The following is a 72,089-nucleotide window of genomic DNA, read 5'->3' as shown; positions in this document are numbered from 1 at the left end:
ATATCTGATTTAACTTATCCACAATAAGTCCAAATACAATTAAAACAAAATTACGAAATTACGATCGAAATCCAGAAGCCACCCTAAAGCGTTTCAGGCTATCAGCTCGCCAGCATTCCCCGTACACGATCGATTCGTCTTAATTGCTTCTTGCCTGCCTCGTTCGCTCCTAATTATTCCCAGGCTCTTCATTTGCCGAGATTGCACGTCCCCGGCCCCGATCTTCCCCTCCCTCTCCCCTCCGTCGGGGTCAAAGCAGGCCTCCAAGGTCGACTTCTCGCGGGGACTCATCGCGACTCGTCTCCTCCCCGCACTCGCTCTCTCTCTCTCTCTCTCGTCGCAGGCAAGAGGAAGAGGGATGGACGGATCGAGAGACATTCGACTGTATACGGGAGCCGATTGAATCGGTCGTGGCGCGCAAAAAGGGCGACCGGGACAAAACAAAGGGACTCGGCTGGAATCTCTATCGGCGAGAGGGTCGAGGCAGCAGAGGGTTCAGCAGAGGGGGTGGGAGGGGGCAGGGGCGACAGAGAGTCCAGAACCAGAGTTGGCTCGTGGAAAAAAGACCTTGACTGAGGCTGTTCGAGTCCTGAGGATGGTCGAACCAACCGCCAACCGCTAAAAACCTAATTAGATGTCATAATTATAGCCAGTGACGCTCAACCAGCAGGAACCTGGTTCCAAGTCCCGGAGAAGGGCGATGGTTTCTGCGGGCGCACGGGGCTCTTGTTCATAGGATTTATGTTAAACGGCGATTGGGGGAGGTGAAGAAGATCTGCTCGATGCTTTTTAGGGAGAAACGTGAGATCCTTGTGATGCGTGTCGAGGTTGGTTTTGCGGTGAGTAGGAAGATTCGGTCCAAGTATTCGAATGTTCTATGGAATTTGTTACATATGTCGTTTCTGAATACGGATCCAAGGAATTGGTTCTTTTGTTTTCATGATTTGAAAAGTGTTTTTGCATAGGAATTAGGTGATTTTTGGACGATAATCTTAGATCATGCTATGAGATGTATGTGTATAAGTAAATACAATTGATAAAGAAATAAATATAATTGTATCTATTATAATGTCGTTTTTTGATTATAATAATATTATTAATAATTAATTATATTATTAATAATATTATATAATAAATTTTTTAAATTTTTAATAATTTTGTAAAATGTTTGTGATTTATATTCGATTTTAATTGAATTTTCCATATTTTTTATTAGTAAAATGTATGTAAAATATATATGAGTATATAAAATTTAAACGTAAAATTCATATATGCAATTAAACTTTATGTTGTCTAATTATGTGCAACATAATAATAGATTATGAATACATTTTTTATTTAATAAAAAAAGAAATATCTTCTAAAACTGCGTTTAATATCTTTTAAAACTAAATGTTTCTTAAAATTTTCGATAAGATTTTCAGAAAAATTACATCATTAAGTGTTGCAAATTTAAAAAATTGTTTTCAAAATTAAAAAATTAAATCTTAGTCTCTAAAACTAACTTTTAGACTTTAAATTGGAATAAATAAATTAGAATTAATCCTTTGTATTCAAAAACTTTTTTGAAGTATATTACAAGGAAAACTAATAAGATAGAATAAGTCTTCTACCGAAAACAAAATATGGAATATAACAAATTATATCATTATTGAAATATTCAACAATTATGAAAACAATTTTGTAATTCTTATGAAATACAATATATATATATATAAATGATCAGGAAATATATTTACTTATTGTAATATTAATTTTTCCAATCAATCTACATGAAACTAATAAACACTCTTTTAGTGCAAAGTTTAAAAGTTAAAATTTATTTAAAAAATATTGATTATATAAAATAACCGAAGCACAAGCGTTCTAAAGCATACATAACTCTTCTTGACTAATACCAAAATAACCAATTTTATCTCACCGACAATTCAGTCCAACACGTCAAAATAGTCAAAAAAAAAAAAAAAAAAGAAAAAATTTACAATTCCAAACCTTTTCTCCATCTTTAAATTTCCCGCTATCCAACAAGCCTCTTAAACAACAAGCCCAAAGAATCTCGGCCCTTTGCTCGGTCAGCTCGGATCAAGTACCACTTAATCCACCTGATTCGATCCAACATCTCCCCGAGCAAACAATTACCGAGCAACATTCTTGCCAGGGAATCGATATTACGCCTCCGATTGATGCGCTCGGCGTCGATCGGGCGTAGTGTCCGGTTCACGATAAGTTTCGCGCTGCCGCGAATCGATTATCAAACCCGTTCCCTTCGCCTGTATCCCCGTCATTCGTTGACCTCGGGCAGGCATCGTGTATCGTCCCGGTGATCGATTCGATCGCGATAACCCCGTCACGCCTCGCGATATGAAATCGCACGGTCGCGCGCTCCAACTTAACAGGTGGTATCATCGGAGGGGCCCATGGAAGAGTATCCTGTTTCAAATTGCGCACTGTTGCCCGGCCGGTAGGTTAATTGCACAAGAGGCGGGCAGAAATTCCATTAACTTCGCGAACAAGTTCATTACTCTATTCGATAGAGGTATTTATATTTGTTGAAGTGTGAGAGAGACAACTTGTTGCTCGATTTCCTTATTTCTCTCGTTCCTTTGTTTATTTATATTATTTGCATTATTATTATTATGAGTCGATTATTATTGCTTAATTCGTAAGTATTAGATTGAAAAGGGAGGTGCTCGATTTCTTTGTTTTGTTATTGTGTATTTATATCATTATATTTATTATTACTTCAAGTTAGTTCAAGTTATTTGTATCGTTAAAGAGGGAGATGGACAATTTCTTATTCAATTTCTTTCTTTGTTTATTTATATTGTTATGTTATTATTGATTTGATGAATCTTTATTCGTTTATTTGCAAAGTATACTTTATAATTTTTGCACGAATTTGATGATAAAGAATTGAAAATGGATTTAAATGTACAATTGAAATACATAAGTTTTTGTTTCAAAATGTAATAATATTAGAAAATTAACAGATTACTAAGTTAGTTAATAGACTACTTTACAATTGTATATCAAATAGAATAACCAATTTAAAAGATGATTTAATAATTATCTGTAAAATAAATTCTTTAAATGATATTAAAAATCATCTATTTGCAAAAAAAGTCTTATTGGAAGAATAAAATTTGGAAGAATAAAATAGAATAAAAGAATAGAATAAAAGTGTACAGAATTTTACCTACATATAATCTATATATAAATATCGAATTTTGAAAAAATGAGATCATGAAAGTTTCAAAAAAATACTGATATAAAATCTGCAGAATAAAAAAAAATGAAAAAATTCTTCAGTCAATCTAATATTTATATAAATATTATTTATATAATATTTCTTTTTATTATAATTTTTTATTTTTATTTCAATCTTGTTGTTTTAAGATTATGAAATTCATTAAATATATGGGTATGTTTCTACTTGTTATGTTTGTACTCGTTATAACTATTTTAAGAATGTATGGTGTTGGGTGTAAATTCCTTTATTAGAGTTAAACGTCGAGGAATTCTGTAAAAGATTCTTGATGCTGGTTATGCGGGTAACAAATCAGATAATGAGTCTTCATTTGTAAAGGCTATTTTGTTTATAGTAGGGAGTATTATGCTGGTGAACTAAGATTCATGAAGAACATTTTAGAGTAATTCGTTCAAATGTGATGAATTTAATAATATGTGTACAATATATGTAGTATACGTACAATTATTATAAATAAAAAATGATTTTTTCTTTATATTTTTCCAATATTAAAAATATTAATAATCCAATATTAATAATCTATTTAAAAAAGCAAATAATTCGTTACTATTTTATTTAATTAAAAAATCATATAGATATATACATATATACATATATATAAATAATGTATATATATACATAGATATATACATATATCTGTGTGTATAAATATATGTATATATCTATCATAAAATAATCTTCAAATTTTCATTATTAACTTTTATTTATTAAACTGAAATAAGCATATTTGAACTCACATTGAAAGATAACACATTTGATCAATCATTAGACATCTTTATCAAACTTCTTTACTTATCTACTTATAAAATTAAAATAAATACATTCAAAATGAGTTGGCAAGAAAAGTATTTATATCAACAAAAGATTTTGATCAAACAATCATTGTCACTTGATACACGTTCATCGAAATTTCCTTCAATTTTCAAAAATACCATCAACTATTATTAAACAATCTTTCTATTTTCAAATCTTCATTAATCCATCAAACCAAAACTATTGTTATTATTAAATACAAATTGAAATAAGCACATTAAAATGAGAAAAAATCGAAAAACTATGATCAGATTATAAATGTTGTTATCTGATGCACATTTTTCAACTTTCAAAAATACCATCAATCATTCTCATATTACTAAATCTTCCAATTTCCATCTTCAAATTTCCATTAAACACTTTTAACAAACTTTTAACAAACCAAAATAATATCATTGCTACCATTAAATACACACACATTGAAATTGCAACAAATATATTCAAACTTACAATACATAGAAAAAACTATGATCGTATACTCAACAACTATCGTCATTCGACTCACGTCCATCGAAAGAATGGTATTTCTCTAAGAAAAGAACCAAGTGCGGGCTCGTTTCGAAAATTGTCCATGAATCCACACAGGCTGCTGTCTTTTCACGGCCGTATTCCTCGTTTATCGTTCGTGTCAACGACCGTGAGACAGCGGAATGCCGAGGATATTTTAACAGTCTCGCAGCGTTAATTACTATTATACGGCACGCGGTGACCAAGCATCGCTTGAGTAACAGTGTGCGGCTTGAAACGAGATACTCCGCACCTTGGACACGTTGATACCACCTGTTGTGCCTTAACGTCGAAGTATTTCAAATCGCGAGCCAAAGAGGAAACGACTCACGCGGGGGCCTCGATGGATGACGATGAATTTTCCCTATGTGGATGCTCGAGGACGAGTTGATGTTGCTCTTCGATTGTGAAGACCTTGAAAATAGCATGTTTCTTTGGATAGGTGACGAAGAATATTATTGGCAAGGGGAGGGATGCGAAAGATAATTTCTTGAAGTCAGATGCATGAAGATTGGGTCTTTAGTGATGATTAAAAGATAACGTGATGATATAAATCAATGATTATTTATTTATTATTATTATTTATCATTTTTCATGAATTTCAAAATTTCAAAGTAGTGTCCAATTTTTAAATGTTTTGAATTTTTTAAATAATGGATATTCTTTATTTCTTTTCTTTTTTTTTGGATTTAATTAAGGTTTCTACAATTGTTTAAAATATTTTAAAACGTTTTAATTTTAGAATAATAAGAATAATTAAAAATTTTTTAATTTGAAGTAATTTGAAATTTAAAAATGCTATACGATTTAAAAAATTTTTAAATAAGTACAGAATTCTAATTATAAGTAAGAGGAATTTATTATTAATTGAAATATAATTTAATTTTCTAAATTATTTAATATCTTTTCGATTCTCAAATTCAATGTAACTTTTACAAAATAAATTTTTCTATGTGTCAAAACAGACTTAATAGAAAAGAAATTTCTATAATTTAAAAAATTTGAAAAACACTTTTATACAATTTATCCTTTCAAATTTTTTAACCTCTTCGATCAAATTCAATATTCTTGGATATTATCAAAATAGTTTACTTTATTTTGAAAAATTGAAGCCGTTAGGATTCCACTGACATTCTTGAAATCAAGTGAAAAACGACAGGTCTGATTCATTCCAAGAATGTATGGTGAACGAAGACAGAAAGTTACACCTGTTCTGACACGGTTGAGGGTGAAATTGGAGGGAAGCCTGATTTGGACTCGAAAACTGCTCGACGAATACCTCGAGGCAAATTGTACACGCAACCACCTGTTACTGATATAGCATAATCGTTTGCGATTGATCTTCCAAATCAAGTGGCGATAATCTCTTAAATTTGCATTTACATGACTTATGTATTGCACATGAATTACACATGAAAATAAATTGAACTTCCTCGTTGTTTTTGTTATCATAATCCTTAATATTGCACTATATATAATGAATGCAAAATCACTCAAAATGTAATTAAATATATCGTTAAATAATACTTATTACATATCAATTTAAAGTTTGAAATTAATTGAATATGATTTAAATTTTGTTTATTATAATTCATTACATTTTATTATTAAACTGTATTTCGATATTAAATTTAATTATTTTTTTTCGTATAGATTTAAAATTCCATATCATATATAAAACTATCATATATAAAAATTCTTGATAACAATGATAAAATTTTTTGAAAAGATTATATCTGCTATTAATATGAAAAATTTAAATTTTAATAATAATCAATCAATTACTTATTTTTTAATATTATTTTCAATAAAATTAAAAACGTTAAAAATCTTATTAAAAATTCGATCATTTTATTATATGTAAGTTTATATATAACAGTTTAACATTTGACTACAAGAAAATTCGATTTCTATAAGTGGAAATATAACAATTAATTCAATTATTGACAATTAATCTTATATTAACAAAATATAATTTTTTTTTATTCTTTTGCTGGAATCTTTTAATTTATAATAACAACAAATTAATTAAATACACAAAATTTATTTATATACTGATTAAATGATTATAGACATTAAATGCTCGATAAAATATATAGAATTGCACTTTCGAATTAAAATCATAGTGAAAAATTGTCGAAATTCTATAGTTTCTTATTTTGGAAAAAGAAATGTAATATAAATCTTATAACTTCAAAAAAATTCATCAAATCCAGTAAAAGATAAATCAAGAATAAATCTACTTTTTTATATCTTAATCCAATTTTCTTTCAATCGATAAAATTATAAGACATTGAGATTATACCACTAGTTAAATGGTTTTAATCTAATGATCACGTGTTGTACATATGGGGTAAGATTATTGCAATCACAAGTATCGATATTCGAATAATCTCGGTTTATTTCAAATTCTATTAATTCAAAACTTCACGACGATTCAAAGATCCAGAAAACGAATAGCCCTCGTTGCAGGAATCAAACGTGAAAATAATTTTCCACTTTTGCTCAGCTTTCGCAGCCAGCCAGATTGGCGAACGAGATTACGCAATGCAATTACGCATGGATTGCTGGATTTATTACACAAACTGTTGGCCAGTCCAAGATTACCCAAGCGGAAATTGGAAAATTAATGGATCAGACTAGAGGATTCGTAAGCGGGTAGTTTGAGAAATTCACCGAGGAGATCGCGCGATGAAAAGTTAACGAGTTTCTTAAAACGGCTTGAATTAATCATCCGTTTTGGTTGTGTTTGTAATTGATCGAGAGAGAAGATCTATGATGAAATATTCCGTTTTGAATATCAAATATATGATGAAGACACATAGTGATTGTATTGTAAATAAGAAAACATTCTTTTTTGTCTTCTATTTGTTCGAATTGCTTTGGAGTTCTACTTTCTACTACTTCACTTTGTGTCTATTTTTTTTTTTTTTTATGAGATTGGCCAAGAAAGAGTGATGGATATTTCAGATTTCACTTTTATTGCAGTTCTGAATTAATGAAATAAGTATCATAATTTTGCTATAATTAATATTGTAAAATATTTAGTGAAGTTTGTAGTAAATTTTATCAAGAAGAATTTTATATATTTAACTCTTACGTAAGTAATAATTTTTAAAATAAATGACAAACTAATTTTAATTTGGTAATGGGAATATTTTTTATTCAGAGATTTCTTTGAATTCAAAATTAAATTAACAGTTATAGAAAAAAAAATTAATTTTAATTAATTCGATTTTAACATTTCTGTTATTTATATAAAAATCGTATATTCGTGCTATAAAATACATATATAATTAATAAAAATATAATCAAATACAAAATTCTCCCTTCTTCTTGAATAATTTCCATTTTAATTTTTTATTATTTTTAAATTTTTTTCATAAATTCTCTATTATTTTCAAATTTTTCATTCGTATAAAACATAAAATTATTATCATAAATTAAAATCAAAAATTGCTCGATTGCATTCTTGCGACATTCTTCCATCATCTCTGCGAAATTTTGTACTTAGCAGAACAAGTAATTATGCAGTTTATTCTGATACAAGTTTATTCTGATAATTAACTAAATAATCAGTTACGTTCAATTTCTGACTATCTAAGCTTCCTTTTTCACATTTTAATAATTTCTATTTCGATCCTTCTTTACAAATTTTCCATCAATTCGAAATCTATAATATTTTCAATAATTTCCAGTCAAACTTTCTTTTTCACATTTTTTTGCTTCGATCCTTCTTTTCACGAACTTCCATCATTCCTAAATTTCTACAATTTTTCACGAAAACACAATATTTCATAATTTCCAGCCATTTATCCAATCTTCCCTTTTCATACCAATTTCCACTTCTCCACAATTTTTCCACCAACGCGAAACACGAAGATTTCACAGTAATGTCAAGTTGTTGGTTACACAAATTACACGTCTCAAGCTGAAATTACTCAATCAGACACGATCCGATTCCCAGTTCGGTCGCATTCTCACGGCATTCTTCCGCCGTCTCAAAGGAATCTTGTGGCGAGCTAGCGCGAATCCCTCGACGAATTAATTATCACCGCAAGAATCGCAAATTACGTGGCCGGTGTTTTTGCCCGGCGCCTCCTCGTTGCGCGACTCCCGCGCGGACAAATCGAGCCGAGTACACCTCGAGCGGAATACGCGGCCGTGTACAGATCGCCTTTAGGCGGCGTGTCGCTCGGTCGGCGGCCGCTTTTGATCAACGGCCGCCTTCAATAATTCATCCGCGAGTCGAACATGTAGAACGGAGCAGATCGCTAAGCACGGCTGATTCCGATCTTCGCGCGATCTTTCGACCGGTCGCTCGAATAGATAATCTCGCGTGTATTTAGAAATGTTTGACATCGGAGCAAAGAATGTTGTTCAAGTGGTATTCGATGTGATGAATTTTTTCAATGGAATGTAAGAGAATTACGAGCGTAATTTGAGTTTTTTAATGAAAATGATTCGATCTTTTGGAATTTTCTATCGATTGGTTCGTGCTCGAAAAATTTCTTTTATTGAATTGTGCAAATTTTAGATAAAATCATTCGATAGTCGTCCGGAGAATGTTGCTTAATTTGTGTGACGAATTTTTGAAATGGAATTTAAATAAATAATTTTGGATTTTGAGAAATGGTTTGAATTGTCTTTTGAATTGAAATTTTTTATGAATTGTCAAATTTTTAGACTCAAAGAATATTATTTGAAAGGAATTCGTGTAATGAATTTTTATAAATGGAAGAGATATTTTTATAATTAAGAGAATTATGAACGAAATAATTGAATCTTTCAAGTCTTTAAAGTTTAGTATCTATTGCTTTGTATTCGAAAAATTTTTTTTATAAATTATTAAAATTTTATTAATAGAAGAGAATCAATGCTGGTTTTGATCAACAAATGAATTATAATATCAATAAATGAATATAACATACTATATTCATTTTTTATTTAAAAAAAAATGTTAATCTTTTGAGATCTTACATGTGGCTGCACATAAATTGTATTCTAATGAGTTTTTAATATCAAGTTTCTCTGGACAAGAATTTTCTTTTGGTAAATTTTATATTTAGATTGCATATTTAGGCAAAATATTGTATTTGAGATATAACAGTATTATTATTCTTTCGTATTTTATCATAAATTATTTAATTTTTATTCATATTTATTTATATTAAATAATTAGATAAAAGATTAATATCATAGGGAGATTATAGACAGAAAAATAAAAATCAATATTGATCAGTATGTACTCTTTCCTATATATTATCCATCAATTAATAATTTATCTTAACATACAATTAATGTAAAGATACTATTGTTTGCAAATATTTTTTTGTAACATTTACATATTAATTAATTGAAGATAAAAATAATTATATTTTATATCATTTAGTATTTTCATATGTACAGTTTTATTGCAAAGCATTTTATTAAAATAAATTACAATACTATTAATTTATTAATTTATAAATTTATTGATAAATTTTTATTAAACTAATTTATAATATAATTGTTAAAATTGAAAATCGACTATAATGAAATACCAACATGAATTATCCTTAATTTAACAATATTAAATACACTCATATTTTTGTGTAAACTGATTATATTTATGATAATATATAAATTTCATTTTAATAATATCTTCATTCTTTGAAGGAATCACAATATATTTAATATCATTGCATTTTGAATTTATAACATAAAAGTGAATGTTTAATTAATGTTTATTGACCAATAAATATTAAAATTTAGATGAAAAGAGAGAAAGTATTACGCATTCGAATCTCAAAATATAAAATATTGAGATATTGAACATCGGCAGGTTTATGTAATAATTAATTTTATTATATAATATGAAAATTCATATGTTTTAACTAATTAATATTCTATTGTATTACATTTTTTTATCATTTTTATAGAAATGCATAAATTTTTTTTTAATGTATATTAATTTAATTAAAAAACGTTATTAAATCTAGAATTACATTACTATGATCTAAATTTTTATTAACTTATTTACAAATATCTCTTAATTAAAAATATCTCAGTCAATGCCCTAATCAAATATTCCCTCAGGTTAAAATATACTAACATACTATAGATGAATACTAAATATCTTTGCAAATAATCACAAAATTTCTTTTTCTTTTAATAACAATATTAATAAATGTCTTAAAACTGTGACTTCAATCCAAAATACAAATAATACAAATACTTTACTATCTTTCTTAATCTTGCATTTCAATTGATATTTTCTTACTCTGATATCTTCTAAAATTCCCTCCCACCATCCACGAAACAACCCCCCTTCACCTCGAGTCGAACCACAGAACCAAATCCCAAATCTTCCCGACCAATTCTCGTAGAATTTTCGACTTGGTCCAAGAAGAAAAGTGCGGCCCTGGCGCAGCCTCCCGTCGTGGACCGGTTCAAAAATACCACGGATGCCCGCGCTGCGGGCGACGGGGGCGGGTTGCCTCTCCAACGAACGAACCTCCGGCGCGAGTAAGATAGAACGACGGACAGGGACAGCATGATCGGGACAAGAGGCATGCGACGACGATGGAGGACCAAGAGTGAGACATAGAAAGGGGTCGGGGTGGCACAAGGGGGTTACACCGGAGGTAAGAATCGTGAAGAAGGACGAACACGGCGAAGGGATGCGGGATACACATAGGAGGGAGAAGGATGGACACGCGAGGACCGTTCGAACGGCGAATCTTCGAAGCAAAATGTACGGCCAGACAGAGGGTGGAAGAGGAGGGGGGAGAAATAAAGGAGAAAATAAAAAGATTCCAACAGAGGGGGGGGAGAAAAGAGGAACGAGAGGAGAGAGAGAAAGAGAGAGAGATGAAGCGTCGGGCTGGAAGATGGCGCGAGATAGACAAAGAGGGAGAGACAGAGAGGGAGATGTTGGAAGACTGTGCGGGAGGAAGAGAGACAAGGATTAGAGGGAAGAGAGGAAGAGAGCGAATCCGGAGGTAGCGGCAGAACGCGTCTTTATTATACGAACGGACCAAGAGACTCCAGACCTGCCTCTGATGATGTTGTACTCACGACTCGCACGTTCTCTCGTACCTACTCTCGTACTCGTTTAGCTTTCTCGCGTATATGTGTACGAGCGTGCCTCGTCCACGATGGAAGGACCTTCGAGCCTTGAGGGGGGAGGAAATCGGCGCGATCGTTAAACGGTCAATTATCACTGGCCCCTTATTCCCTCCTCTATCCCCTTTGCTTGTTCCTTGTTCTACGTTTCGTACGTATTTCTCTTGCTGTTGCTCTATTTTGAACTTAAGAACTCGAATACTTACTTAATTGAGTGACGAATATCTGAAATCTATATTTCAATTCGAATTATTGGAATATATTCTTTGATAGTTGGATTGGAATGTAGGAGTATTCAAATGGATTTAATTATTTGGACGTTTAATCTTGCTAATCTTTGAATTTTTGTTTCTTAAAATTCTTTATCGTTTTAACTAACGATTTTAAACGTCTCTCAGAAATCTTTACAATGAAGTTGAGATAAAGGATTGAGTATATTGATAATGATTTTTCTCTATTTATTTCCTGTTTTAAAAATATTTGTATAAATGTTTTAAAAATATAGAATCTGATTAATTATATTAATAAATTTATTTCAATTTGATCTGTTTAATAAACTTCAATTTTTGTATCACAACTTTTGTTTTAACTTCGAATATCTTTATTTTTCAAAAATATTTCAAAAATATAACATTTTAGATAGATACACAATTGTAATTATCATACATTTACGAAATATGTTTTCTAATTCACTGTTATTAATAATTAGCATACTCTGAATATTTAATATTATTAATCAATATAATTATCTTACTATAATTCTCGAATAAATTAAAAAGAATACAAATAAAAATATTGCAAATTATACAGAAATTTTTTTGCCATTGGTATCTAAATATTCTTATTATGTTTATAACTATATTAGAAAAAAAGTACAAGCAATAATCATTATAAGGAAACAGAAATAACAATTGATAAACTTATGTCTTCTAATTCTCCTAAAAAATTTAGGAAACCTCTCCTAAAATAAACGAAAACATGGATTAAATCCTAAACTCTTAATAAACACAGAGGAACACGTTCGAACATCCCAGATTAAATTTTTCACCGATTAAGTCCTCCGACCATCACTCCCCCCTCCCCCCTCCCTTCCCCCTTCAACTCTGCCACACGCTCCTCCAATATCACCTCGACGAAACGGTTCGACCGAAACATCTTCACGCACGAAAAATTCAACAAAAACCTCTCTTCTCGTTTCACGTTTCGAAGAATCCCGCCATTATCGAGCCACCACCGCATTAACAAGCCAAACAAGGAACCAACTTGTCCCGTATCTCGGGCAAAGGACACCCAATAACCGATTCCACCTCCGCGCCCACCCCTATCTTCCCCCTGCCCCCAATTTTTCTACCTCGAAACTCGTTCAAAACCCGAGTCGCTCGCGCCATCGAAATCTCGACTGGAAACCTATGGAAGGCCTATGTCGTGACATCGGCGGTAGGTACTACCACGGCAGCCGTGCAAACGAAGGTACGACGTGGTAAAATGAAGAAGTTGTGTGGTGGCCGGCGCGAAACTCGCCGGATCTGGATCCACCGGGCCATTAGTCGGCCGATGGTCGGGCCAATAAAAGCTCGGTGCTGCCGTCCACCGGCCATAAAGTCGTAGGATTCCTTGTTATGCGGTCGTGTGAGCGAATCTTGAATGAAAAACGAAAGAAGAGAAAACCGGTGGGAGAGACGGAGATAGAAATATAGGTGGTATATATACGAGGGATCTCGGGGAAAGAGACGGGTGAGTACACCTTTAGGTATATGGATACGATAAAGATGGAGAAATGGACGGAGGGAGGAACGCGAAAGGCGGGTGAGAGGGGAAGAGCTTCCAAAGGGAGGGGGAAGAGGGGGAGTGGAGGATAGAGAGGGAGAGCAGCTTCCAGGTTTTACCAAAGAGTAAAGAAAAAAAAGACTTTATATACTGATAAAGAGTGAGGCAGGGGTAAGAAATCCACGGGGAAGGCAAAAAGGTAGAAAAAGGCGTTAAGAAGGCGCGGCTCTTATAAAATCGTGGCCAGCTCCTTTATTGGCATCGGGGCGGGAAATTATGTGTACGTTCCGCCGTGGAACCTGTTTCGGCCCGTTTCTCGCGTATAATTGGAACGTTCGACCCAGCTTCGGGACACACAACAACGTTGCATTCGTTTCCTCTTGCTTGAATCGGCTCGATCACTTTCCTCTTCCTATGTACCGTAGTTCTTGCACTTTCTGTTGGAACTCTGAGGGAGCAAAAAGCTCGAGACTCGGCCGACCGTTTTCCATAGAGACCCTCGCCCGGCCGCAATCGTAACCGGAGAACGGGACCCGAACACTTTTCGACGCTGAAATATCGCTGGCGATTTATATCCTCCGGAAGAAGAGGCGGTAGGGATTTTTCGAGCGAGGTTGGAGCTGCAGAACGACGAGGAGAATGGCTTGCGATTCGAAGTGATTTTTAAATTCGATTTTTAATCGGGCATGAATTTTGATTTGATGAGTGAGTTTAAATAATTAAATAACGAAGGAATAATTTAATTTGTTTATTATTTTTTAAAAGATTTTAGTCTACTGTTCTTTTTTTTTTTTATTGGTTCATAAATATTTTGGAAGCAACTAATTGAAAGGAAAAGAAAGAATATTAGAATTTTATGAGATTGAAGTGAAGAAAGATGTATAATTGGGAAAATGTATTAATTCAGTTTCATTAGAAGTTTGTTAATATAAATATGTGTCAAATCATTTAAGGACAATCAATTTTTGAAGCATTGATTTTTATACAAATAGGAATTAAAATAAAGATTCAAAATATAGTTTGTAATTAAAGAATAGAAATTTTATTTTTATAAATATTTTATGAGAAAATGATAGATATTAAAGAAAAATTATATTGCAATGAAAAAAAGATTAAAATGTTTTGATGTAAAATAAAATATAAATGACGATCAGGAGTCAGGAGTTAGCATTGACCATGATAATGAATTTATTTTAAATTCTTTAAACTATTTTTTTGTTGAAAATATTCCATCTATAATATTATCTGGATTCTTTCATCTTGTCAATAGTCAAATTATAATAGACAATAAATAATAATCAAACAATTATTTGAGTCAATTTATAATATAATCTCAGGTTTGTGAAAAAATGGATTGCAGCTTCTGAAAGTCTTCCAATCTTTATTTTCAATATTATAAAAATTATGGATAAATTTATAATTATTCATAATATATAGTATAACTAAAGTTATTTTATACATTAGAGAAATATAATATAATATAATTTAAGAATAAAAAGATAATAGTAATATAATAATATAATATAATAAAAATCACAAATTAATAAAATAATTTTTGAATATAATAATATCTATAATATGATAGTAAGGATAAAAAAAAATTTATTGTCACTATAAAATTTTTTTTTTTTGATAAATATAACGTGCAATTAAATAAAGAAAAATTTTAAATTGTTAAAATAAATAAAAAAGAAATTATTGATACAAATGAAAATAACAATTAATATTGAATATTGTTTAACATCTTTTTATGTAATGATATTCAACGAACAATGACAAAGTTCATTAATTTTTTCAAAACCATTAATAATTCAAAGCTCATTAAAAATTAGAATTATTCAACTATAAGAAACTTCGAAAGGAGCGAAAGACATCGCTCCTTGAAAAAAAAAAGAAAAGAAAAAAAGAAAAAACGAATCAAAAATTAATTCATCGTTATATTTCGAAAAAAAGAAAAGAAAAAAAGAAATCTTCGAAAACCAGTTTCTCCGCTCCTTGATAAAAACTTAAAGATATTCCCTGTGTGCTCCTGAAATTTTTCAAAGTGTCGAAGAATCGGGATACGAAATTACAAGATTTCGCTTATGTCACGCGAGCAAAACGCGAGCGGGGTACGAGACGACGACGTGGCCAGATATTTACGAGGGGAAAAATGTGCCGACGTGGTAGCGAAGACCCGCCGAAAATTAGCCCGGTGACAACGATTAATGATCTCCGCAGGCTCGCTCGCGCGATTTAAATCTCGTCCACGACTATATCCGCGCGTTCTGCCTCGCATCTGCCCGTCACTTTTTGCCGCCTCTTTCACGACACCGTCTCACACAGGGTTATCCGAGTCCCATGAACCCGTGAACCCATCCCTGGCCTTGACGAATCGTGTTCCGTACCGATATTTGATCAGATTTAGTTATCATTCTTTGAACCTGTTACAACCCCCTCATAGAGAAAATGTTCGAGCTAAATTTTTAAGATTTATAGGTTTCTGTAATGGGGTAATTCCGAGATGGCTTTGCGGATCAGATGACACGATCATAGTGAAAGCTATGAAATGTTCTGATTTTCAAATATTTTTCATAGCATACTGCGTACTGCGTACACGTTAATTGTTGTTTTTGTTTATTTTCAATTAAAGAAAAATTAGATAAGTTATATACATAAAATATGAAAACTTAAAAATATCTCCGAAAATATTTTTCCTATCTTTTAAATTACAATTTATTGATATTTTATCAAGAAGAAATAACTTTTTCGAAATTCAATATATTAACATAATGTTCGAAGATTATGTTTATCTTTGTATAGCAAAATATTATCGTATGGTTATGGAAAAAACAAGTGAATCATCATTTTCTGACTTTTAGGTTTAATGGTCTGATTTTTTTACTATAAAAATATATATACTTATATTAATCTAAATTTCGCTTTCTCTTTTTCTAGATATATAATATGTTATATAATATGTTATAAATGTTAACAAAATTATAGAATACCTAATATAGAAATTTCTAAGAAAGACAACAGATACATTTTTTTATATCTACTTATTCTGCATCAAGTGATTTTAATGAAATTTTATATTATAAAATATATTTTTAAATTTTTTTTTACATCTAATAAACTAATTCTTCTAACTTTTCAAAAAAAAAAACTTAAATTGTCTACTGTCAAAATATGAAATTACCATTTATTTTAAAATATATAATTTTTGTGACATTGTTCTATTTTTCAAATTATTTTTGAATTCTCTGAGAGAAAAGATGGCCATAACGAAGCCATTGTGATTTTTATAAATAAAGTAAAATTATGAAAATAATCCGTATGCAGTAGGATTCCTTCATAGAAAATATAAATGGTATTATTTTTTTTTGTTTTTTTTTTATACGAAATGTTGCCGCATTCTATAATCAAAAAATTATTTTTTCTTTTCGAATTCATCACATTTATGAATCTGAATTATTCATATTTCATTAAATATAACGTTATATTTAAAGAATTATAAATAATTTAATGAAAAGACGAAATAAATTTTAGATTTAATAATAAATGAAATTTATTTGATTTGAGATATTGATGTTAATAATATTGAAAATATTTCATTAAAGTAAATATAATATAATTATATTTGATTACTGTAGAAAATTTTTTAATTTTTCAATGATAAAAGAACTTTCTATACTAATGAAAAAATTACTATTCATATAATTTTAATTTTTAAATATCTAAATAATATAAAAATCAAGAAAAAATATTTTTCTTATATCTTAAATAACATGAATAATATATTATAACTTAATTTAATTATTTAAGACAGAATAAGGTAAATTAGTATATAAATATACACACAGTATATAATATTAATGTACAAGATAATAGATAAATCTTTTATTAGTCATATTTTATGTAAAATATAATAACTTTCATAAAGAAACTAAAATGAATAAATATTGCTGATTCGAGTTAATAATTCCAAGAATATATCACCCTCTCGATAAATACCTATTGCTTTACAAAGTTACGAATATCAGGTAAAATTAATCGTCCAACGGAGGCAACTGTTTTAACTTTCAAATCAGAGACCAAGACCAGTAAATGAATCAACCACCTTGTATATGAATCGGTCTCCATCACGGGCAAGCCACTATGTCTCTATTAAACGTCCGGGTCCCTTTTGGAATTCCCATATATTTTGCATAAGCCAATGAATTTTTTCCACTCCCCGTAAAGAACAATCTCGAGGAAGGAAGGGGTGGGGAGGGTAAAATGTTCCACGACGTTCCATAAACAATAAATTAAGCATTTATTGCGCGCGCGCTCGATTCCCGGAATACAAATGAATGATAATCGCGAACGGTGCGAAAGAGTCTCCGTCGTTCTCCGTCGTGGAAGAGAGAAAAGAAAAAAAAAGAGAGGGAAAAAGAAGAAGAAGAAGAAGAAGAAGAAGAAGAAAGAAAGAAAAAGACAAGAGAAGAGAGAAAAGAAAAGAAGAAAAGGAGGCAAAGAGATGGAGCCTTCTATCCACGGACGTTTCATTACCAACTGTCTCACTCGTTCGTTGGTACCTGGCCTAACGAAACCTCGATATAATCGCCAGCCTACCGAATTAATGAAAGCAAAATTAAAGGGCCAGTCGCTTCTCATTAATCTCCGCCGTACGCGTAAGAAGCAAATGACGGGTGTCCAGGCCACGAAAAGTTGATGGACGCGAGTTTTCGGGACACCCCGTAGAGTGGACCGGTCGGTGCACGCTCATCGGGCCCTCTCCGGCTTAAGTGATGGCGGCCATAATGTTTTATGCAACGGAGTAGGCGGATGGGAACTCGAACCCACCGCGGCCTGTCAACGCGCGATCATAATTATTTGGCGGTCCGTTCGACGTGGATTCTCTTTGATACGCGTGTGTATGAGTGTCGAGGAATGGGCGAGGGTGATTGTGTATGAGTTAGTACATAAAGCTTGCGAAGAGGCGCGCATGATTTTATGAGAGGATTGATAATGATAGATGAAGACGTCGATTTTGATTTATCATCTCGTTTCCTTGAAAATTTGCCGAAGAAACAAGAATTGATAAGAAATGTAGATGGAAATTTTGATGATTTTAAGATATAATAAATTTTTAGAAATTCTAGAAAATTTTGGAAATTAAAAATTTTAAAAATGTTTAAAAAATTAAATTATTAAATATATTAAAAAATTTGAAAGAAAGATTAAACGATTTGACGTTATAAAGGAATAATTTCTTCGCAATCTTCGTGATATCGCATCTTATATTTCGAAACTTCAAAATTAAAAAATTATTATGTTATATTGTTAGAAAAGATTCTATTAAGTTATATTTTTTTTATATGTTTATTACAAATATATTTATTACAAATATATTATTCATATATTCATATATTCATATATTCATTAAAAAGATCAAAGTAGCAAAAATTTATGCAAAATAATTATCAATTATATTATAGATTGAAATTAAACTTAATTTCGCATTTTTTTTATTTTTAAAAAAAGACCTTTTTTTCGACTTCCGATTCTAATTATTATAATTTCTTTCTAATTTTACAAATTATTTCCTTCGAATTTATCATTAAACTTTTTTTCACAAAACTTTCTTAATTCATAGTAGAATTATTTAATTATAGATAATATATAGATAGAGAAGTTTTTTAATTCTTTAATTTTCAATTTTTAATCCTAATTTTACTCCTTCCTAATTTTATAAAAAGTATTTCCCTTAAATCTATCAAACTTTTATAATTAATGAATTTCCTCAATTTTAATAATTTTCCAATTTTAATCATTCCTTTTCCTAAAATTAAAAATTTTATTTTCCCTAAATCCAAAATTTTCTAATTCATTAACTTATTTCAAACAGAGAAATTTCCGAACGAAATAAATTTCTCCGTTTGATTTCCAATTCTAATCATGCCACTTTCATAAAAGATTCTTCTCCAAATCTTAATTATTCCAAATCTATCATTAACAAACCAATCCAAAAAAAGAAAAAACAAATTTCCTAAATCTTCGACTTCCAATGCCACGAAATCGCCTTACTTTCCAGCAAGACCCTCACAGTCCACTTCTTGAAGCTAATCGAATCCCCTTATCCGTACTCGGTGATGCAGATAAAGGCGCACGATGCAAATGGCCACGCACACGGTTCCACGCGAATCCACGTATTCTCCACGTTCGCGTTTTCTTTTCCTGGAACAACCTGCTGAGCGGAATTCTCTCTCGCGATAAGTCAACCAGCCCCTCATGGACGGACGCGGCTTCAATTAACGCGGCCCATTAAGGTCGATTTACATCAGCGGCAGCCCGCGCGAAAAGAATGTCTCGCCATTCAGTTTAATGGACCTGTTTGCACCTACCCTTCGTACGCTCCTGCCGCGTTAACGAGCCATCCGAGTTGCTCTCCGTACTCCTAGCGACGCGCCTACATCCGGATTGCATCGATTACCAACTGGATTACGCTTTTTTATCCACCTGCCATAGCCAGCGCCTTATGGATCGTCCAATTAACCGATGCACGATCATCGATCCGATTCCATAAGCGACTATGGGACGAGCTGGAGGGACGAGGAGAAACCGGGATAAGAGAAGGTTTTCTTGTTGAATGTTTCTTGTTGCGTTGATGCGAGGTGGATATGGAAGATGGATTGATTGGATTAATTCTGTTTGAACAGGGGTTTTATTTGATTATGGGAAAAGAAGTTTTCGTAGTTTTTTCGATATAAGGAGAAGATGAAAGTTAAATTAACTTTGATTTTGGATATTTTTAATTTTTTTTTAAAATATTGAAAACATTGTATAATTATACATAATGAAACGTTAATATTAGAATTATTGACTATAACATGTATTACACAAATATATGTATAAGAATGATTTAAAATATCAGTATGAAAATAATTAGATATATGCAATTATGTTTTTATCTGAATCAAAAATGATGTATAAAAATATTTAAATTTATTACCAATTTATTATAACCAATTTATTAAGTTGTAAGTTTTAGAGACAAAGATGGCGAAGATTATCTCATTCTGTAACTCGCTTTGTCTAATGTAAATTTCAATTATTTATAAACTTAATAAATAAAGTTTAACTTTATACTGTTTTTGTATACCAATTTTTTTGTTCGTTTCAGATTCTAAAATCAATTCTTCAAAGAATATAAACTGATACATTTCTCACGAATATATCATATTGGTTTATGTATTCTCTGGAATTGAAAAGAAATCCTGTAGATCGAATTACGATTTCTAATTTCTTTTGATAAAGTTTTTAATTGTTGATTTATACTATTTAATTAATAATTTATACTATTACGCAAAAGTTTGAAATCTTGAAAAATTTATCATTGTAAGTAATAATAGAAGATTCAATGTAGCTGTAAATTTTTAAGTCTATAAGTGAAAAATAGTATTTTTCTTTTTCTATTCTGTTTTAAATAATTCTTTCCAATTCTTCGTTGTATACGTAATTTATTTAATATCGATAATAATACAATAACAGATAGATTAAAATTAAAATTAAAATTAAAATTTTCACAAAAGATTACGTTAGAAATGCTATTATTCTCTTTAAAAAACGAAATTGATTGAATATACAAATTAGGGTAAAAAATATTTATCATAACACAAATTTCCTCATAATATAATGATCACGTAACAGGATAGTAGATAATGACTGCTTAATGAAAACTGTATATTGATGAAGTTAATACAATAAATAAGAGAGCAACAAGGCATTGATTACGGTAGCTACACTCGTTGCCGCTATTGTAAATTAGACGCCTTAATCGTATTCATCATTTCTCCATACATTGATGAACAAGCGTAATGCATCAAGTCACGAAAGAAGTTATTTCTATTAAGCGAATCTCGATAGTTGCCAAGATTTATCGATACGACGTGCGCGGTTTATTCCAACAATCTTGTACAACCACTTGTTGCTTCTAATTATAAAATGGTTAATGATCACTGTATAAAATATCTATGAAAAATTTCAAAATTCTTGAATCTATATTTCACTGTCATTTCATCAAATTTCTTGTAAGTTTCAAAATAAAAATATTTAATTTATCATATTTATTAACATTAAATTAATATCTTAAAAGCTTTCTCTTATCTTCTGTTATTTCTATAAACGTTAAAATTAACATTAATTAATATTTTTATTATCAAATTTATTATTTTTTATTCAATTTTCAAATACATCGCCGTTATTTCATTCCCTATTATTTTTCTATTATATTTTCTCCTATATATTTTTATTACTTTCAATTTAATACTAAAATTGTAATACTAAAAATTTAATACTAAATACTAAAATTTAATACTAAAAATTATACTAAATATTAAAATCACAAAATTATTTAAAATAATGAATCTTATCATTAACAAATAGGTAAACATAATTAAATCATTTCCATCCAACAAAGCATTCAACTTCAAAATACATCATCCCTTATCCACGATTATTTCATCCCAATTTCTATGCATAATTCTCCAAACGCAATATAAATAAAATCTAATCTACCAACACAATCATCAACCTCGCTATTAATAAACAACCAAACACTAATTAAATCGTCTCCATTTTCAAAGCGTTCAAAAGCGCCCTCTATCCAACTCTGAACCACGCCATCATTTACCCGCGCCTATTCCATCCTACAACGTTTTCTCCCATTAATCCTCCCGTAATAACCAAACGGACGAGGCTCTTGCCACGGGAGAAAGAGATCGTTCTGTCAGTGTCAAGCTGAGCCGCGTGTTTCGCTAATCGCGGAAACGCATCTACCACCGATCGGCCCCGCCAGGGTATCGAGCGCGAAAATATCAACGTTCCTCTCTCCAGCGATTCCTCCAATTAGAATAATAGAGATTAGGGAAGAGGAGGAGGGGGAGGTACTCTCGTTTTGCTCAGCTCGGCGACGAGACGCCGCGGAATTACGTCGGGCTATTTAAATTTATTAATTGAGCGATATCAATGAACTCGTGCGCTAACAGTGCCCTCATTGAATTCGCCCTGGCTATACCGCCTTCGCGATAACTCCTACTGTTTCTTGCGCCACGCAACGATTTTTCGCGACACGCGTTTCTTCTCGCGCCCGCGTTTCGTGGCCCGTTTTTACACGTTGCTGAATGCGCATTGGTGAGCGTTGGTTGGTCAGGGTAAGAATATGTTTGAGAACACTCTCAAGAGTAATTTCAAAGGGTAAGAATACGTTTGAGAGTGAACACTCGAGAGTTGATTTTTCGCAAGTGGATATGAATGCGAACGAAAGTTATGAAAAGAGCAACTGTAAAGATTTTTAATTTCAAAATATTTGTGCAAAATGAACGTAAAACGTTGAGAATAAAAATATTTTCAAAATGATATTCATTGAAGAAATATGATTTTCGAGAGATTTTTTAGTTAAAAATGTATTTAAAATGGACGTTGAGAGTGACCGTTCATTAACTAAAATTATTGAGAGTTTTTCAAAGTGTATTTAAAAAATTGGAATCACATTAGAAAAAAATTTTTGAATATGTCATGAAACAGTCGAGAATTATAATTTCAACAATTTTCAAATATGAATGTTTATCATATAAAAAATATGCATTTCAAGAAAATAAATTAATCATTTTTAGATAATCCCACAATAATAATTAATTAATATTTTACTACAATTGTTTGAAATTTAAATAATAAGATTTGGTTTGGATATTTTTTCTTATCATACCGAATATAACGTTTGCTTTTATGTGCTTTAATGTGAAATAATAATTTAATATATCTTTTATTTTTAATATATTTATGATATGAACTATAGTGAAATTTCTGAAGATTTCGCATATAAATATTTATTTGATTCAATTTTCCTTATTCGTTATTGAAATTTCTAGATTATTTCATAATATTATGCAAAAATTGATAAATAAAAATCGACGTGTCATAAATAATTTGTATAAATGTTTTTTCATACTTTCTATAAAAAAACATAGAATTCGTAAAAAAGAAATATCTACAATTTGTTTATTAGTACTTACGACACACAAAATAAATAAAAGTAAAAAGGTAAAGATAATAACTACCAATTAAATCACTGAATTCTCTACTTTCAAATCTAAGATCTAAGATACACAAAAAATTAAACATACGAAATATTTTTCAATGTAAAAAACGCGCAAATGGAATTGGCGAAACATTTCAGAATGTTCCAGTCCGGTTGAAACGGCTTTCGCTTTGATTCATGGGGCGGAATGCGTCGTGCACGGGTACCAGTTGTCGAGGCGACTTGATTATTGCTGGACCAATCATTTTAATGGCTAATGTCGAGGGCGACCGATAACCCCGCACGATAAAAGGACCGTTTCTTCCTCTCTGTCGATAGGTTCAACGAAACGCGATGACAGTACGACTGTCGCGGTATAATATCGACTTTTGCAACGATCGACACGCTCCATCCGTCGCTGTTTCCTCCCGGCCAACTCCTCCATGTCGAACGAGTTTAAGGAGAACTATAAAACCCCTGATATCAAGTGTTATTATCAAATTTAAACTATATATCATAGACAAAGATATTTGTTATGAATATAAATAACAAAGTATTTGATAAGAAATTGTGTATTGTAACAAATAGAGTCTACAAAGATAAAGAATTTTGAAACGTTAAGATTTAATTGAAAGAATTAAGAAGCAATTTTTCTAAACTTTTTCAATGAGTTTGGAAATATTTTTTTATCCTTTGATTTCGAGTTTAAGGAGAATTATAAAATCTCTGATATCAATATATTTATTAGGAAAAATAAATTGATTTGATGTAAAAATTTTTTTTGAATCACAGAAACAAAGAGTTTTAAAAAAATATATTGAGTCAGTTATAAATTGAATTAATCGAGAGTAGAAAGTTGAGCAGGAATTTTTCTAATACTTTTGTTGAACTTAGAAATATTTTCTAAACTCTATAATCTTTTTATTGTTTCTAAGGAATTTTTCAAAAGGATTAATAATCAATATCTAAAAAATTCCAAATGTCTTAATGATCGTATTGTTGGGTGTAAGAAAGATTTCAATAACATTTTTTGTATCTTTAAAAAAATAAAAGTCCATTTAAAATTTAAAAACATTGAAAAATATTACGAAACATATTGTAATTTTGTTAGTTTTGAAGATATAACAATGAAATTTATAAAGAAATTTAAAAAAAAAAGATAGAATTTAATTAAATATTTAAAAATTTTCAAATTACAATAATTGGAATTAACATTGGAAGAATAGAAGAAATTTTGAATCAAACGTTCGTAAAAATTCATATGAACATTTTCGTTAATTATGAACAGTTTGACGTAAAGAGTTTCTCGACAAAAGAACAAAAGACACGAAAAAAATGGCGCAAACTTGAAGAAAAGGGGCGATAAAATTAAGTGAAACAAATCTAAAACGCAAAAGCGAAACAAAGACGAAAGATGAATTTTCACTCGTGGCCGGTTTCTCATTGAAATCAAAGACAAGAAGAGGTTTTAACCCTTTTCTTCAAGCACAAACGTGTTCGCGACAAAAGAGCGTAAAAGAGGGCCAGCCACGGATCTTTTGACAAATGGACAGTCAGTAGCGCGAGGAAGAAGCGCGTAGAAAAATAAATCAGAGGGCGCAACGTGAAAAAATATCAGAGTGTTTTCGGCCGTGAAACGGCGACGAGCGTGCTACTTAATCCTGATTAATGCCGTTGGAAACTCGCGCTAATGCTAATGCCTGTGTGTCCGCGTTCTCCTTTCTTCATCCCTTCGAGCTTTCTTTCTTTTCTCTGAGAATGCCTCAAGAAAGAGGGAATGATAATCTTCTATCAAAGAATTTGTTTCCAAAGATATTTTCATTTTTGAGACACCACATTTGTGGTACAAATTGTGATACAAGAAAATGGGTGGAAATTAATCGAAATGATAAAATAATTTAATTGTTCCAAGCTTTGCTTTCTAGAAGAGAGTATGGTTTTTAAATCTTACTGTTCTACGAAATTATGAAAAGTTGTATACTAGTTAGAATTTTTTTAATAAATTTATGATACATCTTTGAAGAATAGATTTTAAATATCAAAATAAATTCAAAAGTTGGTATACAAAAATAAATAAGCTTGAAATTTGTTATGTTATAAGGAATTTAAGTTTGCATTGGATAAAATGAGAGATGAGTTAACAATATGACAGAAATAGAGTCATCTCTTCATTTCGCTTCAGGTAAAGAAAACTTAACTGATATTTTTTTATATCAATGTTTGTGTTTACTTTGGTCTCTAAAATCGACCCTTCAAAAATATGCTACGAATATATTGATATTGTATTTCTTTCAATAAAAGATGAACTTTTTTTTTTAATAATCAAAAGTATTTCGTGACTTCGATAAGATTAAGAATTCTTGATCTTGAAAAATACATCTTTGATAATTAATTGATGATTTGATTAATTGTTTGAGATTTAATCTATTCAAATAATTTATATTTATATTTCAGAAAATTAATTTCATAAAATGTTTATAATTTCATAATTAATAGTATATATTTCTTATATATAGATTTTAAGTTAAAGATTATAAAACTGAATAAAATGATATAAAATGAATTATTGATATGTATGAAACTTCAAATATATAAGATATTAAAAAAATATTAACATATTTGAGGAATATATTCATAGTATCGATTCTAAAACAAATACAAAAATTGATATAAAAAAATATCAAAGACTTATTTAATAACTCAAATTGAAATTTTTGTTATATAAAGCAAAACACAGATAGATACTTTTATTTTCATCAGATTCCATCTCACTTTGTTTTACACGCTGTTTTTTTACACGTTGTTTTTCACGCTTGTTTTATTTAAAATAAATTGCTTATAATTCATAATAAATGAAATGTTAATCTTTATATCTTTGTATTTGATTCTGTATAAAAAGATAAAAAATATCATTTTATTCCAAAAAGATACTTTAAAAAAAGTTCAATAAAGGAATTTCGTAGAAAGATATTTACAGAAAAAATGTTACAATTTTAGACGAAATCTGAAACCTTATTGTTCCTTACTTTCTGTATACAGAAGCGATACAGATATCCATTAAAATAAAAAGGAAAAAAATTTCGAGAGCTTCTCTTCGATCTCGTGGATGACATTGACCAGACTATCTAACATAAGTCTTCTAGAAAAAATAACAACCTTCTTTCTTTTTTCATTTTCAGATTCCTCTTAACCGTCTATTTTTTCTCTAAAAAGAGCATTCTTCCAAAATTATCGTACATATTATCGTATCGTATTTGAAATTAAAAATTAAATACTTAGGAAACTTCATTATTATTTTATTCTAATGTTAACAATTATCATGAAACTGGAAAACTCAAAATTTTTGATTAAATTCTTTTAAATTTTAAATTATGAAAGGGTCGCATTTTTAATTAAAAAATTATTTTAGAATATATTCATTAAAAAATTAACTTTTATTTATTTCCATTTTATTTATATTTTAAATTCCATTAATATTATTTAATTATTTTTATCTAAAATTAATTTTTACATATAATTTTTACATGTATATTCATTAACCTTAATCATACAAAAAAAAAGTTTATATAAATAATAAAGTAACAATGCTGAAATACTTTCTTTATCTCTTTTTTTTCTTAATCTCTTTCTTTGTATCATAATTTACCAAAATTTTATTACAATCTCAATCAGAACACTCAATCGAATACTTTATATCAGTAGTTCTCAAGGAAATGATACAAAATTTTAATGATTTTCAGCACTTATCTTTTTCATAATAATATAATTACATATTCCATAATAATATCATTAATTATTCTATAGTAAAACTAATATAAAGCCATATTAATATTTTAAATTTTCTTTATTTTATATACATATAGAGAAGAAAGGTATACAAATTATTTAAATTATCATAAAAGAGAATCGTAATTCAAACACGATTGTAAAACATTGTTTTAATTATTCTAACAAAATTTCCAGATTCATCGAACATACTTATAATTCACAATATTACTGCATAATTGCATTTACTTACTCGATCAACAATTAGCCAATAAGATTCAAAAATCCAAAACCAAGGAGGAGAAATCCGCCAATTGAATCGATTTCGAAAATAAGGGCCAATGTGAAAGCCGCTTAAGGATCGTGACCGGCGATTGAGTTGTATCCAGCGTTTGTTAAGAGTGCTGGAGAGAGGAAGACAGAGGAAGAGCGAGGGAACCGGCGGTGAATAGACAGGAGAGAGAAGGAGAAACACACGATCGAGACGCACGAGACGATGCATCATCTCCGGTCCGCGATGAATCGGACGAGGACGAGCGTGTGGGCCCTTCGTTGGACGAGAACCGATGCATAAATTCACGTGCACGTCCCCGCCACGTTTGAAAGAGAGATACAAGTGGATGAGAACAAGCGAGAGGGTACAGAGGCCTCACGTGTGCGAGCATGCGGGACAAAGAAGCGCTCGTGCAGTAAACTCGCACGATCTTCGTAGCACAATCCGCCTTTGCCAGAGTTCTCTCTTTCTCTCTCTGTCTTTCTCTCTCTTCCTGTCTCTCTCTCTCTCTCTCTCTCTCTCTCTCTTGCGGATCGCACCCACACCATTCCACTTGTAAGCACGCACGTGCGTGCTGTGATGGGGGTTGTAAAGTAAAGAAAATATGAACTAGTCCTCTCCAATTGGTTTTTATGTAGGTTATTGGAATCGTTAATATTTTTGTAAAATATATATTATGAGGATTATTTATTGATATATAATTTTTATTTTATTGATATATAATATTTATTTGATATATAATTTTTATGATATATAATTTAATAAATTATTGCAAAATTTACGCTTTTCATTTATATGGTTATGATTTAAAATTAGAAATAATTGAATGATTTGGATTTAATGACAGAATTTTTAGAAAAATTTAATTCTTAAAAAGTTAAAAGATTTTTTTCCTTCTTTATGATTTATAAAATCAAAATTGCTTTTTAATAATATTTTTGAGTATATGAAAAATGGGTAATGAAAAAGTTTGAAGAAGAAATTGTGAAAGATTATGTTGGATTTTGAAGATTTTGAATGTGGAAATACATATTTTCATTTTTTTTTAAAAATTATACTTTCCAAAATTCTGTTTTTATTAATTTTTAAATATATTATTTTGGAAAATTATTATATAAAAAAATTAGAAAAAAAATTGAAAAGAAAATTGTACTGGATTTTAATAGATAAAAATTATTGTAAAAAATGAATTTAGAAGATTTTGAGAAATTTATGTAATTTCATAAATTAATAAAATTATGAAATAAAGTTTCATTATCTTTTTTCATAAATCCATCTATTAAATACCCTTCATATTTTCCACTCTTCTAAAAAGTATTCTATACGTAATAATCCCTTTGAAAGTATGTAAATTAAAATTCTCCCAGTATCTCACAATAGTTCAATTATTCTATAATGAATTCAGTTTCATGAAACTCTCACATTGTGATTAAAGTTCTTCTTTTTTTTTTTTTTTTCAAAGAATATCGCTTCGATTTCGAGCGTCGATAAAGCTATTTCATAAAGTGATAGGCATAGTTTCCCATAAAACGGGGTTTTAACGATCATCTACATAAAGGTCGTGGTGAAGAAGATGAGAGTTGAAAAGTATTTAAATTCAGGTGATTTCCTGTTTTCAATGATTACAGTCATATTCCTCGTGAACCAGGTTGCCTTCGCCTTTGCATTCATGCTAGAGGCGACTCACGCCGCACCAACAAATATACATCATTCTATGTATACGTGTGTGAACGCGCGAGTAAAGATTACGACATACGATTAAGGATATTCGCGAACTTTCTTAATTTCTTTGTTGAAAGAGTGGCAAAAATGTTAATACTTAATAAATTACTAATCTTTATAATTTTTATTTATTTTGTTTTGGCAAGAAAGATTTTAAATAAAAATATTTTATTAAATATTTACTAATGATATTAAATGTTAATAAAATTGCAATATAAATAAAAAATTTATGAAATCTTTTAAATTCTCTAAAAATTTTGAGATATGATCTTTTTCTATAATAACCAAATAATTTATGAACTCCTTCAATATTTACATAAAAATCTAGAAGAATTTTCATGAAAATAATTTCACGTAAAAACATTCATCTACAAATAATTAAAATTTTTTTTTAATTATTTTTTTTAATTTCTAATTTTTTTTTTTAACATCTTCACTTTATAACATTCTATTATGTAAAATTATACTATGAAATTAAAAATACATAAATAATTTCCTTCAAAAGTTTCCACGAATTTTAATTTTATCTAATTAAAAACCGTCTATCTAATTTTGTCAATTCTAATTTTTATAAAACATAATTTTCACATTTGAATTGTAAAAATCCATCACGAAATTAAAATAACCAAAAATTCCTTTGTATCATCGATCTACCTCAACAACTCTATTTCCTTCCTCCCCAAAAATCCTCTCGAATTTCCAATCAAAGCTACCACACAATCTCAAGATCTTCACTTCCACCAATTTCTCCTTAACGACTCGATCTTAAAGTAGCTCCTCAGAAATTCCTGCGAGGGCATACGTAAACGTGTAATCACGAAGAAATGGTTTCTCATAGTGGAAGATCGGCGAATAGTTAAAGGCGCTTCGCTCTCGTCAATGACTTTGTACCGGTTTTTCCGGGGATTTCGCGTTCCAAGACCTAGGAAGCCGTTTCTACCTCTTCCTCCATCTCTTCCCTCCTAGATGTTCCTTTCCTTTTGAACGAGAATATACATCGTGGATAAACGACGATCGTTTCGACCGGTACAGGGCTGGCTGAGTAAACCTAGGCACAACCCTCCAGGTCGGATAAGATCGCGGCGCGGCCTCGAGTGGACGGCGGAGTTAAAGGATAATTTAGTAATTACGGCCAGATGCTTGGCCCGCGGCTAACCTCCACCACTCCCACGAGCGTAATCGCGCGCCCTCGATGTGTACACGCTCGATATACAAGCGATATAGTCCACGACAACATGGTCAGTCAGTTTTGAACCAGGATCCAGATGTCGTGGACACGTTTATTAGTTTCTTTTCAATATTAATTTGGTAAATGATCAGAATAATGATTGAACGTTTAAATAATAAGAGATGAATAAGAGATGTAAAATATTATATCTTTTAGTTGGTTTTTTAGTTATTAAATGATATGATTATGATAAAAAAAAAATGAGCAATTTATTAAACAGATTAAAACTGATCTCATTATTTTGCAAAAATTTATTGTGCTTTAAATTTAAAAAATTCATTCAAAAATTAAAAGAGAAATTTATTAATTCGAAAACTTATTATTATACTTCATATATATATTGTTTTAATAATAGCATTATCTTATTAATGTTATTATAATTTCAAAATACTTATTACTTTTTAAAATATAAATATGAATTATTTTCATTTTGTTTTTGTACATAATTTGATAGAATTTTATATTTTGCTTTAAGATAAAAATATAAAATATTTTTAAATTATTTTAATTTCTTTTATTAAATTTATAATATCATGAGAAAATTTTACAGACTAATAAGAAACGATTGATGACTGAATGAAGAATAAATTATAACATAAATGTATTCTAAAAATGTATTCCAAAATAATTTTGTTACATTTCTTGCAAATTTAATAATTTTTAAAAATTAAATTAAAAATAGAATACATATATCTATATTCATAAATTATCATATTATATAAATAAAATTTATATAGAATTTTATAAGACAAAAATATCCACAGTATCTTTTACTCAGTATTTTTTATAATCACACTTTTAAATATTTATCATATATTACAAAATAAGTATTTACAAAATTTCATTTATGTATCCAAAAAATTAAACGAATTACATTAAAATCATGAGGACAAAAATATCCCGAAGAACGTAACTGAGTTAATGATACTATACACAAATATAATACAAAGACAAAATACACATCAAAAATATAACATAAAATAAAAGCAAAAAGACGTAAATACCATTATAAGTGTTAAAAGTAATCAAAAAATAGCCAAGATCACCAATCAACTTTAACATTTTCCCAAATAACACTTCTATAAGATTCAAAACGATAATTCTGAAAATCGTTTCATTTGATCGAAATCAACAGAGAACACAACGAAAACAGAAAGAGCGCAAATCTTTGTTCAATCCGGTTGCAGAATTCGCGGGGCAGCGGAACGGCGCCAGAATAAAGAGAGCCCGCGCCAGTTGAAGAGAGGGTGAAGGAGGTGGAAGCAGCTACGAAGATGAAGTTTGCAAGGGAGTAGCACGACCGAGTCGCTGGTACCATGCATCATCGATCCAGACAGCTTCTCTCTCTGCCCTCTCCTCGGACCTCTCTTCGCCGCCGTGTTCCGCTCCGTTTCGTTCCTCCTCGAGACTCCTCCGGTTGGCCTCTTGCCTCCACGAAGATCCTCCTGCCTACCTACCGACTCTAACCACCTTCGAACCACCTCCCCGCGAGATGGCAAAAAAGGCCCTGGATGCTTGGCCCTGCGAGGGGTCGAGATCGATCGATCGATTGCGCGGTAACCTGGGACGATGGTTGGTGGCTATCTGGCCACGATCCACGGTAACGTGCTCTCTGGTTGGCTCGTGAAAGCTTCTAGGGAGATTTTTGGGAAAGTCTTTGTGAAGATGATATTAAATATATTATCGATTTGAAAAAAATTTTCCCTTTTTGTATTGAATTTTCTTATAATTTTGTTATTGTATTATACTATTATTTAATTGCAAAAAATCATTTATTATATCATTAATGTTAAATCATCAGAATCGTAATTTATATTAATGCAAGATTCAATAAATAATATGCCAATATATATAGCGAAAAAAAAAATAATAAAACTTAAACAATATAATTGATATTAATGTAAGTATATATTCTCTATTAAAGAATTATTACTTATTTTTATTATAAAATTTTATTGATGATAAAATCTTTAAAAATATTATTAAGATAAACGAATAATTGAAATTGCACACGAAAATTCATATTTTCGTGCAAAAAATTTAAATAATATATATAATTTTAGTTAAAATTAATATTTTAAACGAAATTTTAAAATTAAAAATATTTTTAATTTATATCTTCATATTTATGAATATCTAAATATTAATCATCCTTTCTTACTTCATTTTATTTTTTAAATACTCTTACATAATTTTCATTTTGAATAACGATTTTTAAACAAAAAAATCTGAAATAATAACTTTAATTCAAATTAGTAATTTAAATAAAGTTTAAAATATTTTTTACTTAAATTCTATTAATAAATCTTTTTTTCATTCTATATATAAATTTATAATTTCCATTAATTCAACTGTATAATATTTATTTGAGAAAATATGTATAAATTAAACAATAAAAATACAAATGGTAAAAAGTTCTTTTCATTTACAAATAAATAAATAAATAAATCGATTCTTTACGATTCAAATTAGGTATCTCGGTAGTAGAGAGTCAAATTCTACGTCCAATCATTAATCACCCTTCTTCATCCCATTTTTTCCACCACTTCTTTAATCCCCAATTACTCATTCTTTTTACACTCACTATGGCGTCCATCTCGAAAAAAGGATGAAGACACGCCGATCACAGATGCCCGCTGAGAGCACACATTAGGTGCCAGGATGCATTCTCACCACGTATCCTCCACTGTATCCATCCTCTCGACAAAATGCATGCAAACGCTGCTGTTTTGCGTCCTGGAGCGATGTTGCGCGATTACTATCGTTATCGCGTAGAAACGATGCTGAATCGCGATGGAAAACACAACTACGCCTCTCTATAAACGTCTTGGCACTCATCAAGCAACGAATACTTAATAGTAGTGGAAAAAAAGGAGAACGGTGAGTCAAGTCTAATTTCTTTGCAACCTTGTTAGTCGTATTGGTTTTTGTGACCTAGGTGGATGAACGATGAAAATGAAGGATCGTCGCGAGTGGATAGGTGTTTCTTACTGTCTCGATTCTCTTTTAAACAGAGATACTAATTACCAGTGACGTCTGGAAGAAAAGACTGGAAGGCTACGATTGCTGGACATATCACGAGGAGCGAAAGAACGAACATCCCGAGGCTTAAAATATAAATGGTTGTTATTTAGCAGTGTCTATTTTGTGTGCCCTTCATTTTGACGGCATCCACTCTGTTAATTATTATTATCATAATATAAAGGACATGCACCTTTCAAAGAAATAAAGAAAAGTCTAATTATCATTTCTAAATTTTGATTTTTTTTATTTAAAATTCCGAAGAGACTTTTAATCTTTGAAAAAATAAAGAAAAGTTCTTAAATTTATTACTTAATTAATAATTTAGATAATTATCACTTCAAAAATTCGAATTTTTCCAATTTCAAATAGAAAAATAAAAAGAATTTTGGAAATTTGTGAAATTCAAGTGTTTGTAATGTTTTTAAATCTAGAAGAATAAAGAAAAATAAAAAACTAAAATTTCTTATTTCCTATATTATAATGTAATATATTCCTATTCATCATAAATTTTAATTCTATTCTAATTCTCAATTCCTCGACCTTTATTCTTACAATAAAATGTCCACGAATCATTAAAAAGCACATGAAAAATGATAAATTATTATTTATCATTTTGAAACTTTTATTTATAAAATTTAAATATTTCGAAAAAAAATATTTTTAAACTTAACAAAAGAAATTATTCGGAAAAATAAAAAAATATTTATATTATTAGTCAAACAAATATCATTTCTGAAATTCAGATATATATTTTAAAAATAATATTTTCAAATCTAAAAAATTTTGAAAAAATTTCTATCTTTCAAAAAATAAAGAAAAATCTAAATTACTACTAATTATCATTTTTAAATTTTGAAATCTTCCAATCTCTTTTCGATATTTTTAAACTTAAAAAATAAAAACTTTCAATATATCATAATATTCTGAAATTTAAATACTTCCAAAAAGAATTTTTAAATTTAAAAAAAATATCCAAAAAAAAAATCCAACTCATTATTTAAATATTCACGATTTTTAATATTCATATTCTCTAAAGAACCAATTTCTTTTTTCTCATTAGCCAAATAATATTCCCATCCCGATTCATCATAAATCTCATTCTCAATTCTACAGCATTCGGAACAAGATGTCCACGAACCATTATGGGATCACACGCGAAAAACGGAGGAACACCCTTTGAATTTGGATAGACCGGTCTTTTCGTGAAGCGTTTACGATCGTGCAGGAATTACCGGCGGGACAAGATTTTTTTGCAAGAAAGTTTACATCTCACCATCTTTTACGATCCATAAACGCTTTCGGTACCACGGACGTCGTTCGTTAATTTACAACGAGGAAGCCGCGATGTCGGCGTGTTTCCATCTCTCCGTCGTCGATATGAAAATTTACGATCGTCGAGCACTCGATCATCCGACTGCTCCACCGATATTCAACATCGGAAGCCACAATTCCCTTATGCAATCGTTACCTCGGAACCGTTTCGATCGATCGTTTCGAGATGGTCGAAACGTGATCGAATTATCGGCCAATCCGACCACGAGCCGCAAAGAGGGCGCTCGTTCGATACTTTTGATTCGTTGACGATAAATATCGCCTCTGGATCGAAAATGGAAGCCGATAAATGTTGTGCAACCGACGAATGTTGTTCTTCCGGACGATTTGATTGCGGATCTCTATATTATCTCCTTACTTCACTACTACATATTACTTTACTACTGTTTCGAGAAGAAGGTTTATTTCGATATAAAACGAAATTTATTGTTGTTAAGAGTTAAATTTATTATTGTTGAGAGTTCTTTCTTGAAGTAAAATTCATAAATGGATAATTTTGTTTATTCTAATAAATTTTTTTGTACATATATATATTAGAAATATAAATTAATAAATTTCTTTTGTACATATATGTATCACAAATATAAATTAATAAATTTTTTTTGCACATATATATATTACAAATATAGATCATATTTATTAAAATAATTTTAAAATTTTGTTTAGATATAAATTTCCTTTGAAAAGAGAAGACAACAATTGATAATTATTCGAAATCTAAAAAAAATAGAATTAATAATATTAATAATTTGATATAACATATTTATATATTATAATACAATATTTCTTTACGATAAAAATTTAATAAATTAAGAAATAATACAATTTTTATTTGAATAAACGGTATCCTTCGATTAATTAATTCGTTGAAAAGAATGATAAAAATTACTATTGTTACGATAAAATTTAATTCTTTATTTACTTGTAAATTATTATAATGATCTTTTTTTCCAAACAATTCCATGAAACATACATGAATACGTATAACGTATTGATTTTCGTTATAGAAAATATTGTTAATCAAAGAAATAATTGTTAATCAAACTATAATTGTTAATAAAATTAATAAAATAAAGATTTTATAAAAAAAAGATAAAAATATTAAATTCCTATATAATGAAAAATTAGAAATATATAAATGAAATAGAATTTTACTTGAAAATTCAAATATTGCTTGTAAGAAATGTCAGAAAGATTTTATTTATATTTAAATTAATGTTTTTTTTACTTCTTAACAATTTGTTCAGAAAAAGATCATTAACGTAAAAATATAATTAATAATTAACTCTTTAATGCGAAATAAATTATAAAATATCTTTAAATTTTATATTCCAAAATTTTCAAATCATCACTAAATGTTTATTTATATTATAATATGTATATATTTTTTATATCAAATAAATGCAATATTTTTCATAAACTATATCTAATGATAATTTTACGATATTAATCACTAATTGAAGAAAAAAAACAGAATTTCAAGATAAGAATCAAAGCAAAAAGATAGCACGCAACTGGAGTTCATTAATATAAGTAACTTTAATATCAAGGCTTAATTCCTTTTTACTTCACGTGGTTGATCCCCTTCAAAGAAACGATCACGATAATTTATCACCAATTAGTGGCGATCGCATTAGGAACTCTGAATCTTGATACTTTAAATTATTCTTTTTTCCACGAACACTGTAATTTCTTGGCTTGTACCGGAATACTGATAAGAAGATCGGCAGTTTCAGAGGCGAGCTCTGTTTCTTCCAAGAGCCGAAATTAAACGGAAATTCTCTCTCATATCCACATTCAGTTAATGATCCAAATGTTCAAGCAGTCCAAGAAATTCTATCTTCATTGATACGATATCGATCGTAATTGATCAATTTGTATTATTTCGAATAGAAATGCGAATTATGCGAACAAACACGTAATATCGTGATATAACATATGAAATATTGATTTTTAACTTTCGATTGTAATTACTTTTTATTAATTATTAATAATAATTAATGGAAAATTATTTGGGTGGAAAATTATTTAGGTTTTTGATTCTGATGAAGTAAATATGTTGAAAATGTTTGATATAGTAATATTTTATAATGATAGTATTTTTATAAATTACTTTATTCTTATCTTAAAAATCAATAAATTAAGTTATTGTAATAATCACATGTAAAACAAGACAATTTGTGTTTTCAATTATTAGAAGTATGAATTTATAAATATAGTTATAGGTATTCTTTGAGAAAACATTTTTTATATATATTTTTAAAATATTACAAGTAAATATATATGTCAGTAAAGGATTTATCAAATTTAATCGAATTTAGAATTAAAATATAAAATTGTTTAAAAAATAATGAAATTTTTTATACATATTAATTCTTTCAAAAAATATTTATTATATTGGATAATAATTTTACAATAGATATAAAGTGATTATATGATTGTAAACTTGAATATGTAAATACATAAGTAATACATAAGTAATCACTTCAATACTTTTTCAAAAGTATTTTCAAAAGTAATTTTATTTCAAAAAAGTTAAAGAAAATTATTTTTATTGAAGAATTTTTTAAATAATCTTTATATAAAAATTTGATTTATTTTTGTATTATATCTTTTCTGAATATATATCTTTCAAGTGACCTAATTTCCTAGTGATCTAGTGATCCCTAAAGGCCAATGACTAATCGGATAGTAGATAAGCATAACTAATTTTTTAAAAGCATAGTATACAAATACTAAAATAATATCAAATATTATACTAATTACATATATATAATATTTGATATATAAAAAAAAAAATTAAAAATATAGGAATTGAATTAGAAATACTTCTAAATTTGTTAAAAAAGCGATATTTAAATTGGAATAACATCCAATTGCTCCAATGAAGTGTTTTGCATAAGCATATATAATAACTATATATATAATAACACAATCCTTATAGATCTGAGATTTTTATCCATACGTATATATTAATCACTGCAGATTTTGCATCATCTGATCTCTTTAATATTAAACTTTAACAGTAAATTTTCCTTATCATACCAAGTATCAACACAAACAACATTCTTTAATATCTTTCACTAATTTCTCCCAAATTTATCGTCGCTTTAATCTCCTTTAAATTTCAGATGGCCACGACACTTGTCCTAAAAGTCTCGAGCGTAGGTGTATTTTATTAAGTGAATTCGATAAGAAAATTTCAAAGGCACTTTTAAATTGTCATCTGAGTTCCAAATCGAGGATATTCAAACGGTGCATGGAAATTCGAGCGATTTCGATCGATGTAATTCCCATGGGATGGGCAGAGTGCGTGGGTTGAGACAACAAAGTGATCGTCCGCACCCACACGCACACTGATACTGTATTTGTGTGTGGGTGCTTAATGTGGGTGCACGGTGCAAGATGAACGCGTGCAAGCAGGTACGCAATAATTCTACGATGCACGTGCTCGCGTGATTCACCCTGATGTCTCTGTTTTCGACACACCATCGATATAGTTGATACGTCGCTGGAAGTTCTGTGAGGTATTGAGACACTGTACAATCTTTAAAGTAAAAGGACGAAATATTTAAAATTTTATTATATATAGATAGATATGTATAAAAACGTCAATAGATATAAAGAGGAAAAATTTAAAAAAAAAAAGACTATTGTTTTATACATAGTTTAATAAATATTCCATTATTTTCTATGATTATTTCTTATGATTTCATGCTAATGAATTTTTATTTATTTTTGTTTTCAATTGAATTTAACATTTCATTGTTTATATTTAAATTTTATTTTTAATGAATTAATATTTCTTAAAACAAATTTTACAAAAAATTATTTATTACTTTACATGAATTCAACTGATAAAATGTGTTATCGAAAACAACAATAATTCTGTTTCATATGAAACTTTATGTGTTATATTTTAAATATTATGTGTAGAGCATAATAGATATAGAGCATTTTTTTAATTAAAATATTTCTAATTTGTTTAATATTTTTTTTTATTTTTTAAAATATAATTGAAAATATTGTATAATTTATTGTAACTTAATATATATTTACAAATTTTCACTAAAATTAGAATTTTAGATTTAAATGAATTTCTTATATAAAGATTTTTTTGATTAACTATTTTAATATATTTTAACATTATAATTATGCTATATTTAAATATAGTATGACAATATTTTTTTAAATAGTAATTGGCCAAGTTTTGAAAACTTTTCACATAATCAAGAATCTCTCAAAAACAAATTTTATCCCGAAAATACCTTAATCTATTGTTGACAAAAACTTTATTTTATGAAATTACATGTATGTATATACGTATTATTATGTATGTATTCATATATGTTATCATATACATGATTTACAATAAAAATTTTTTAAAATTAATTAAAAAATGAAAATGATCAACAAATTCAACGGAGCAAATTGTGTTATACATAAAATATAATATGTATGACATAATGATGTCATATCGATTCCAAAATTTATTCAAAAAATAATTATATCTACATTACTTTGCACAATTATCAATTTATTATCAATTTATACAATTCCAAAGCTAATTATATTTGTCATTCTCGTAAAAAAGCTCATATCTTAACAAAAATTGTTTTCCGCTGACGCGGAAATTATTTCAATATATTCCCGTTATTTGATCCGCGCTCGAAAATCCCCCTTTCACGATTCAAAGCCAGGAATTTCGTGTGGCGAACACGGTTCCAGGAAACGAGGTTGAGACGCTACCGTTCTCAGATCACGATTCAGAAGATTCGATGCAGAAGATCACATAGATCTCCCCTCCCTCGAGGCCGAAGCTAGAAGCGACTAGGCTTCTCTCTGGAGAGCAGAGATTGAGTTACCAAGATAATCGGATGCACGCCCATCCGCACGCGGCCACGCATCTCGATATCTGTTAGGCCCGGTTCACAACGCGCAGGGCCCCAAGAACTCCCTGTATCCGAGATACCCTTCCACGATGACCCGAGATTCCAACCGGTGGAGGAAGTTATGAGATTTTCATCCCGCTACCTTTTTCAACTGTGTATCGATCGATTACCATATCGGGGAAGTAAAAAATGATCGTGTTTTGAACGATGATTTTGAAACGTCGATATGTGTATTCGTTTTGATTGATCGAAGTAGGTAAATAGCTCTTGGTTGATTTATTGATTTGAATTTGATCTGGGATATTTATTCTTTGAGAATTCAATTTAATTTTACGAAAGTAATTTTGAATATTGGTTGTTACTTTTGATTAGTTTCGTACGGTCTAAAATATAATCGATTCTTGCGGAATATGGATTTTAGATTATACATTTTTTTTTTTTTTTTTAAAAATTGCAAGTCACTTATAAACAACTTGTAAATCAAAAATTGCAATTTTTGAATTGCATAATGTTATTACTATTACAGAAAATAAGCGATATTATCTTTTCTTTATGTTTTTCATAATTATATAATATTAATCCTCCTTTTAATTAATTTTTTAAATTTATTTTATTCTAAAAATATAATACGAATATAGTAAAAAATTTTAGAGGATGGAAAATCTCCATATTGTTCACGTAAGTAATATCTATTGGATTTCGATAACTCAGAAACATTAATATGTAAAAATAAAAATTGCATTTACGAATGAAGAAGGCCGAAAACAAAGAAAAAAATTAAAAAATTTCTACATGAAATTATGAAAAAAAATGAAATTATCAAACTAAATAGAAACCTCAGACAAGATAAAATATATATTTTTAAAGAAACAGGTGAAATTTCACTTTTTATAAACGACGAAAGGCAGAACGAAGGGGGCGAAGAGGCATCGGCTCACAATGGCGGCTGGTCGAAAGTTCTGGCGCAGAAATAAATTTTTTTTTCAAGGGAAGGCGAACGTTCGCGCAACAAGTGCCCGTGAAAAGACCTCGGCCCTTGGCGGAACCGAGGATCTATAGATCTGACCGGGCCATGGAGCCAGATGGAGCAACGAACACAAAGCGATAAATCAACGTAATAAGGCAGCCCCTGGAAGAAACACCGAGTCTATAAAGATGTTGGTTTAGGACGCGGATTTTCAAGGCGTTCCCCCGCGGCATTGAATCTCTCACTCCCCATAGAAAATCACCAATCGCCTTTGCCTCTATGGCGCGGCTTTCAAGGAATCGGATGATTCATTCTGGATTTTGTTACATTTCTGTTACATAGTTACTTTTTTCTTGTACAATTCTGATGTAACTGATTGCATGTTTTCTTATATTTATTTTTGTTGTAATAGTTCTACGTTTTGTTACGTTTTGTTCTATTGTTAAAATTTGATTCAAAACTTTATGTTTTTCTTCTCTGTTTTATATTTGTAAAGTTCCTACATTTTGTTAGATTTCATATGTATTTTTATACTTTTGTTAATCATCAACCTTTATGTTTTGTTACAAGTTTCTTGTATTCTGTATTTGATATACAGATATATTTTTGTATTTGATATATTTTAGTAGATGTTTTATCGTCGAAGAAAAGTGTTTTCTATTTCTCCTTTCTATATGAAGTTTATTAGTTGTCTAATCAATTTTTGAATTATCATTACCATAACGTTACCAGCTAAGTACTTACTTGATAATAATTCAGTTTATCGACCTATTAAATTTCATTAAGTATTCGATTGAGAATGATATGGTTGTTCGATTTAATATATTGTATTACCAGAGGAAATAGAACAAAGGTATTACAGATCGTAATGTACTATCAACTTACATATAACTTATAATGTAGGTACCGTGTTTCATTATATAATGAGCAATACTACTCAACGATATAGTAAATAAATTCGATATTGAATGAATTCAACAAGCGTTGTATTATATTTCTTCTTAAATTTCAATACAACTTGTTTTTTCGAATTGTTTATAAATAAATTAGGTATAAAATTTAACAGAGAAGAAATATATTTATCTGAAATATATATTTGATAAATATTCTTGAAAATAAAAAAAAAGAATATGAACACTTCACGTTCGAATTTTATTTTTTCTAAAATACAACATATAATATATTTGTTAATATTTAATATAACGTATCTAATATAATGTTGATATTTTGAATAGATACTTTAATTTTAATTTTAAATTTGATTTTCTATTCATATTAGATTAACAAATTTAAAAAATTGATCATTCAATTATTAAGAAAAAAAAAAATTCTTCTTCGTCAAATGATTAATAACAAAAATATTTTTCAGTTTTTTTCATATAATAGATAAAATGTATTAAAATTTAATTCATCTAAATACAATATTGCGTATAGGCAATATTAGAGATGAAGAATTGATTAAGTCTTTTTCGAGTCAACCATTGTTTCCCAAAAGTGAATTTATCTGTTTATCCCTAAGAACTCGAGGAATGTTTCGATTCATTCTCGAGGAGAGAGATTCGATTCGGCTGGTACGAACCTTTCATTCCGTTCCGAGAACGGAGGAAATCGAACCGCGGCGAGGATAGAAGCGTAAGATTAAAGGGCGGAGTTAATGGCTCAATTAGCGCGCCGGCGGCCAACGAAACATCAGGGATCCCGCAGGAAAAACGCGCTTCCGATTTCTTCGATTTTACAAAAAAAAAAAAAAAAAGAAAAAAAAAGCCGCCGCCAACCTCCCGTCAGAACTACCATTTTTCTATCGGATTGATGATCGTTTCTCGGAGAAACTTGATTTCCTTGGTGGAAAAAGAGAAGGAAATAATAATATAAGAAATATTACTATTCTTTTTTGAATTATTGCAATATTAGAAATGTTTGAGAAACAGTATTAAAAAATAATTAAAATCATGATATGGTGAAATTTTAATAATTTAATTTATTCAGTAATTTGATCCAATCTGATACACATAATTTCAATTATAATTATATCTTATTAATTATAAATTATTTATCAATTATTATTGTTTTTATATATGAATATATTTATAGAGAGTGAAGTATGAGGAAAACAGATTATTTGAATATCTCAATTGTTATTGGTTGTTTTTGATAGAAAAAAATATATCAAGTTAAACTTGTATGATGTTGAATGGCATATAATTTGTAAATAATTTTTTAGAAATCATATGAAGATCATCAATTTTATTTTTTATCTGAGTTATATTAAAGAAATGTTAAAAATTCTAAAAATAAATTATTTATTTCTTTTTTTTTTTTTTGAAATTCAATTTGTGAAGTGATCTTAAATGAGCTTGAATCATAATGTAAAAAGAAACATCTATTTAAAAAAAATGAAATTGATATTAATGAAATTGATCTTTATATTAAATCTCTAAAGTTATTAAAAAACTATCTACAATCAAATTATAGTGTCATCATAATATATGCTCTTCGACATCATGCAAATTTGACGTATCTTTTTCTATCACTAATAATAGAGATATTCAAATGATCAATATCTAATACTGTTTTTCTTCTTATATTCTATATTATATATATCATTTCTATAATAATAAATTGTAATATTTTATAATAATAAATTGCATATATTATTGCATATATTATAACACAATCATTTTCTCATATTATTTTTCTCATTTCTTCATATTCCATTAGACATAGTATATTCTAATCCGACAAATAATAAATTTAGTATTCTATAAACTTTCTAATATTCTCTATATTATATATATTTTTGTAGCTTACAATGTATATCTTTATAAGTTACTAATTTTATTCTATTTTCTTATAAGTTAATTTATTGATATTTTTTTAATGGAATTTATATTGATTCAGATATAAATTATAAATTATAAACTTTTTTTAAAAGTTATCATAATAATTTTAATAATTATATAAAATAATACATTATATATTCAAAAGATGATACATCTATAAATATAATATATAATTTAAGTTAGATATTAATAAGAGAGATTATATAGGTGATTTGCCATTTAAATTTTATTAAAATTAAAAAAAAAACATGTAAAGTTATTATAAACATTGATTTATAAAAATTGATTTTATTAAAGAATATTTTAAAATTATGGAAAAGATGCATTCATTATATCTAATATGGAAAAAGAAACATGATAATTTACTCATAATAAATCCATTAAACAAATGAATCAATTAAAAAGCAATTCATATTTTAAAAAAATCATGCTGATCTACATACTCACATATATTTCAAAACATCAAAAATCTTTTATTTAGAATTGCAATATCAATGGCATATTATTATATGTCAAAAAATTCTGAAATCCTTCTCCAATATGATTAGCATACTATGTATCAATATTAATCGAATCAAAGAAAGATTTAAAGTCATTCTCTAAGAATGATACAAACATACACAACAAGAATATCTCATCCGAAAATGAAATATTCATGTCACAAGCGACAGGAATAAAGATTATTTTGTTAAATTTATATTCATATCATAACGAATCTAAAAGCCAGCTAGTACGTAATAATCCTCCAAGAGGATTGGAAACTATATCCATAACGCAGATATGAAATTTTCGAGTCCTTGAAATAATTCGAATAATCTTTTTTTTTTCTACACGAGACAGAATCACAGAGCATAAATTTATGGAAATTTCGGTTTTACGCATTGTAACACGAACGAGATACATTCCATTCCGGCCTCGTGCATTTCGTATCTTTATTGCAACCCCATTATCACGTCTTATTATACGTTTCCCTTATCACGCGCTCGCTTGGCTGACAAGCGAGTGTGTGCAAGCGGAATGCAGCTCGTAGTGGCTCAGAGTATTTTTGCGACTGGTTTTATTGAAGCTGGCACCGAGCTTAGAGGAAAGTGTATCTTTGCGCCGCGAATTCTTTTGTTTAGAGAAAAATATTATCGCCGTCGATAAGGGCTGTTGAGTGATTCGAAATTCTTTTCTAGCTGAAGTGTTTTTGGTTTTTAAAATCGCTTTATGTTAATATAAAATTTGGAATTTGCTATTTTTATGGAAAATTTATTTCTTAATTAAATTGATAGATATCGAAATTATTGAAACATTTTATATCGATATAAAATTTGAAATTTGAAAATATTTCTATGAAAAATTTAGAATTTTTTTTTTTTAATTAAAATATTGGCGAAAATAAAATTGTTAAATAGTTCCATGTTAATATAAAGTGTGGAATTTGTTAATTTTATAGAAAATTTAGGAGTTTGTTGTTTCTTAATTAATTAAAGCTTGGAATATTGATAATAAGAATAATTAATTCAAACGAGTTTAGCATAAATTATTTTTAATAATATCAACAATTAATTTTGAAAATTAAAAATTTTAATGTTTCCAGAAAAAATAAAAAATTTGAATCAAAAAAGATTCGAGAGATAATAAGAATAGAAAGAGTTAATAAGAATAGAAAGATATAGAAAAATTAATCTGAGTTTTATCTTGAAAACATTGTCTTTTTCATCTTTATCCATTGTAAGTTAAGATATTAAAATTATCTTAAAATTATCTTTGCAAAATAAAATATTGATATCATTAACGCGGAAGAAAATAAATTATTATTATTTATTATTGCCTACTATAATATACTATAATATACTATTCTTTCAATTTATGATATACTAATCTATCTTTCAGATTTTGTATATTCACATGTAAAAAAATTTTGAAAAAATTCATTGATATATTTTCAAATATCTATTTTTATAGCTAATACAATTAGATATTCAAGAGAAAATTATGCAAGTTTTATATTTAAAATAATTTTGCAATATAGTAAGAAAAGTGATTATCTTATATAATAACAAAAAATTCTAATATATCGTTACGCCAAAATCATTCAAACTATCATTCATCCATTTCTAAAATGAATCAATATTTTTCAAAAGTAATCTCAAAAACTCTAATATAAAATGATATAATATAAAATGATCACTTTAAATAACTTACCTAACCTCTTCCAACTCGCAAATTTCCTCAAAAACCAAACCCAAACTTTCCTAAACCCTTTAAACTATCAAACTTTTTAAACACTCGATTCGTAAACAAATTTCACCATCTAAAGTTCCAAGCGAGTTTCAGGTATACAAAGGAGCGGCTGTCGAGTCTCGAGACGATGAACGCGTTTGACGATTACCACACGTCCCGAGTAGCTTAAACGGAGGCTGGAATCGATGATAAAATCGAAAGGAGCGGGCCCACGAGGACGATCGGCATTAAAGTTGTCCCCGTCCAAAGCGATTTTACGGTTTCCGCGGTATACGAACGATTTCCAGTGGACGGTTGTGAAAAGAAACCGCGAGGAACACTCTCGACTCGGGCCGCCGCCTCTGTCAGCTGTCATTAAACGTCGTTAACTTGACAGTGGACAGAAGTCAATGACGGTGGATCCTGGGCACACCGGGATTACCAGTCGCCTCGCCGCTTCTCGAATAGAGCGGTTATCTTTATGTCGTTTCTAAGAAGATTCTCTCTTCCTCCTCGACGCTCTTCCACCACCTTTGATCATCCTTTTAAAGCTTTCCACTTTCTCGTATTCCGAGCTCCTGGTTTCTCTGCGCGGACATCGCGATTCGCTTTGGTAATTTCATCTTCAGGTAGATTGCGGTGTTTGTCGAAGAAGGTGTTGTTTGATCTTTGGTGTATGTGTGAAAAAGTTTGAAACAGAAATGACGTGGAATGTGAATTATTATTATTATTATTATTACTTTTGTGTGTATTACTATTACTTTTGGTAGTTGTGAATTTTTTTGTCAAATTTTAACTTCTAGTTTTTTTTTATATGTATTTCGTGATTCGCATTGATAATTTTATTTTCATATTTGTGAGAATGTTTTATACGAACGTTGATCATTCAAATGTTCGATTATCCAAACATAGAATGAATATGTATATAATAATATTTGTATTCTAGGCAGTATGCTTAATAATTTTTTTTCTAATAAATTTGTTTTACAAATATATATTTTTTACTAATAAAAAAAATATTTATATTCGAAAATAAATTTAATTTTTAATTGTATTTACAAATTTTGATTATTATAGAAGAATATTTATCTAAATTAATTATTCGTATAATCAATGTTCTATTGTAAATTGTGTTTATTGAATATATGAAGATAACATCGAGTAAAAATTCACTGATTGTTATTGTAATTCATAAATTCATTTCAAGAATATAATTTTAAAAAAATTGTATATAAATAAACCTTACATTTATCTTTTTTACATTTATCTTTTTTATATTTTTACTTTATTTGATTTGTCTAGCTATTTTAAATACATATTTCATTTAAAAATAATTCATAGATCTTGTACAGCATTTTGATTCAAAAGTCAAAAGAAAAAACAATATTATCTTTATAAATAATGATAATTTCAATTTTAGTAACTATGAGTAAATTTTCTAAACAGAAATATTGTACAGAAAATCTTCGACTATCACAACTTCTCTTTTCGCCCTAAAATCGTGCGGAAGTCGGCGAAACCAACAAAAACAATCATATCTATCCGACTAACGAATCGATCTCGTATCCCAAGAGAAAACCACGCGACATGTCGTTTTCTCAGACAACAATATCTCCGTCCTCCTCATCATCCCGTTGCCCAGAAAGAAAGAAAGACCGACCTCGAGCCCAATCGGTGTGAACACGCCGAACGAAAGAGAGGAGGGGTGGAAAAAAGCAAGAACGAGGCCGCCGCATGGAACTCCCTCTCGTTCGAAACTCGTGAATAGAAAATCGAGCTTCCTCGAAAATCTTCTCGCGACGTCGATGCGTTCTTCTTCGCGCTGGTGCATAAACAACACCCAGGAACCCGTGGAAGCACGCGCAGCTCGCATAAAATCTCATAATGCCCTTGTCCAAACAAACGCACGGTGGCAGTGTTATGGCGTTCGAGAATTTACCACTCTGAAAAGCGGCGAACACAGTGAGGGACGATGAGAGCGGAGGCGGCGATGAAGACGAGACAGAGAGAGAGAGAGAGAGAGAGAGAGGCGGGAGTGGCCCAAGAAGAGAGATCTTCGCGCGTAGGAACGCCACTCGAGAGAGCTCCGCTCGTTTAAATCCAACTACAAGGTAAACCTCGAACCCCTGCCCCCTTTCTTTTTCGATCTCCCTTCTTCTTTCCTTTCGAGATACTTCTTTGCCGAGATACTTCGATCCTCGGGGTATCTCTTGTGTCGGGACTACAACCGCTAATCCGATTGTTGCCGGTTTGCCGCGTGAACAGGGAATCTCCGGATGTGGGATTAAGAAGCTATCGATGGATCGCGGATGGGATATTTGTTCTTGACTGATGTTAGCCGGCGTGTTAGATTGTTAGATTGTTAGGGTTTTTTTTTCTTTTGGAAAAGGGATTGGGAATTTTAAGATTCAATGTTTGGCGAGAGGAAATCAAAAGGTGGATTTGTGGATGGATGATGTAATGATAAGTTTGTCGAGAAGAATTTTTTATTTTTCAGTTTTAAATATGTGAAAGTATATTCGAAAAATTTATACGATTTTATTGGATAGATTCTGAATTTTGAGAATTGAAATTTTAGAAAGATTTTTTTGAGAGAAAGTATAAAAGGATAAAAGGATTTTGGAAGTATTCTGGAAAATTGAGTAAAGTTAAGATGATATTATAAAATTATTCTAATATTTATTGTTTCAAAACCTATCCTCTTTCTCTCAATAAATAATAAAAATTCTTCCAGTTCTTAAAATTGGAAATCTGAAATTTTTTTATTCGTAAATACTTGAAATGTTTATTATTTAGATTTTAACTCCTTAAGCGGTGGAATAATTTTATTTGCCATTAGGCAGTCAACGATATTTTATAGTGTAATTAAGTTTATATTATACAATTTTATAACATAATATTAACGTAAACATAATTTTATAACGCAAAATATGAAGGGACATAAAACGCGAATATAATACTTAAATAACAAATCTCGACATTTATTTTAACAGCAATGCATAGATTTTCTTAATCTGTCATGCAATTATGTTGATGCGCTTTCTCCACATAAAATATTAATGAACCTATGAAAGTATATTCATAAAATTACAAAGATATAACTTTCCAAGACACATCGTTTTAAATATTCCTATTTAAGAAATTCTCTATTTAGAAAATTCATAGATATTTAAAAAATTGGAACTTGGAAGAGATCCTTAAGAAGATTTCACCTTTGGAGGGTTAATTGGCGAACGGATAGTGTAACCCCGTGTTTTCTGGGGAAATATTAGAAGAAGCAGTTAGACCCGGGGCCGGAACACGAAGCAAACGTGCACGCCACGTGGCCAGGCTTTTCTTGGCCAAACAGATTTACACCGGTGTTGTCTTTAGTCCGCAAACATACGAATGCCGCGCTGCAACCACTTCCGCCGGCTTGAATCTCGCGTGTCGTTGTCCCGAACCACGTTGTTTCACATACTGAGCAAATATTTCAAAAAAAATATAGTTTGCTTAACCGACTCAATGAACCAAGAAACGAGTTTTCGATATAACAATATCGATTCTGATATTTTAATTGATTGTTAATATATCTCGTTGGAATTATTGAACAATGAATGAATTCTTCAAATAGACACTTAATGTCATCGATTTTTTTTTTCTAAATGTTAAGATATGTAAAATTTATTGTAACATATTATTACATATAATTTTCGCTTCAAGAATTCATTTATTGATTATTCTTTCAATATAAAATTCTATTTCTATTTCATATAGATGCAAAATATAAAAGAAATCAAGTTGTTTTTGAATTTAATATTCATATAGTAAAATGTCTAAAAAATATTTTTTTTAGATATCTATAAAAATATATATTCACAGAAATTCAATTGTAATTTCAGAAACTGAAAATATTTGTGATTTTTCATAAAAATTTTTCATAGAATTGAAAATTTTATTTTAAAATGCTCTCTAAATATCGAATCAGCTATTGCACATTTAATGACAATAATTTTTAACCGAAGACAATTGTATTTATTAGTTATAATAGACAAAATTCAATGTACAGTAATGAAAATTTTTCATTAATCACTTTTTTTCTTTAAATTAATATATATTCAAAGTTAAAACTTTATATCCCTCAAATTTTATGTCAATCAGTCATCTTTCAATTTTATTCACATTTTATCTGAGAATAGAAATTTGATTTTCGAAGATTGATGAATTTAAAGGAAAAATTTCGAAATTGAAATTTTGCTTGTACTTCCAACGATTTTCTTGGAAAAATATAAAATTAATAAATCTTTTCGTAAAATATCATTGTTCAAAATCGATCTGAATTAAATCTATTTTATATATATATCCGATACGATATTATCAAACGATCATTATTGATAAATATACGTGTAAAAACTATTTCCTATAATTCAATCAACATCCGATAAACATTCTTTCACTGGTTGTCTTTCGATTTCCACGAACGGTCATCGATCGTCATGTTGTGAAGCTGCAAATTTATTTATCGAACGGAGCCGCGATAACGAATATTTACAAGAACGATCCGCGAGAAATATTTGGACACGGTAATCTCTCCAACGAGATACAGCGTCCGGCAAAGCAGACAAAACAAACTGGGATTTATCGGCGGCTATCATCGGCTAATTGTCTCGTTAAGGCGATTAGGCCTTTTCGAGCCGGACGAGGCGGACTTGTCGCTGCCGAGTGGCGTGAAAGTCGCGCTTCTCCCCTCTCTGCTAAAACTCGATGAATCTTATTGGTTTGACGAGCACGCTCCTGCTTTATGACACGGGATAAACTTGGGACACGACAGGAGTATAGTACTTTTTAACTGTGAGAAGAATTCGTGTTTCATTCTTTGGGGTGGAGGATTTGAAAATGTTCGATTCGAGAGGTTTGTTAGATGGAAGAATAATAAATATATTTGGATTTTAGGGGACAAATTGTTAATCTTTAAAATTTCTTTAAAAATAAAACAACAATAATTTATTTTTTAATACCGAGTTCAATTATAAATGTGAAATATTAATGAATTATACATCTTTAGATAAGATAATTATTCTAAATATTATCAAGTATAGTTATTACAATCTATTTTTGGAATTATTTTTTATTAAATTTACTCAAATTCTTTCTTAAAGATTAATATCTTTATTAATATTTCTTCTAAAGGTATTATCTTTATCTTATCAAGAGAAATTCTTATCAGTTGCAATAAAATTATTATCAAAGATTAAAAGAATAATAAAAATCATAGACTCTAATCTTATGTGATTTTCTATCAAATTTTAAAGCAAACAAAAATTCTAATCCAAAGTCAAGAATATATCTTTTATTGACCTATAATTAAAAAATTCGTAAGTTTTTTTAATTATTTTTGTCTGTATTTCTCTTATGTTAAAATTTTTTCGTTATTATTATAATAAATTTATAATAAATACATTAATTCAAGTATTTATTTATAATTTTGTAATAAATCATTTCTGGAAAATCAATTCCATTCTCTCCTATCATCTTTTTTTTTCTTTAAAATAAAACCATATAAAATACTTCAAATTTCTATCTATTTCCACAAAAATAACAATAAATCATTCTTCAGAAATCAATTCCAATTCTCTTATCCAAAAACCATCCTTATCAATTTCCAAAAAAATTATCCACATCTTTTTCTCCCCTTAAATTTTCCCCTTTCCCTCTAAGAACCACGAAAAAAATAATAATAAACCATTCACGAAATATCATTTTTCAAAAAACAAATTTCACTCGTAGAAAAACCACCCTTATCTCTTCTAACAAAATTTCTCACTCTTTTTAAATCCAATCTCTTCTTCCTCCTCCCTTCTTCAAAACTTCTAAAAAACTTCTAAAAAACTTCTAAAACAAAACTACGAAAAAAATAAAAAAACAAAAAAAACGTGAAAGAAGGCAACAAACGAGCAATTCACCCCCTCGATGGATTTCTTCGTTCTCGCGTTACCAGTCTCACCACGAATGCCAATCCCGCGTCTACATGTATATATATGTACATATGTGTGTGTGTGTGTGTGTGTCTTGCGAGTCTCTTATCCCGCGAGCAAGCAACGTAACAGGCCCACGGTGTAGGCCGATTGTGTTATACGCTATGGTGCCCGGTATCGTCTCGGTATCGTATCGTGCTCGGGTATCGTGTGTCCCTTTCGTTGTGCATCGCGGCGTGTACGACGCGGCACCGTGGCGTTATGAATGCCTGGAATTTATCAATGGACACCGCGCCAATGATAAATCGCGCGTGCGCTTCGTATCGTACCCGCGGGCCCTTTCTATCCAAGCGAGAAAGGGGAGGAAAGAGGAGCGGGGGTACGCAGCCACAAGGGAATGTCTTCCTTCGACGAGCTCCTACCGTGTACATCGCGATCCCGCCTCGCTGACAAATCGGCTCCCGTTTTTACACGCGCAACGCGCCTCGAGCCGGGACGGACCGGGAATACGAGATAGAGGCTTCTTGAAAATCGTTTGCCAGCTTCTCCCTCCCTCTCTCCTCCCCCTGTTTTTATTTTTCTCCCCTTCAGTTCCTTTTCTTTCATCCTATTTCTTCTTTTCCCCCACTGGTTTCGTTTTATTTGCAGCGAATTCTCGGGTCTCTTTAACGCCACCGGGATGGTGCAACATAATTCGTGAATTCGTTTGCGGTATCTGAATGATATTCGTGACGTTCCAATAAGTCGACTCGAAGAAATATTTATTTTCGATTGCAGGATCTTGAGGTTTGATACGCGTAGATCGGATTATTAAGAACATAAATCACAGTGAAATGATGGCGTGCCAATCGGATCTTATCCTAACTGGTTCGTACTCGATAAGATACTTTCTAAAATCGTTCATAATTAGAATGTATTTCCATATTTTCGTAACCAATCATGTAGTTGTCTACGTTTTTTATGCTTCTATTAACATTTATCATTCAAACTGGTAGCAATGGTAAACACAAGCTAGCATTTTGCGTCACATTGCATTGGTCGAGATTAGAGTCAGGATTAAAGTTTGATTGATTGAGGTTAGATTATGGTGTCGTGGCGATCTTTCTAAATTCGCCGCTAGGAGGATTCTTACCAAAAACACGATTCTTCGATCTAACAATCAAATTCCCTTCATTTTTCTCGATAAAAATCACGAATGACCCTTTTTTTTCAAATACGATAAAATATAAATCGAATGGTACGAAATATCAAATTCAAATTCAACGTGGAGCAAAAAAAGTAAGATGAAGATGTGATCCAATAACGCGATAAATGCAAAAATTTATATCTAATGTTATACTCTTGTTCGAGATACAAAACGAATTCGTGTATAAACTGAACTTTCTAACGATTCCACCAAAGTCTCGATCCCTTCCATTTCCTCCACACAGGCAAACACTCGAGTTACTCCAATCAAGAGCAACAGCTTCCCAGACGTGTACAACCGAATCCAAAGAGGATGACATCACTCGCGACGTCCAAGAATCGCTATCTGCGCTCGCGAACGGATCGAACCCGGCAAACGACCTGACATAATCGTATCTCTCGCTTCTCGGAAGAGGGCCGCCGACTTGATCGAAACAATCGGATTTGAGTGGTCGCAGACGAAACGACCGACGCACGAAATCGCGTAAATATATACGATGTATTAAATTGTCCCATGAGTTCGTGGTACGATTCGTTTATGTAGTAGTCTATGATGTAAATTTTATCTTTTGTTTGCGTTCAACGAGAAAGAATCATTGAGGATAAGAAGTGGATCGGATGCAATGATTCCTAAAGAAAACGATGTTGGATCGAACAGAAAGTTTGAAAAACAGAACAAAAAAAGTTTGAAAAAACGAACAGAAATGATGAAAAAAATTAGAATGGTTTTTTGGTCTAATTAAATATATATTGGAATTTATTTCCAGAGGATATAGAATAGAATAGAATATAGAAGTTGTAAAAAATGAATTCAATTCTGAAAATTTTTAAAAATTATTTAGAATTGTTTTCTAAATATAAAATTATTAAATAATTTTACTAGATCATTTTATAATTATTAAGAAATTAGAATTAGTCAATTATTGAATTAATTATTGTACAATTTATCAAAACTTGAAATTATAAATTTAATTTAATTATAATTATAAATATAATATTATCGAAATATAATTTCGATAAATTTGTTAAAAATTGATTTTTTCATTTTTTAGTCCGATTTTTTTTCTGCCGATGCCGAAACAATGAAATTATAAAACTTCGAAATTTAATAATTTTTTACTGCTAGTTTAAGCGATTCTAATTTGATGAAAAACTATGAAAAAAGATTTACATAAACTTTTTTCTAAAACATAACTAGGATAGAACAAACATAGAAAATTTGTCTTTGTATATTTTTCAAGATGTTGTTCAGAATTAACACAAAAAAATCTGTTTTATAGCAATTATTAATTAATATAAAGTAATACTTTATACGATAATCGAAATGACACGCATCAATAACATATAAAAAATTGATCCTCGAAAACAAATACAAACTTGTAATAAATATTTCGAGAAAATTTACTTAAATATTCAAAATTCGATTTGTCTATCTTTGTTCAGATATTAATATCTCTAAAAAAAACCGATCAATCAATATAAAATTGTAATTTTTCAATAATTGTTTCCTAAACAAAATTCTAACTACACTCTTACACTCCAGGATCCTTTCATCCCTTTTCTCAATATCCCTCTCTCCGCTCCGAGCTGGTAGCTCGTCTCTTCTCGATTCGCGCGACAACCCGCATGTTTCGCGCGCCCCACGTTCCCCTTATAACCCTCGTTGGGATAACCGAGGTGTGCCCACGCGACCGACAGATTCATAAACGGGACGCGAGCGTTCATTGTTCGCCAAGGGGGACCAGATTTTCCTCCCACGAGCTGTGCGTGGGGCCTCGTCGATCGTGATAAAAAAATACGCCTAAGGACGACCAGGTACCTCGATTTACCTGACGTTACGACCGCTCGCTGCTCGACTTCCTCGGGGAATCTGGAGCTTCCATGCTCGGGCAGATAAGGCAATCGATTCGAGATTCTTTCCGTTTCTTTTCCTTCTCTTTTCTCTTTTCTCCTTTTCGTTTCGTTCTTGTAACCGGACACGAAAACGCGACGAACGAAGGGGTCTGGTGTCGATGCTCGAATTATTGGTGCAGTCTCCTCGACACCAGGGGTCCTTCTTCTCGAAGATCGTAGATACAAGATGGTACGCGGAATGGGATTTCGAGGTCCTCGTGAGTTTCTTATGGAAGTTGTTCCGTTTTTTTTTTGAAGCTTCGTTTTGGAAAAGATAGTTTAAGTGGAATTTTAAAAGTTTTTCGATATCGAAATTTGAATATTAGTTTTGAATAAAGAATTTAAAAAAGGGAGATTTCTTGAGAATTTTAAAATTTCAATGGTAAAATTTTATTTCTCGAATCTCGAAAAGATTTTCATTTTTTGTTAATATATTTTATAAATATTCAATTTTATTCTGATTGTATGACGAGATTAAATATCATAAGAGTGTATAATGAAAGAAAGATTTCGAAATAAATATTTCACAATCAGATTTTTCGAAAAATAATAAAAAATAAATTAGTTAAAATAAAAATATAAATGATATAAGTTGTCCATGGAAGATACGAGTGATTTTTGACACTTTTGACTCGTAAATTTTTTATATGACGTTAGAATTTTATCTGTTACACATTTTTTGGTAAGATGATATAATTGAATGAAGAGGATTCAAATTCAAACAATTCAAAATTCAAAACAAAAAAAGAAAGATATATTTTTTCAAATATATAATTTCAATTGTAATTTGAAAAATCTCTATGTAATGGAATTTCTTATATGAAATTCTTAATATGAAAATTTCTATGAATCGAAGTATAGAATTACTTCGAATTCGAGTTATTTGTTACATTCCTAGATGTCTTATTTTACTTCTTAAATATAGTGTAATTCGATCTTTGTAAATAAAAATTTACTTTTATGAGTAAAATTTTTATTGTTACTGCCTCAACAACTTGAAGTAATAATACTTTACAGGTTTACAACTTGCCAGTAATCGACCATTCGTCATTAACGACAACTCCTTTCTCTCAATTCGAAACTTAAGAAAAAAGATACGACACTTATAAATTTTTCTTCCTTTCAACATAATTACAATTGTAAAAATATTAACTCTAATACGAAATCTCTATATATCAAATTTTCGTTTCTTAAATTTCGAAAATTTTATTTTTAAATTTTTCTTAAAAATTAAAATAAATCAAGAATTTATTTTGATATTATTTGATGAATTCATTCAATTTGTTACTCAGAATTAAAAATTTGGCATACATAACTAATAATAATATTTCCTATATTTTATTCTGAAAAGATTCAAACCAATTCAAAAATACATTTTTCATAATATTCCAAAGCAATGATTTCCATGCATTATTAAAAAATTTCAGGAAATAAAGAACAATAATATCAACAAGTATACAAAATATCTTCAACATCATAGCCTAATGATCATTAAAATCCTTCCACGAATCGATTCATTTAAAACAACAACAAAATTCCTCGACTATCCTCGAATCTCTCTTCTATTTTTCCTAGCGACGAAAGGTCTTGAATCATAGAGATTACAGCGCGTACAACTGGCGTAATGTATTCGCGGACAGCTTAGGCGAGTGTTACACGCGGGACGCGTTCGCTGGAGAAAAACGACAACCGTTTGCATTTGCAATCGGCAAGTGCACTTGGTATCGCATTCACCGTTGGCCAGGAAGTGTCTGCTCGATCCTCGAACCCCGTCGTGACGAGCAACGAGCCGTGGATAATGAGTAACGGCTTGATTGTGCCGGAAAATGCAAATATCATTGGTCTGTCGTATCTTGGGATGAATCCTCGTTAAATCGAAGGGAAACCGACCGAGTACGAATTGTTTCTTATTTTAAGAGACGCGCACGACTTCCTGTTTACGCGGAAAACTTTCAATCCGCGGCTTGAAGCTCGATCTTTTCCAAGGAAAAGTATCGCGATTTATTTCGTGAAAATAAAGATTGATTTTTGTGGTAAATGGAATATGTCTTGCGCTCTTTAAAATTTTGCAATTCTTAATAAATAAGCGTGAGATACTTTCGTTTGATTCAAGCAATTCAAAAATAGCAAATAACGAATTTGAAGAAATTTATAAGATAAGAGAAAATTAATTTAGAATGTTAATATAAATTTTTAATTAAAAATTATTATTCATTGAAAAATGTATTATATATGAATGATTTATATTCAAACTTTAAAAATATTTTAATATACAATAAGGATTAATTAAAGCATAGATATTAGCAGAAATATAAGTTTTATTTCTTTGTATTTTAAAAATTTGAATGTTTCTTTCAAATGTTCTTTTCAAAATAAAAAAAAAAGAAATATCATCTATTAGATAAATTAATTGCAAAAATGATAATTATTTTCATTATTATTTTTATAATGATTTATTTTAATTTATTACAATAAATATAGAAAAAATTTTCTGTATATTATATACTCAATATATATTTAATTTTTAACATTTTAAAATTTTATTTCCAAGAAGATACATTCATCTTAAAAACAGACTCAATTTATTTTAAGAAAAAATTATAACAAAATTATATTATTAGTAGACAAATTAATTATTTTATAAAATTAAATATTTAAGTTTGAAATAACACAAATAAATTTGCATTTCATATTTCATGAAATAAATTATTCATTATTTATTCATTGTTATTTGTTTTTTAAATTTAAACGGATATAATTAATTTTTTGATATACAATATCAAATATTTTATATTTTATTATTCATTCTAATTATTTATTCTAATTAGCATTATTATATACTTATTATTACTACTACACGATTATTACTACATTTGTAATATTTAATATGTGTTCTGAAAATAATCAATTCTTTAATTTTTCCAAATATTCATGCTTCAAATTCCTTCAATTGATTAAATAAAAAATATAACTTCGACTGAAATACATTTACTTATTAAATAACTGATAACTTTCTTTAAACTTATTATTTGAAATAAATTTCGTTCATTTCATTTAGATTATCATTGAAATATTTACTACACCTAAGCTAATCTAATCTAACCTCAATTGAAATACATTATACGATACATACATTAAATGCATATGTGTGATAAATAACTTTATTTAAAATTACTTATTTTTAAATTATTATTTCAAGTAAATTTCACTCAGATTTGCACGGAAATAACGATTTGGTTTCGCAACTCCGCTATAAATTCACCGATCGAATGCGCCACGTTCGAAATCTCGAGGAAACGTCGGTGCCAGTCGATGATTTTCAGTCAAGGAGAGAAACACGTCGGAAACGAGCGCATCCGCTGGACATTTAGGCTCGTCACGGAGAATGAAATGGACGATATCGTGTACAGGGTAAGGCAAAACACACGCCGATGGCAAAAATACATCCGCGTCTCTCGTAAAGAGACAAAAATATCCGACGAAACAGACAGAAGGGGGCACACCGAACGTGAACGCAAGTCGTGAATTTTACGCTGGCCGACGCTGCTCGATCCTTCGACCATGTCTTAAATCGATTCCAAACCTGATACGCAATCTTACAGATCAATAATTCTCGAATTGTGGTCACTGGATTCCTAAAGATTTGAGAATTATTAATAAGAGATCCTCAAGTGATTTGTTTTTTAAATAAAAATTTGATTTGTTTCATTGTGCTATTTCACTGTGAATATAATGAAAATACAATATATATAATAATAATAATTAATTATACGTTTCACAATCAATTGCTAAGATTTTTCGTTCATATAAATGCAATAAATTTAAAAAATTTTTTAAATTTATTTAATGATTAAGTATTAGACAAAGTATTTGTCATACGAGTAGGATTAATTTCATAAGATTTAAATAAGAGAAATTATTAATTAATTATAATTTGAATTAATTAATTATTATTAATTTTTATAATTAATTATTAAATAATTATAATTAATTATAACAATAATAATTGAGTTATATCAATGAATTTTAAATTTGGCGATAGTGTAATTTTATTCGTAGATGAAATTATAATGTAAAGAAATTGAAAAAAGTATTTGAGTAGTTACGAATGAATTTTTACAGTAGAATTTAATTTATATGAAATCACGAAAAAAAAATTTATTGAAATTCACTTAAAAAGATATTTAATTACGAAATTAAAAAATTCTAATTTTCAAATTCTAATTTCTGATTTATCGAAAGAAATATAAATCATAAAACTTTTAATTATAAACTTTATTGGATTAATAGAATTTTCAAATGTTTGAAAAGATCTTATAAATCTTCATTAGAAAAATTACAAAAATTAATCAACATGTATATAACTTAATAAATAATTAAAATATTAAAAGAAATAGAAAAATAATAAATTATAGAAATGAAATAATAATAAATAATAAATAAAATATCAATAATATCTAATTAATTTAAATATCTAATTAAATATTCAAAATAAAATAGATATATAAATACAAATCTATCTAATACAGTTTTAGACAAATAAAATGATCAAAAGAGAAAAACAGTCGGAGGACGAATACAGATTTCATGGATGATTGAAGGGGTGGTATCGATCTGGCTAGCTGGTGTAATTAAACGCTTAATTGAACCGATACTGGTCTGGCCAATTGGCTAATATCGAACACCTGCTACTTACTTGTTCCCTCGATCTTACGATCGTAATTACAACAGAGAGAGAGAGAGAGAGAGAGAGAGAGAGAGAGAGAGAGAGAGAGAGAGAGAGAAGAGATTGCTTTTCCTTTCTTGCTTCCACTTTTTCTTCCCTATGTATCTTGACTACATTTATCTTGTCAAGTAATTGGTACGTGAGAGACTCGTGCAATAAAATTTTTGGAAAAGATAAACGATACCTATCAACCAAAACTTGAATTATTAGTCATACAAATTTCACAACTTAATTCTCAATTTTATATCCTTTTTCTTTTAAGATTATCTTTCGAATATTTATTCACTTAGCTTTAATTCTTGACAGAGAGAGAATATTTTCTATTTGATAAATAAAATTATCGAGGATTAAAATACAAAATGATGAAATTTTAAATATTTTATTTAATGTTAAATATTTTATATTTTATAAATAATTTGATTATTTTTTTTTAAATCAATTTTAAACCATATTTTTTTATGATATATATATATATCAATTTGTTATTGATATAAATATCATCAAAATAACACTACTTCAACTTTTCCAGAGAAAGCAAATTTTAATACATTAAAACTATTAATATTATTTTTTATTAATGTTAAATTTTAACTAAATATAATGTTATTTAATGTAGAAACTTGTGATTTATAGTTCATAAACATTCAATATCTTTGATCATTCTCGAAACATGTTAAAAATGATTAAAAATTAATATTTACTGTCTTTTTTTTTTATCGATCATTCACTAAAAATATTGATTACGAAAATACAAATGAAATGAAAACACAAAATTATAAAAAAAAGTTTAGAAGAAAAATTAGCAAAAATTTCAAATACTGGATTTAAATTTGATTTCAAAATGTAAATTTCATCATAATTTTCATTCGATGAAAATGTTATTTCACGAAAACACAAAAATTATAAAAAGAAAATTAAAAAATGCAAATCTGAATTTTTTTGTTATGCTGGACAAAACTTTAAAAATTACTTTTCAAAATTAAGAATTAATCGAAATGAAAAATCATCAAAACATCGTGAAGGCGATCGCCACTTCCATCCGTATCCATATCGTTCGTGAAAAGGGTTAAGCAGACCGTTTAGAAACGTCCAATTATCCCCCGGCGTCGGCTCGAGCATTTCCACGAGCCCGTTAACCTAGGCCTTAACAAGTCGCCGAGGTAATCTCATTGCGTGCAATAGCGTGTCATGTTTGCAGAACGTGAAAACGTGCGAAACCGCCTTAATTAACTCGATTAAGACGTTAAAAAGCCTCCCTCTTTCACAGTCAGATTCACCATCGTTGAGTCGTTCTCCGTTTCATCCCTTTTTTTCTCCTTCTCCTGTCTCTCTTACTCTCTTTAATATCTAGCTACTTATTGTATTCTATCTTTTTAAAAATTAATTTTTTAATGAAGATACAATTTTTTTTATAGATAATCTTTAAGAAACGCGATAATTAAAGATAGTATTTTATTAAAGATAGTAAATTACTGTATAATCAGAAGTATTGATGAAAATTGTATATGTGTCATTATAAGATTGTAGATTTTAATTTATGTATTTATTGAAAAATATCTAAAAAATGCATATGATATGGAAAAAAGACATGAAATATTTAGAGTATGATTCGTATCGTGTTATTTCAAAAATGAAATTCTATTTAAGCTCCATTTTTTGAATGTGTTCGTACAAATTTTATTTTGCATAAATATTCATGATCTATGCAGTCACTATGTATGCATTGTATATTTTCAGGATGAAATTAAAGTGATTAAGAAATTTTCATTATAGTAAATAATGAAAGTATTTGAAGAATAAGATAGAAAATAATCGATTAAATGTGAGATAAATTGTAATTAATTGTAATTGAAAACTAATAATACAAGTTAACAGAAAATTTTACATGTGAAAATAAAAAAAAAAGAGAAAATTTTTTCGTGCAGAATAAATTTATTAGTTTTCGAGTAAACTATATTTAAAAACTTCAAATACAAACAAAATTAATTAATTCTCGATTGGATACGAATGAATTATCAATAAAACAATTTTTAACTGAATAAAAAATATATAATGCATTTTTTCATTTAAAAATTCGATATATAAAAAGTTCGATGCATAATTTCTTAAACATTACCTGTTGTTTTTAATTGATATTTAATATCTATTTTCTAAATATATTTTCTAAAAAATAAAAAGAAACTTTTAAACAATAAAATTTTATTTTTACATATAGAATAATTTTCCATTGATATTATTTTTATTCATGTTCAATCAATCAGTTTCACTTGTTCTTGAATCTTCAAATTTGATTTACTCAAAAACAAAATTTCAAACGAAAGAAATTTATTTCCGCCTCATTTTTACCTATACAATTCTTCTACCAATATCAACCATAGAAGATAAATTGATCGAAAAAAAAAAAATTCACATATAATCAAACCCACGTTTGTCCAGTATCAACTATAGTTTTCTGCAAAAAGAAAAAAAAAAAAAAAAAAAAGAAAAAAAAATACAATTTATCGCGATTCAGACAAAATAGCATGTAAAAGAAGTAAATACATAAATGACCTCGTGTTCGTCAGGTCCCTAAATTCATTAAGGGTAATTAGAAGAGCCGTGAATGGAGTCGATGCTTTGACAGATAAGTATAATCGAGGGTGATCCGCGGCATGGATTATCGTTGGGTCGCGACTCGTTGATTCTTATTCAGCGCGCGTTCCGCGCCGACGAATCGTCGGGACGCGCGTCGCCCGAGTTTTGCGCCGCTTCGAGGTGCACAAAGTAACCGCGGATATATAATTGAATTAAATATCGCGTGAAGCAGGCCCGTATGAGGTCACTTGACATGCAAACGCGATCGTTTATTCTTCCAGGATAAAAGAGGTGATACGCTGTTTAAGAATGATCTATTGCGCCAGGAGCGGTTCGGTCACAAGAGGAAAGATGATGTAGGAGAACGTTGTTTAACGTTGGAATTCTTAATGATTTTCAATGAGATATTATTGTCGATTATTTCAGTGAGAAACTTGTTCCTCTTTGGATAAGAAAACTAGCGGAATCTTAATTTGAGAAGTTTCATAATGAAGACACGAATTTATGTTTAGATCGTATATTGTTTTTTTGTAATTTTCATTCATTTGAGAAATAGCTTTTGTAGAATTATGTGTGTTTGTTAATAATTTTGATGCATAATAATATTTTAAATTAAGTGATGAGATTTTTTTGTATGAAAGTATCTAAGCTAGTTGGAGTATCAAGATTATTTTTTGTGGTTTTCTTAGATAGGTAATTTGTAAAATGTTCAAAAGAAAGATATTGAGAAAGATTTTTTCAAGAAGAACAGTAAAGTTTCAAATAGTCATATAATAAAATTTAATTACAATAAAATTTAAAAATTATCATTCACTGTAATTACTATAATAAGCATTTAATGACATCTAAAATGTGAATAAATTGCAGATACGTGTTTAAAGGTGGATAAACTCAATAATAATAAAATAATTAATGATATATTTTATAATTATAAATATATTACATAGATATAGTAAAATGACTTAATTATTCTATGTGTCTGAATAAATATTTCTTATTAACAATTGTCTTCTTTTATTAAACTTTTCATCTAATAAATTTCTAAATAAATTTCTAAGACATTTTGACTTTCATTTTGACTTTTATATATTTAAATTATATATAATAATTAGTACATCAAACATCATTAAAACATTAAAATTATTAAAATTATTTATCATTGAGATATTTAATACTCAAACTATCATAGTTTGTCACAATTGAAATCTGTACATTGACTATCTATAAGTCAACCATTTCTGACTTCCTCTATCACTACATCATTCATAAAAATAACTGTATTCGATTTCTAAAAACATCAATCATCCCCAAGTTTTACTATCCCCTATTTCATACACCACATCAACATTCAAGGAACATCTATACTACTTCCTGAAGATCAATCATCTTCAATTTCCTCTTTCACCGAACCTATTCTCAAGTATCTTTTAAAAATCATTTCAATCAATTCTTTTTCTTCAACTTTGTATTTTTCAAACTCGCTATTCACAAAAAGATTTTGAAAAAATTTTCCAAGAAATGCATTTTCAACCTTTAATCTTTATGAACGAAATATTTCACAATACAATTTTATTCACATAACATATAAGATTACATGTTATAATATTAATGTTATAATATTATATTTACATTTTATCTATTAATTATATATTATATTTACATTTTGTGTGTGAATTTTTTTTATTCAAATCTATATTTTTTTAGATTAAAGCATAAACATATCTTTCAAAATATTTTATAAACGACTTTATATCATAAATGATATATCATTTTTAACAGTAAAAGAGTCAAATTCAAACTCTTTATTTAAAAAGTTTCTTGAAACTTTTAAAAAGCTTCTTCATCAATCTTAATAATCTTGTGCTTACAAATCATTCACAGATACATATTCTGATAAACATATCAAAAAGTTACTTTTTGAGTGATTTCAATGAATTGAATTAAAATATATCATTAGTAAAATTACTTTTTTCTAAGCAAAAAATTTCTATGTATATACTGCATTGGTTTGTTTATATCAAATTTGATTTCTGTAAGATTTATGGCATAATGAAATATTAGACAGAGATCACATTTTTTTTACTAATAAAAATTCACATTTAATTTACTAATAAAAATTTATTATCAGATGATCAGAATGTAGACTGTTATCTTGTAATAATTTTTGATGATTTTTGATATCAATTTTAATTGATATAGATATAAATGTAATTATTATGATGAAGCTATGTCAGAACATATAATAATATATCGTGTAAAAAATTATTATATATAACTCATATATAACTTATATATAAATTGTTATATATTATATAACTCAAAAATTAAACCTAATTATATAGATTAATATAAAAATGTAAAAAATTTAAGAGATAAATTTAGAGACTAAAACAAATACAAAAATTCTTATTTAAAAATATTTGAAATATCAAATTAAAAACAATTTTTTTTTATTAAAGTAGATAAACGATTGAATGAGATAATTTTTATTTCTCCACTGTTTCACTTTATCTAACTTAATTGAATTGCTTAAAATGTAATAAATAATCAAGTTTGACCACTAATTTTTCTATTTATTTTAATTTCCAATATCAATCCTTAAATTTTCTATCTAAACATCTTTTATTTACATATAGAAAGAAATTGTTCAAAATGATAACTCTGACAACCTATTTCAAGTTCATTGAAATCTACATGTCTCAATATACATACTCATCAACGAAAATTATATCTTTTGTGAGTTATTCGTTGGCGACAGAATTGGGCATTAACGAGTTAAAAAATTAATTAGTTAAAATTTCGAATAATGTTATTTTAATATGATGTGATATGATATGATAATTTTATTTAAAATGTTCAAATAACATTTATTCATAACTACTATAATTGACCATTCTTCGTCTACGTTTAACAGCGATTATTCGTTGCTTTGAACGATAAATTATTTATTAATGTAATTTTATTCTTAACACATTATTGGCCGGTGTTGTACTATAGAAAAAATAACGTGCAACCAGTGAAATTTCGTTTTATTAAAGAATATTAATTGGACAAAATTCATTAAATTGCAAAATCCACTATAAGTTATAAATTTAAATACAATTAAATAATGAATATGTAAAACTAGAAATAATATATGTAAAAATAAAAATAATAAAAAGAAAATAAACGTTGTTATTCATTGAAAAATCGATTGAGGTTTTGTCTTTGAAAGAATGAAAAAAAAGTTACGTGACACATTATTGGAAATTTAATATTTTAAGGTAAGATAAAATCTTCACTCATATCTAAAGAAATTTCACATAATATACTAACAAATTCAATTTTGCTTTTCGAATTCAACGAACTCTTCGTTTATGCGATTATTTTTTTTAATCACTTATCCATTCGAACATTTTCCAAGAAGAAAAAATAAAATTAAACAAACCACAAACCGATCTCGTGTATCAAATTAGACATTTAATTTCAATAGATATATCCAAAACCCCTTTTTGAAAAGTCTTAATTTTATTCTATCGGCTGATAATGTGTTAAAATTTGGTCCATCTCTAGTTGAAAGCAGTTTCATATCTTCTTAATAAAAAGCAAGATCAAAGAAAGACTTACGGGTGAGGTGGTGGAGCGTGGAAAGCGGCGGCGGCGGCGGCAGCCGCGGCGGCCGCGTGATGCTCCCATGCGGCAGCGGCGGCCGCGGCCGGATGAGGTGGAGGCGGCGGTCCATGATGCGGATGAAACGGTGGAGGCGGTGGATGCGGGTGCGGGTGGAAAGCCGCGTGGAACGCCGAGTGAGGGTGATGTGGGGGTGGCGGGGGCGGCAACAGGGAGAACGCCTCCTGATGATAAGCGACCTCCTTTTCTGGCATTTTGTTCTCGCTGCTCCGCGCCACAGAGGGTGACTTGGCTGCCTGTTCGTCCAGGATCAGGGAAGATCGTCCTGTATGACACCCCGTGCCCGACCACCCTCGATCCACGATTGCATAGTCCGTCGATCCTGAACAGACTTTCCCGCTCTTCGATTAAGATTCGTTTCCTTTCTTGTACAGCTACTTGGACTGATTATTATTGGATCACGGGCAGATGTTTGTTGCTAATGAATAGATTGTATTTCATCGTATTATTGATGTTGTTGATGAAGGGGGGACGAATTTGATGACGGTTGCCTCCCGTCGGATAACGGCGGATGTGTTCGAATTGTTGATATGTCTTGTTATTTGTTAGGAATTATTAATTAATTGTTAGGAGTTTCTAAGGAAACTTTCACTGACTGTTTGTTTCTTCAGGCAATAGAAATGTTGGTCTTGAGTCTTATGAATTTTTCGAAGAAGATAATTGATGATGTTTCTTTTGAAGGTCGGCAAGAAGTTTCCCTTAGGATTTAAACTTAACTCTCTAGTCACTTAAACAAAATTGATTAAATCTTGAAAATCATATAGCATGCAATTGCACATCATACGATCCACCGGTATAATATTAATCAATTGTCAAGAGTCAATAATAAATGAAATTAACACAAAAAAGTTTAAAACTCGATGTCCGTTTCAAAATCACGATCACCATACAACAGTCAGTCCCATTACACCATGACGAACACCATAATTGGTCAGTTTCACTGATCGTTACACCAGTCTTTCGCTCTAAAACCAACAAAACATCAACGATCACCACTAACGAACAATCGAATCGGCAATAACAAAATGTCCACACAAATGGATAAGCAAGTATCGTCGGGGTCCAAACACTGGACACGGATACAAGTCGGTCACGGAAAAAGTCAGTGGCAAATAAAGTGTCCCGAGGGTTATAGTCCCAAAAATCCGCGGGCATGTGTGCGGGCTGTCACGGTGCTCGTGCTTTGGCGGGTATGGCGGTACTGAGGCTCCACCACCACCACCACCATTACCACCACCATCACGCTCGCCACCACCACCAGCATCGACAGCACGAGCAACGGAACGGTGGTGGCTGGCGTGTGACGAGGATCGTGCTACAGAGGAAAACTCGCGGTTAGAGCGAGAAAGAGGCTTTCGACGTACGCCCCTGGTTACCGGCGTTGGGCTAGCGATACGAGCGAGATGGAACGAGACAGTTCGAGCGTTGGATACGTTGGAGGAAGAGAGAGAAAGAGTGAGAAAGAGAGAGGGGTCGAGCGTGGATCCACGGACGGTATGGTGGGAAGAATCTCGTGGAGAAAGAGAACCGGGGGGAGAGTTTAGTGGGGACGAAGGTCGAAGAAAGAAGGCCCGCGATGTCGATAGCGGAAAAAGGACGGAGAACGCGTGTCAGCTCGACAACTCAACTAGCACCAGCCGTCCCTGACTCCCACCTTCGCCTCTTTCTCCCCGCTCTTGGCCTCCCGCACCCTTTGTACGCAAGGCGTATGAGGCGGAGGATCCAAAGGGAAGGGAGTGCGTGGGTGACGCGGGGGAATACGAAACTATTCCAGGGGGAGAGACTATCCATCAGAGTGTGGATAGAAGGGCCCGTGTCCACGATGATGGGCACGATTAGCGTGTCCTGTGTGTCGAGTGACGGAAGAAGGCTTTTCAGGGATAAGGTTTTGATTTTTTTTTTTGAAGGATAAGGAGGATGTTGGGTAGATTTTAAGGGTTGGACTAATTTGGGAAAAGGTGAAGAATGGAGGAAGAAGGAAGCAGTTTTTTTGGAAATTGATTAAAGGGAACAAAAAAGGATTGGTACGCATAAATTTTGAGATGAAAAGGTGTAATATCGTTATTTATGTATTCGTCTTAGCATTAATTATTTTAGAATTAAATATTTTAAATTTAAGAATTAAATATTGTCCATTCATTTTCGATATTTTCCTATTTAACATAATAATACACATATGAGATGCAGAAATATTCGTGTAGAATGTTCATGAATTATAAAATAAACATTACGAAAATATTATGTTGCAATAATATTTACAATTTACTTCTAAATGAATGAAATTGTACACGAAATTTTATTGGAAAAAATTAAACATTATTTAATTGGTTTTTAATTCAATTTAGAACAAGCCACGCTGATTTATCGAAACAATAGAATGTTCTAGAATTTTTCTCTGTGCAACAGGCATGATTGTCACACATGTGTTACAACTAGTCCATGGAAACACGAAACCATCGGAGGCGAAAATGCGAAGAAAAGATCCAGGACACGTTGACAGTAGGCGGTTGGGTTCTCAGGAATTCGTGTCGTCGACTAGCCAGATTTCTCCACACTTTTCGGATTCACGCGCTGGAAGAGATTGTTCTGAGAGCAGGAAAAAATATTTGACCGGCTGTCCTTGTGAAAGTTTGTATCTGCCGGAAGCTAAACACTTGATAGGCCATTTATGTTCCTTGTTCAAAGAAAGTTCAACATTTTCGCACATGTTGCATTTTTGTGTTTTTTAATAACAGGAAATATTATGAATTTAATGATATATGTATATCGATTAGATACAAATGTAATTCTAATTAATTTCTATTAGAATGTTAAATAAGAATTTGTTCTTTTATTTTGCTATTAATAATTATTTTTTCTTGAAAATTAAAAAAATTCTGAATTGATGAAAATATCTAGAAATTTTTAATATCTAGAATTCAAATTTAATGATACAGATTATCCTTCCACTTTTAATTTACCACTCTATTTAATTTATTTTTTATTTATGAACTATAATCCAAATCTAAAATTAGTGATAATATCTTTATTTTATTATAGACAAAATACAACATGTTTTAAATATTATTTTGTTTATATAATGTTTAAAATATTATTTTGTTTAAGATGAATAAATAAAATTGTAAAATTATAAGGAAATCAATAAATTATATTATGTTTCAAATTCTGAATAATATTAAAAAAATACCAGATATCTTTGATTTAATTAATTAAAAAATGACACAAAAGAAGAAGAATTAAGAATTTCGTAAAGATGCAGATATTTAATTGATTAGTGGTATTGTAAATTATCATTTGAACAAAATTGAAAAAAAAATTATTAAAATTATTCTCTTGTGTTATTCTCTAATCAAATATATGAATACAATATAGCAATTATAATATTAAATAAATATTGATTATTTTCAACTAATAATCTCCATAGAATTTATTCTCTATTATCATAACATAATCAATTAATTGTTTCTCAAAATTTTCATTAAATATAGATATATGGTCAATTATTTTGTTTACAAAATTGGTTAATCGAATATTCCATATTCCTTCATTTTCAATATTTTGAATTAATAACATTGAAATTTAAAATCTCATGTATATGTTTTTAAAATATTTGTAAAATTCAAATGAAATCAAAATTCATAAAATTATAATGTAAATGAATAAATTAAATTATTTACTTTAAAATTTTGATCATTTTAATTATAATTTCAAGGATTGAATATTTGTTCGAAAACTTTTGAAAATTGAGATTTTATTTTTCCGTAAATAAAATATTAAAATTATAATTTTTATATAAATATCATTGATTAGAAAACGCTTTCAATATTTTCAAAAAATGAGTAATGAAAATCTCAAATTCGGAGTTAACGACATTCTTCATCTTATATACTCACACGAAAATTAAAATTTTTTCAACCAATCATTTTCAAGTCTCCAGAACAATATTAATTCGAGAATCTCAGGAAGAGCAAAAATCTCTCAATCGCATTTCGATTAATCATCTCTAAATCTTCAGAGCAATATCAATTCAAGCATCCAATTTGTATTTAAATTATCCTTTCTCCTCGTAATACGAACTGAATTTTTTCGATTAAACATTTCGATTAAACCTTCGAAGCAATATCTAAAACACTTCAAGATACAAAGATCTCTCATTCACAATTTCTTAACAGTCATATTATCCCTTTGTCTCATAACACAAACACAAAAACTGAATTTTCTCGATTCCAAAGCAGTATCGATTCGAACATCTCAGGAAGAATAAAGATTTCTCGATGGCGATTTCTCGATGTCATTCAAATTATCTGTTTTTCTGATAATCGGCTATTAGAGGGAAAATTCTCTCTTCCTATTCCGCTAGGATGCATTTACCAAGGATGCTATCATCAAAGAATGATATTATCATCGGCGAGAGCGGCGCAATTAGGGCGGCGCGGATTTTTAGCGAAACGAGCCTCTCTAAACGCGTTGCCCGTCTTCGAACGATCATCCGGATGGACGCACACGAGATACCGGTGGCCAAAGGAGCGCAAGAGCTGTCGTTTTCGTGTGTTGATTGGCCGGTCGTTCCAGGATAATTAGGCTCCGGCCAAAGGGGCCTGGAGCCGAGTGGGAGGGGGTCCGACAAAATCAACAAAATAATAAGCGGCCACGGGTGTTTGCCGGAGACGCGGACGTGACGCGTTCTCGCTGATGAAGAGAGGTACCGTGAACGAGAGAATTACGACGCGAGGATTGGTTTAGGGGATGAGGATGAAGCAGTAGAACTGTTGGCTAATGGCTCTATAGGGTTCACTCGTTTCTCTTATTGTCAGGACTGGGGAAAATGAAGTTTTGAAATGGATAAGTAGGAATAAATATTTTTATCCCTTGAAGCGTTATAAAGGATTTTGCAAGAAACGTTTCTTTGAAATGGTTGGAATGGTGATGGAATTGTTGCATATGAATTGGCATATGATTTCACAAGTCTGTAAAAATGATGTTTTAAGATAAATGATTAATATAGCGTTAAGCAATATTTGTTGTCAAAGTAAATTTGAAACTTGGAACTTGGTAAATATAATTAGAATATTTTTTGTTATGTAGGCTTGAAATTCAATATAAAATAAAATATAAATATTAAGAAATTAATAAACATTAATAAATGTTGAATGTTAATTAATAGATATAATCATAGAAAAATAAACTTCGAATTAAATTTAAAAATTTTTGAACAAAAGAATTTCAACAAATGAAAATTCAATATATATATATTTTTCCAATAAAGAAGAGAAAAAAATTCACGAATGTTGTCTTTTATTTTCAAGACATTAATGATTAAAAATAATTGAAATAATTTTATTTATTATTGAATCTACGTATAAATAATATTATAATAAATGATATAATATGATGATATAATAATGATGATAATAATATTAATAATAAATAATATTTATCTATGATTTAGACATTAAATGAAATAATATCTTCAAAATTTAAAGTTCAAATAATATTTTTTTATAAAAAAATATTTTAGTTTTCCAGTATTTATTTTAATTTATTTTAAATTTTCTTCAACTCTATGTACTAATTTTAATAGAACTTATTTTAATAGAAATACTTTATTTTAATAGAACTTTAAAATTGGAATTCAAAAAATTCTTAATTGATATTAATTTTATTGAATCTTGGATTCTCAATCAATAATTTTAATTAATTTTGATTAATTATATATTTTTTAATTAATATATATATATGTAAAAATATATAATTTCTAATTTCTTTAGAAAATCTATATATCTATATATTTTATAAATCTATATATCTATATATCTATGTATTTTAATTTATAGTTTATTATATTATAATATTTATTATATTATAATTTTGTAGTTTTAATTCTACAATCCTTGCAATTTATTATTAAAAATGCATTCTATAACAGCATATATTTATGTATTTTTTATTATTGTTACATTATATTATTATTCTGATCTTTCATTACTTTTATTATTATAATTATAAGTTAATTTGTTTTCTGATAGTTATTCTATGAGAAATAATATCAAAAAAAAAAAAAGCAAGAAGTTCACTTTTATTTCAAAAAACTTATTTTTTTCTTTTTTTTATAAAATACTTTTATAAAAATAAAAAATTCAATAAAAATAAAAATTTGCACCAAATTTCCAATTCATTGAAAATTTCTTTGTATTATCAACAATTTGATCATAGCAAGCATATTTAATACATAATTTAAATTTATTACCTATTAAATCCATAAAAAAAGTAATTTCTTCCATCCAACAATTTTCATTCAATTTTTAAAATTCACGTACGTAATAAATTATGTA

At 29.4% G+C, this 72,089-nt stretch overlaps 1 protein-coding gene across 1 annotated transcript; it reads right to left on the bottom strand.

The window, feature by feature from the left end:
• Positions 1 to 31,942: 31,942 nt before the first annotated feature.
• LOC122717441 (velvet complex subunit B-like) lies at positions 31,943 to 66,278 on the bottom strand. The gene is made up of 2 exons (XM_043941495.1): positions 65,695 to 66,278; positions 31,943 to 32,126 (listed from the first exon to the last, which is right to left on the bottom strand). Exons 1-2 carry the CDS (start codon positions 65,949 to 65,951, stop codon positions 31,943 to 31,945), a joined length of 441 nt encoding a protein of 146 aa, XP_043797430.1. The 5' UTR covers positions 65,952 to 66,278.
• Between the last annotated feature and the right edge of the window lie 5,811 nt (positions 66,279 to 72,089).

The sequence above is a fragment of the Apis laboriosa genome, unplaced genomic scaffold (assembly GCF_014066325.1).
Source record: "Apis laboriosa isolate Shangri-la unplaced genomic scaffold, ASM1406632v1 scaffold50_cov145, whole genome shotgun sequence".
NCBI lineage: Eukaryota > Metazoa > Arthropoda > Insecta > Hymenoptera > Apidae > Apis > Apis laboriosa.
This window is presented reverse-complemented; position numbering and strand designations above follow the sequence as displayed.

Bases quoted from the DNA above. Each gene is read 5' to 3' on its own strand.
- LOC122717441 (XM_043941495.1), bottom strand. From the start codon at position 65,951: ATGCCAGAAAAGGAGGTCGCTTATCATCAGGAGGCGTTCTCCCTGTTG. The intron at 32,127-65,694 runs GTAAGTCTTTCT...AAATCTCCCTAG, and splicing joins CACGCTCCACCACCTCACCC to AAGCTTTCACGAGCCAACCA.